The sequence below is a fragment of the Sceloporus occidentalis genome, unplaced genomic scaffold (genome assembly GCF_023333645.1).
Source record: "Sceloporus occidentalis isolate IW3139 unplaced genomic scaffold, rSceOcc1.0.p SCAF_107, whole genome shotgun sequence".
Classification (NCBI taxonomy): domain Eukaryota; kingdom Metazoa; phylum Chordata; class Lepidosauria; order Squamata; family Phrynosomatidae; genus Sceloporus; species Sceloporus occidentalis.
In genome coordinates this window covers 1,446,634-1,514,978 of record NW_028317087.1, presented here as the reverse complement: position 1 = coordinate 1,514,978, position 68,345 = coordinate 1,446,634, and the positions used below count along the sequence as shown (strand labels likewise).

Genomic DNA, 68,345 nt, shown 5'->3' with positions numbered 1-68,345 from the left:
CTATTTCTTTTCTGTGCTCTGAGTTTTTTGATTGTATATTTAAAGATGTTTGGTTCTTGGGTTTCCCTGGTTTAAGGTTATGCCTTTCCCTCAATTTTCTAGTTTCTGTGACTTTGGCTTTAGAAAGCAACATGGCCACCAATGGACAATGGGAAAGCAATGTGGAGTCCAGTGCTTCAATTAAAAGTGTCTCTTATCACCACAGCTTTTATGATCCATCAAACCCCACATTGCATAACGTGTTTGAGATCAATGGACCAGCTTGCCTAATTGCCCTTTTATGGCTCATATTTGCTTTTGTCACCAGTATGGAAAAAAAAATAAGTCTATGTTGTTCTGATACATTAGGTTAAAAATGGATGTCCCTAGCAAGCTGTCTATTTGGGTAGATGAGGAGTCCACTTTGAGGGTGTGGGTATTTTCTGGGACTGCCTAATCATTGTGTGATCTGAAACCTTTGTGTCCTTTGTGTGTGATTTGAGTGCCAATTGTGTTATCACTGGATGTATATAATCATAAAAGTTCAATGCCAACAACTAAGGGCGACAACCCTCTTAATTTTTTTTAAAATTATTTTCCACCTAATACCGTGTTTAAAGATCTGTATGACGTAATAAATACAGCATGTATTCTGCTTGAATGATTTCAGCAGGAGTCAAACTGTGTAACTGTTATTGTTGGTTGAAATAATGGTCGAATTCTCCTCAGAAAGAGTTTCCTTTAATTAGATCATGCGCATAATCGAGACAAGGCACACAACACACAAAAGTCGAAGCGTTGTCTGATTACATGTTTGAATTACATGGTTTATATAGCATCTTATCTACTTCTAATAGCATGCATTATTATGATTGGTTACTTTTCAAGCAAGTTACACCTCTTTAAGCTGCATAATTAAGAATGGCCTAGACTTGACCCTTTGCACATATATATATATAGAACAACTTAGAGTAGACGTGTTGGCGGAAACTCGTCCATATATCATTGACTAGACATTCCCTGCTTTCTTATGTCTTTGTCAGGAATAATATTTACGATCACATAAGCTTTCTTCTAACATTTCCCTCCTGTTTATCAAAATATTATTCAATATCAGACTCTTCATCTTCAGTATCCGTCATTAGCACTGATAATTCATCTTTCATGTCAATAACGTCATTAATATGTAGAGTCTCAGATACTTTTAATAATTGATCACAATCTTCTTTGTTGATCTGGAAGTACATAGTCTGATTTACAGCTTTATCAATTGTCTTATTCAAAAATCCTCTGCAACATGTAATAAAACAGCATCCTCCGAATATCAATACTGCGGATACTATAGTGATAGTAATTATTCCGGACATTATCATTCCCGACCATCGCCCGAACCATCCTTCTAACCAAGAGGTGAACACATTATGTATTCCTGCATTCTCGGCAAATTAATTTGATAAGGATGTTAGTCCTTCAAGGGCTTTGGTCTCCGCACAACCACCAAATATCTGCTCTCATCTGGGTTGGCTGTCTCAGTCCTGTGGAAAAAGTCTCGACACACAGTGAATTAGACAAATCTTTATAATCAAAATAGCTGCTATTACCCTGAAGTTTCATACAGGTGTAATTTCCCCCATATATTTGCACTGTTAGAGGTAATTCAGGTCTCTTAACCTTGGGAAACAAGTCCAATATATGACAAGTTCCGTTTCCAGGTGTGGTATAAGTCTTATCTAACAGCTTTATTATCAGAAACCTACGCGCCTATGGTATATAGTCTTTCATCCGTCTTCATAGGTTCTTTTAAAGTAAATAGTAATTTATTACAATTATCATAGGTGGTACATTCAGATTGTAATCTTTTTACAGATAATCTCGTTTTGATTTTACTCGCTCTTGCCCCGGGTATCATATCCCCAATCTCGACTAGCTGTTGTCCACATAGCATAATCCCAACCAAGACATGATGTTATACTTCGTTTTCCAGGGGGCTTTTCGGGCATCCAGCATACATATACATCGGCCTTAGCGTATTTTCTTGCTTGCCCAATATTTTCACAATGAATCAGTTTACACAGATCAATTTCAATGGAACTATCTCCTGCTAATGAAAAAGTCAGATTTTGTGCTTTGGTATCTTCCCATTTGATCCCACTTAGCATTAGCATTAGAATAAGGAATTATTGTAAAAGCATCAGTCACTACCCAATAAACTATAAGCAGGCACCACCCCTTCATCCTACCTGGCCGTCAACTCAGGGTTCGGGGAATGGATTTCTTCACTGGCTTGAGACGAGTCCAACCTATCGTCTGGACCCCCCTTTGTACCCAGACTTAATGAGTGACTACCAGCAAGTGGTGTTACCTTCTTACAGTGCGACTGATGTATCCAACAACTCCTCTCAGCTATCTTACATGCCGTGGGGGTGGTTAGTAGTACTTGGTACGATCCTTCCCACCTCGGTGATGACCAATTCTTTCATTTGATTATCCTTATTAGTACCCAATCTCCAACACTCAATTTCTCAGGAATTGGCTCTTGTGCTTCTGGAAGAGAATTAACAGTTTGTATTGATCTGGTATTCAACATTTTTGCCATATATTCTGCTAGGGTTAATTCTTTTTCATTACTTGCCTCTTTTACCTTTATCTGCGGCAAACTATAGGGTCTCCCGTGCATAACTTCAAATGGGGTGAGACCTTGCTTGTTGGGTGTAATACGCATACTCAATTTTACCATAGGTAGGCAAGAAACCCAATTCTTCCCGGTTTCTGCCATGGTCTTTTTTAATTTATTCTTTATTGTTCCATTGTTTCTTTCTACCAACCCTGCTGACTGAGGATGATAGGCACAATGATTCTTTAATTGTATACCAAATACTTGTGCAAATCTGGAGATTAGTTGATTGACAAAATGACTGTATATTCTTTCTGGTGTTCCAAATCTAGGAATGATTTCTTTTATCATGAAGACAATTAGCACACAAAATTTTTTTTTTTTTTTTAGAGTAATTTTGGAACACCTTATCTATCTATTACCATCCCTCCTGTTGAGACATGGCTCAGCCCATGACTCAATAAGGCTGCATAGCGAACCAATGATTTTGGCAATATTGGTTTGTTGTTAATGTGAAACATTTTCTTACATAGAGTCGCTTTTTTAGACCACCAATATCGTTTTTCAGATATAGGGGCAGCCTGCTGCATATCATACAGAACCTGGTGATTAATTTGTATCTCGTTAGTGATTATGGCAAACATCTCTTGAGCAATTCTTTTTGCTTCAATATCTGCACAGTTATTGCCTAATGCTATAGGATCCTTGCTGTTGGTATGGGCTGCACACTTTATTACAGCTACTTCCTTTGGTAGATTTATAACTGTTAATAGTTCTTCAATCAGGGCTTTATGATTTATTGGTTTCCCTGTGGAGGTAATCATACCTCTTTTTTTCCATTGTTGTGGAAACACATGTATAGTAGAAAATACATATTGACTGTCGGTATAGATATTTACCCGTTTGTCTACTGCCCATTTGCATGCCTCTATGAGAGCCGTTAACTCAGCCGCCTGGGCTAATAAATGATTAATTTACCTCTCTTACTTCAGTATTGCATTGAATATCTCCTTTATCTCTTTTCCACGAGTGATTAATCTCACATCGCAACACCATATCTCCCACAGACTTCTACTGATCAGTTTGCTGTTTACACAGAGACAAATGTAGTGTTTACACAGAGACAAAAAGTGTGGTTATTCGGGGTGTTAATATACCAGATAATGCCCCCTGTCCTTTGTCCAGTAAAAGTATTCTGTCTGTATTACAGTACTTTGTTCATCTTTTAGATTCATAATACTCGTCTCCTCCTGCTGTTTTCTTAACATACATTGTACAATGAAAATCATTTGAATGCTGAACTTGTAAATGATCACAGATCTCGAATGTTTTATGTACAAGTTCTAAAGCCTGTATTATATTTCCCTTATTTTCAGTAAAATCTATGTTTAAAGCATAGTAGTAATGATCATGCCGTCCTTGATAGTTATTTCTTCTTCCCCCCACTGTAACATCAAACTTGTCTCCCACGGGTGCAATGTGCACTCCCAACTCTCTAATCAGATCTCTTCCTAGAAGATTTACGGGACATACCTCAGATAATATTACACTGGCGGTAATTATTTTTCCAGACTCTGGATGTTGTATGTGGAGGGGAACAGATAAGCTTTCGGTATGTGTCCTCCCATTTACTCCCTTTATGTGAATTTTACCAGTCCCTTTCTGTATGCCCGTGCAGGTGGGATGATTCAATAGGGTTCGCGAAGCCCCTGAATCAACCAAAAATGTTACACGTTTGTTATTTACAATTAAATCAATTTCAGGCAAGTTTGACAATAACAACACATCATGAACATTACTGAGATCCAATGTCTCTTTTTCCTGTATTAGTCATTGTTCTGGGGAATTCTGCTTTCTCTTGTCTGGCTCGGGACACTCTTTTGCCCAATGACCTTCCTTTCCACAATTATAACATCCTTGTGACCATCTATCACCTCTACCTCTTCTACCTCGGTACGACCTCGAAATCTCTCTCTCACTCTTTTGTTATTCCCTGTCAACATTCCTTCATACAACATTCCTTCATACTCCTCTCCTGCTAACATTACTCTCACTTTCTTTTTCTCCCATTCTTTGTGCCACTTTTCAGAATGCTTAGCATATTCCAACACATCATTCAACGTCGCAGTACAGAGGTTCACCATATGTTAACTGACATTCGCATTTATCTCTTTACGTGTCCCAGACAAAAACACATTTTTAGTTGCTGCTTATATCTATTTATCTCCCTCCAATTTGTTCTACAAGCCCATCTGTTTGTGCAAGCAGTTATAAAGACATTTAATCGATTATTTAAATCAGCACTGTCCCCTGGGAGTGGGTGTCTTGGATTTAGATTATCGGACCCATTCCAGTTCAGTTCTACTAAACTCTAATCTGATTTCAAAATTCGTCGACACACTCTCTCTATTTCTTCACCATTACCATTTAATTGATAACTGTTACAGAGCCCTCGGATATCAGTCTCAAACTGTTGGGGATCCTCTTTTGGATTTTTAACATGCTCAGTAGCTTTTTTAATATCCTCCTCTGTTCATGTTCTATGTACCCACATGGTTAACGGATATATCTGACCTTGATTACTCCATAAGGAGGTGCGTTACTTATAATGTTACTTTAAGCATATTAATTTGAACAAAAAATAAAACAAGAATATATATCATAAAAACCACAGACAGGTATACAGGATATCTTATTACCTTAAAAACAAAATATGTGCTAATTATAAATTTTAGCTTTTAAATTATTAACCCTTATTTAAATTAATTCTGGAAAAAGCGTAAAAGCATTAGAATAAAAAGATAAAAAGGCTTTTCTAATGTCGACTCTACATATAATTTATGATCGATCACAGATAACAGACAAGACATACATTTAACAGATTCTGGAACCAGCTGGAAACATGGTATAGAATTTGGAATGTTATAATTTAGTCACTACGTAGTTTCTTCTAAATCCACACATTCACCGAGTGGTCCAACCACTCCGAGTCTAGATTCTACCAGGATGGTCCAACCATCCGAAACCTGAGGGATTCACCCTCTATTTTTAAGTGCACTATACCTGAACAATGTGAATTTATGCCTAAACATTTTCTTGATTAAGTTTATACATAAACTGTTTGTCTTCTTTCAGTGGTTTCTTCTTTATCCACAAGAAAACACTTTCATCCTTTTGTTTCTTTCCCTTACTGTGGGATTTCCCCATGATACAATCTCACCGCAAAGCAGAAAACAAGGAAAATCTTTTGGTATTTATAAGATACCACGTCTGGACAGGGTTAACAGAGAGTTCTTGGTATTTATAAGATACCACGTCTGGACAGGGTTAAACAAAGGACCTCGGTATTTATAAGATACCACATCTGGACAGGGTTAAACAAAGAGCTCTTGGTATTTATAAGATACCGTTCCTAGACAGTAAAGGCAGGAAAATCACTCTCGCAGCGAAGGGGGGGGGGGGGGGGGGCGTATTAACAAAAACCTTATTAACTGTTCGTTCACCGTAAAGGACTCCTGAACAGTCATTCACACAGATTCATTCAGACAAGATTTGTGACATGGGTTGGTATAGCTGTCCCTGGACCATAAGAGCTCTTCTCTTTAAGGTCTTGTGATACTCTTTCACAATAATACAAGCCGCAACCAACATCAACAGTATTGTCACAATTACAAACAACAATTCGCTATCACAAAAATAATGACTAACTACCTGTGCACATTTCTCCTGATCAGCCTCAGTACTCCAAGTACTATTCCTTATTATCGAATGCATACGCAGTTATTTATTTCAGTAGTCCCTGACAGACTTTGACCTCTTATAATATTTCCCAGAAATATTTTTCTTACTCACATTTCTGAAGAGAAGACCGTAATAAATCTTCGGGAGGATGCTGCCGGTTTCAGGGATGATGTCGCAAAGTGCCTCTGTTTAACAGCAATCTTAGCTGGAGGACTTATATTACCCCAGATGCAGATTCTCGAGGTGCAGTTCCTCAGGACTGTCGTCCCCGTCTCCGGTCAGAACCTCCTCACACGGGGCACCAAAATGTTGGTTGAAATAATGGTCGAATTCTAATAGCATGCATTATTATGATTGGTTACTTTTCAAGCAAGTTACACCTCTTTAAGCTGCATAATTAAGAATGGCCTAGACTTGACCCTTTGCACATATATATAGAACAACTTAGAGTAGACGTGTTGGCGGAAACTCGTCCATATATCATTGACTAGACATTCCCTGCTTTCTTATGTCTTTGTCAGGAATAATATTTACGATCACATAAGCTTTCTTCTAACAGTTATTCTAAGTTGTAATGCTTATATATTGAGTAGCATTATTAATCGAACCTGTAACAATTTACAGATTGAGTATATATCGAGCCTGACCTCAGTTTAGGGGCATGGATAATATACAGTGGAACTCTAGCACCCCCTTGTGCTCGGCAGATATAATCTCACTCCAAACCTTTGTGTTAAGATGATTTTTTACTAAATAGAATGCAATAGTGCATTGCTGTATATCAGAAATTAGGGTAATAATTTCTATGGAGCAACGTAGAAAATGTAAGCAAAGTTACCCTTGCCTTGCTGGCTCTTGGAGAATTTTAATTTCATTCTGAACATACGGTTTATATATTCAATGCTTAAGGGATTAACAAAGGAGGGAGAAGACCACCCAATCTCCCACATACATCCAGAAGTTCCATCTCTCCCCTGGTCAGTGGGCCTAATTTGTTAATGCGCCCAAATAAAAACATAATAGCAACTATTCTGCTAATATTTTCATACAACATGCTTCCTACAGTACCTCCTTGGCGTACAAATCCCTTTGGTCCCTCTCTCCTCCTCTGATCCTTAATGTCTTCAAAGAACACAACAAAAAGTAAGACTTTTATTTATTAATATTAATAAAATATGCAAAAAGCTAAATATGTGAAGTGGGTTAACCTTAAAAATCCCCCAAATCTGTCCAAAACCAAAATCTATGCACACTTTTGATTCAAAAAAATGCTTTATTAAATAAATACATGCGATGAAGAGCTGTACACAAATATCTCTACAGATGATCGAACAGACATTGGCATGACGAACAATACATAGCATTCCTATTTAGAAAATGTAGTCAGTCTTTAACGAGACCCATAACAGTCTGAAATGACCAGGTATATATTTCTTCGTGTTTTGATGATTGTGCCTTACTGGCAATGTGAAATGTGGGACTGCCACAATTATAAGAGTCTCAATAATTTGTACAGAAACAGCAAGAAATGTGCTTAGGACATTTTTCTTCTAAATGCCTCAGTTACATAAACATCTATTGACAGGCTTACCAGCTTCCTAGCCATGTCTGTGTCGATGCCCGCTAATGCAAAAGTATCAATGTTTGCCCGTTTTAAATGTTGGGACACAAAACCAGAAGCAGACTGACTTGATGGGTGATCCTTTGATGGGTTACAGGGGTGATATCTCATCTCATTGCAATATTAAGGGCAATGCACATTATTCAGTGCCTAGTGGAATGGGGGGCAGCTGGGAGGTAAGTACAGGGGCATCGTCCTGGCACAGTTTTAGGGCAATACTTGACATAAATTCAGTGCTGCAGATATACCTCTTTATTTAAAAAAAGGCATCCAGTGTGTGGTACGCTTAATTGTTCGTTGTAAAGAATGGCAGAAAAACACAATTTCCAGCCCTGATTCATTGAAGTGAAATCCACAAAGAAATACAATGCTGCAAAGAGTAATGTAGGTCAGTATTGATATTGTTTTGATTTAATTTCAATTAATGTCCGTTATCTACAGACCTTGGCCTCGATTCAATGCAGAAAACAGTATGACCAAAGGAAATGTTTTAAAAAAACCTCATTAGAGCACACTGATTGCCGCAGCAAATGCGGATTACAGCTAATTAGGATGGACAACCTTTCCAAATAACCTATATTCTGTGCAAACACCACATTTTTTCTTTTAACATATTACACATTTTATTCCTTTGTTATATAAAGGTGATGTGTACGTGCAAATTAGCAGTTGTAATGGGATTGAAGAGGTTGATACCTTTATGATACACGTGTCAGTATAGAAATGGTTAAACATCCTATTTAAAAAAATAGCCTAATCGCGCATCTGCAGTGTGTTTGGTTTTTGTACGGTGGGCATTTAGTTTAGTCAGGTCTAGTGGAGTTCAGACAAAAAAAACGTTCCCAGGGAAGGGTTTTCTATGGTTTCAATGTAGCATTTTACGTGCATTAATACTGTAGAATGAATGATTGTTCTATGAGGTTTAGGCTATCGAATTTATGTTTATTTTTACACCGTTGGGGAAAAATAAGGTTTAATCAGATCATTGAATTGAACCCCCTGTGGCCGCCATTGTAAAACCACACTGAGATCATTCTTTATCACAAATGCGAATGAAGTCTCACTTGTACAATTATATCCTGTCTAGAATTTATTTTTGAAAACGTATTTTTAATCAGATACTAGTTAAAAAAAACTTGGTGGAAGTTCCCTTATAAGTAGTTCCTTAGCACATAGATTAACCCTTAATTAATGTCAGTATGAGTGATAATGAATGAAAGGCATTGAGCTGAAAGACAGGTGTAAGTGTGCCATTTCTGTATTTCCGGTAGCTGTTTGTTCCTGTGTAGTCTTCATTGAACCGTAGCTCCTGTATCTAAACAAAAGTTATGAAGATCAAAATGCTTCCATTCCTTAAGAGGGAGTAAAATATCACATTATTACTGTCCGATCCTTCATTATTGCAGAAAGATAAACCTACATTAAACCGGACGTGTTTAATATAAATATGTTATTTATAAATATATACACTGTACAGCCAAACCACAGTTGGCACAATGGCTGAATTTGGCAGGAAACTGAATTTCACAGGAATGAATGAAAAAAGAAATCATTGTGTTACCGTTTTATACATGCTTTCGTGGACATGCGAATTGGATACCCAGCGGTAATCCTTAGTGGTATCTTCTTAGTGTGGTAATTAAAAATAATTAACGACAAATAAAAAATTCAATGTATATATACTTCATGCGAGAGGAGAATCTATTTTCAGAATGTTCAGATTCTCCAGATCAATGTCCGTAACAAGTAAAATGTTGAAGAATGTTGGGGAATTCCAGTAACAGCATTCTAAAAGTCTTCTTCTAGTATTTGAGCGATTGCAAGCAACAGGTCACAAAATGTAGGTCGTGTTTCTGGTCTCTATAATTACAAATATATCAACATTAACAAAAAGGATCAAATTACAACTGATTTTCTGTTTGAACATTAAATTGCAAAAAAAAAAAAACCACAGCCACAAATGTCATTTATTGGCCCATAAAATGTGACCCCCAGGCTTGTGCCTAGTTTTCTTCATGGAACAGGCCCTGCATCCAATTATGTTATTTAGCCATTGGAAGAAGTATGCATTTTCCTTTTCAACTATTTTAATAAGGTTTCTAACCAATAGTGCCTGAAACAGTTGAAACAATTATACATATACCGTATTTTCCCGATTATAGACTGCACTTCCCCCCCACTTTAAGTCTTTAAAGTGGAGATGCGGCCTATACTCAGGGTTTAGCTCAGGGATGCGCAATTCATATCGCCCGGGACATATCTGGGGGGCATAAAGCATACCAGGAGGCAGAGTGGCATATCTATAAGTAAGGTGCATTGGGAATTAAGGGGGGCTTAAAGAGGCCATTGGTTTTCCAAATTTCTGTTTTTATATAACCTATGCTGACTAACCGCATAATAGATACCAAAAATGTGAAAATACATGTATTCCTGTTCATTAAATAAAATACTGTTTTACCATTCCACTCGTGTGTATGTTTTCTTTAAAACATTTTTTTTTTTGTTAAATAGCACCAAACTTTAAGAGTGCGACCCAATGCGGTATATCATTGTGGGAAATTCTACATTAATAAAATGGTTTAGCTCAGAACCTGTATTTTTTAAGGATATTTTATTCCTCAGTTATAATCAACCATAGTCTATAAATGTCAGTTTTTGCACAGGATAATGATATGGAATGAGCACCACCATCCCACCTGTGTGCAGGCAGAGCTATCTAGGAATTATTTCGTTAGTTCAAGTTGAAGTCTTATTGAGTACACATGTGTTTAGTGAAGCAAGAAAGAGGATTTCTAATTGCACCTTACCTCATGCCAACACTCCATCATAACTGTGTATATTCTTTTTGTTGCCTGTTTTGGTCGATACAGTCTCTCTCCTCTTGTCACCATACTCACCACCTCAGCATTTGTGTACGACTCAAACGGCATTTTTCCGTCTGTAAACACCTCCCACATTAACACACCTGAAAGGAATAGCAATGTAAAATGTTACATGCGTGATCTGTCAGGAAGGAAGCCAGGGCGCCAAACCTGTGACTACTGTCAAAATGGGCAACCATTGTTACCATGGTGACCATGGTGACAAAACTATACATAAAGTACACTGGATGACACTTTCTCTTATAAAAGGTACATATCCACCGATCAATCTGCCTATGTTAATGTAAACACAATTAAACATCGAAGTTTTACTTGTAGTTAAAATCACAGAATAAATAGGTACGTTGTTATGGTGATTGGACCATTTGACCACATCAGAACATCAATAAGCAACAGGGCTCTACTGCTCTTCTGTAGAATTCTTTAAACTAAATAAACTGATTTAATAAAAATACACAGAGAAACTTAAATAATATGGTAGTATGCTTTATATTGAGGAATCAAACATTATCTTACCAAATGACCAGACATCAGATTTACTGCTGAACTTGCTGTAGTTGAAAACCTCCGGTGGAGACCATTTTACTGGGAATTTAGCTCCGCAAGAACTTGTGTATTGGTTATCTAGAACATACCTTGCAGCAAAAAAACAACTTAATGAGTAGGAGAATGTTTCAAATTGAGAGCACCTAAGGCCTGGTATATGGTCTTTATACAGAACCGCCACCAATCTTTCTGAAACAGACTATACAGGCTATATATTTGGTATATCATGAGATGCTCTAAATCTCTTCTTAGTAGCTTCTTGACGTTAATCAGACGTCAGCAATCAGACGTTAAAGAAACTCAACTACTAATCCTCTAAGAACAAGGAAAGTGAATAACACACAAGGTATTTAAGAATTTATTGACTGAATAAGCAAAGTATTGGGTTGGAATGGTTTCCTGACAACAACATTAAAACAGATTATAGTCTAAATTTAGTCTGCAGCAACAAGGCATTTCTACTAATCATCCATCAGATCCGTTTGAAATGCAGATATGTTTGTATATGGCCAGTTTATCCATTAGCACAGAGTGGTGCTGGACCAAAGTGTCCGTGCCATGCCTGTGAAGAAGTGACAATGCTGCCTGGTGGCAGACAGCAGCCATTGGCAACCCAAAAAAGCATTTCAAACAAAAGGCTTCTTTTGTTCCTACCTGGTCATTCCAAAATCGGACACTTTTACCACGCCTTCATTTACCAAACAGTTCCTGGCAGCCTGCAACAAAAAATATGATACCAGATAGATTAAGAAGATGTACTAATATCTGAGAAGTTAGATCAAGTTTTCCAACAAGAGAATTTCATGAGTCACTTATTCTATGGAGCTAAAACCTTTTTTTGGGACTCCCACCATAGCACTGCATTAATTATCTGTTCTTCCATATGTTCGTCAAACGGTTGTTTTCTGAATTAAACTCTACACAGAGATAATGTGCCAGCTCAAGTCTGAAACAATGTGATTAAATGTAGAAGCCTCATCCCGGGTACTGAAGGGATGCATTTTTTTAGTATGCAGTCAACTTCCTCCAGTTTTTATTACCTATAATAATAATGCCTTGAGGTGCACAAATCATCCGCATCTGCTTGTCTCATTCTGATTTCTTTATCACTTGTAATAATAGAGACTGTATATTTGCCCCTAATCATATATATCAAGCACCTATTAAAACCTACCTTATATTTGCACCATGGGAAGGGTATCCTAACTGTTCTCATCTGTATGATTACTCTTCCCTGTTACATTATCTCTGCCCTATTGTTCAGTTGTTGTTGTTTTAAAAAGCCGTTGCATGGGCAAAAGAGGAAAGAACTTCTGCACCGACAAAGGGTACGATAATGCTGCATGTGCCACAGGCTGCCATCTGCATCGAGGGGGACCTTTAGGCTTAATATCTCTGAAACAATTATACTGCTCAGCAGGCAAAATAAGTTGTAGGTATTTTGAAGCTGTGACTGTGACAGTTTGACTTTAATTAAGATTACACGAGTATTCAATCAGGGAGAAAAGGTTTGCTGCATCTGGGGAAATACGGTATTATCTTACAAGCCCGCATCACAAACACAGTGCAAATGGTTCACCAATTGATATTAACTTCCAAATAAAAGGCCCACTTCCAGAAGACATGCAGACAATTGCCATAGAATTCATCAGTTCCTTACCAGGTCACGGTGTATGAAGCTGTTCGCTTCCAAGTACTTCATTCCTTCGCACACATCGTGACACATACTCAGCAGTAAGTCTGTACTAAAGCTTCCACTCTTTTGGCGAAGGTAATTCAGGAGGCAGCCCTGTTCCATGAATTCTGTGACTATGTAGATTGGCCTTTGTTGTGTACAAACTCCATAAAGCTGGACTAGTTTGGGATGGGTAAGTTTCCTAAAAATACAATAAAATACAGTAATTGCACTGCAGCATGCAAGCAGCAAGCGGGGGGGCCCCATGACACCAACGGCCTTGGGGCCGTTAATTATCCCGTCGTTAATCCGGCTCTGTCTGTGTGTATAAGGTGGGAGCAGTTCTTTTAACTTCCTGTTCTCAGGCTCTGCGTGATTATTCTGACGTATTAAGCTTTTTGTCTCCCATTGCTGGGTTATTGCCCACTATTGGTTCTAGCAGGTGCTTTTAACCCACATTAAACAGATAACCCAACAATTAAACAGATTGACAAAAAACACAAGCTAGCTTTAAATAAATTAATTGCTCATAAAGCTTTAAAAGTGACAGTTCCCTTTGACGTTATTTCCAGCACGGCTCTTTCTTCATTCACAGAATGGACTATGAATAAAATCCAGACAGACAATTTTATCACAAACCACCGACATGTAGCAGAATGGGGAATCCACAAGTCCGCACGCTACACTTTTACATTAGCCAATTGTACTAGAGTAAAAAAGAAGTCTGGTGTGCCCACATGTATCCATCAGCTAAAGCTACTAATATTTTATGTTATATCATGATTTTATTCAGGTTAGACTCACATCATAATTTTAGCTTCCTCTATAAAGTCTTCTTCAGACATCGCTCCTTCCCGAATTGCTTTAATTGCGACTTTGTACTGTGCTCGCCATTTCCCAAGACGCACCACACCAAATACGCCACTTCCAAGTTCCTTCATGAAGGTGAGCTCAGATGGGTTTATTTCCCATTTATCTTAAAAATAAAAATGATACATTAAAAAAAATGTTACTATCCAGTATAAATGTATATTCTCTGTAAAATATTTTATTTCATCTTACAACCCTTTAGTAAAATTAGAAAACATAGTACTGGTTAGGGTTCATGCGGCTTAACAAGTCTCAATCATATTCTTATAAGCCAGGAAAGTGGATTAATAAAAGAGGAAGTATTAGGTAACCAAATAAAGAAGGAAATATTAAAAAAAATAAAAATAAAGCTAAAAACATTATTTCCCACATAGATTTATATCTGTTTGTAGTGTAATTCACAATCCAAGATATGATACCTTCTGTCTCTTATCCCAATGTACCATTAAGCCACAATTAATGACCTCTAAAGTAAGACAGGTAGTTTCAATATTTAGTTTTATAGCTGAACACCCTTAAAGTACACCCTGGGACTATTAAATGTTTCCTCATATCAGTACTACAGTCTTTCATGATGTCAACAACCTTCGCGTCCCCAGGCGGTAGCAATAAGCATACCATAACTGAATCCAGCTGTCGTCGGAGCTGACTTTGCTTTGGAACATACAGGGTATCGCAGTCTGGTTACAAGACCTAAAGATAATAACAGAGATTAGAAAATGAAAAGATAACATCTGACATGTTCCTTCCTTCAGCTGACGCTGGTTATGCTGTGTGAACAATTATAATTATTATTATTTATCGTTTTATATATCTTATATTATAGCTCCACACATATACAGAAATCGGTCACAGCAAATGGCACTGCTTTCACCAAATAAACATGTCAATAATAGTCAACAATCATATGCTATGTTAAGATCAATAAAACATATGTGATATTACATCTTTTACATCATGGACCTTAAGATATTTAAATGAAAAGGAAACAAAACTGGGCACACTAACACTAATCTAATTATACGTATTTCCTGTTGAGTGCACAAGTTAGGAAATATGTTGAAGATTTGAAAAGAACCGGACATAAGTACAAATCATTGAATACATTTCTTTAAGACTGCAAACGTCTCATATGAGCCAACTGGTGCAATATTGATTGGCTATGTGTGACATGATGCTATGTCTTGACATCATCAGCCAATACCACAATTTAATAAAATCTGGCTTTAAGAACTCAGATTTTTTAGGTATTTAAATGAGAGGTTTAGATTATAGACCACTTATCCTATTTATATTCCACATATTTGAGTGGCTGAGAACAATGGTGATTGTCTGTATCTTAATATATTATATTAATCCACTCACCAGCTGCATTATGCTTGTGATACTCGATCATTTCAGGGATTGTGTTGAAGACATGCTTCTCTGCCAGGTAGTACTGCTTTGGAAAGCCCGTCTCTTTGATGTGGTAGTGCCTAATTGAAGAGGAACCTTCTCTGCAATGACAAATAGTACAATGCATTTGTTCAGCACGGGTATGTAAAAAGATACTTGCCTACATACCTGGGAGCTTCCCAGCATGGGCTACCTGGAGCTGTCTTCTAGGGGATGAGCTAGCCACACATAGCAGGTGGGGTAGCCCCAGACATCTTTAACGGGGAGGAGAGTGGGTAGAAAGTAGATATGGAGTTGACTTTGCAAAGTCAATTGTAAGCCTTCTTCATCTTTTGGTGTGTATAAATGGTCTTACTGCATTAAGGGTTAATATAACAAAATCAAATAATTAACAATAAGTGTAAAGTAAAGTGCAACTTATAACACACCTCGTGAAAAAAACACTTTAAATTTCCACTAAAATAATACAAATAACAATAAATATAAAGGTGTAAGCGCACATGCCCCAATACACACCTTTATGTTTATTGTTATTTGCATTAAAGGTTAATGTATGAGTTTGTAGCTAAGCTGTGCTATGTTAAAGCATTCAGTTTCACTATGCATCATAGACACTTGTTTTTGTTGATGAGTTGAAGAAATTAAAACCTCACATCACTTCTCCGATCTCCCCAATACATGCCTGTGTTTGTAAGTTAAGATTTTGCCAATAATAGATAGAAACTTACCCTCCATATTTTGTGTAAAGTGACACCGTATATAAGCCTGCTTGGCTGGAATCCCTAACAATAAAGCCTCCTTCTTTATCCTACAAATAAGACACACGGAGTAAGTTAGTTTTCTTCTGATGCAAGAAATGTTCCCTTTTTGGTAAACAGTCATTTATTTATACATGTTTCTTGGTGGCTTCTTATCAATCATACTGTAAAATCAGCACAAGAGGGGAATAAGAAAGAGCAGCAGCTTCTTCAAAATCTGTAGTTTGTGTCAAATTGCAACATACATTTTGAAAAGCCGACAAGCCGTAAGACTACGGCTGAACAAATTGCAACAGGATTCCATGTATTTCTAGGCAAGCACTGGGCTTTTATTGCCAGTGCTTTTATTATTATTATTTAGAAATAAAAGTAGCACCTAATTAATAACTCAAAGATTTCTGTTTCAGATCAAATTAATAATTCAACCTGGTGACAAGTGTAATTCTAAAGGTTCACTGCATCAAACCACAGATCAACACGTGACCCCTCTTTCTGGCTCAAAGCCAGTTGAGACCTTTTTGAAAACTTTACAGGCGTGAATAAAATATGGAGATCTAGATATGTGCCCTAAACATAAAGTACCTTACGAGTTCTGTCTCATTATGAGACGGCTCTTTGATTATTAACTTACCAGTAGTCATCCCCTGTTGATTATTGAAACTCAAAATAAGCACAACATACCCAATGAAAAAAATGAATCCATAATTAACAACAAATATCATAACAGTATCAGAAAATGCACACAGATAATTGATATAGCTGTATCACAAATAGACTATGCACAGGCTGGGTGAGACCATGGCAGAAAGAGGCAAATATTGGCTCATGGAGGGTTCTTAAAGACATAATCTAACAGTGACAATAACTAGCTACCAATAGCTAGATTAACTTGTGTTTGTAAAACACCGAAACTCATACTGAGTGGAAGGCATAATGGAAATAACTTGAAGCCAAATTCCCAATGTTATCTTTTAGTTTGGTCAAGGGTATATACAGCAAGGCAGAGAAAGCAGCAATCTAGGTAAGTGAAAGGCCATGAGGAAGCCTCAGACATAAGATTAGGGCGAAATGCGTTGAGTAAGAGCAGACTGGTGATGTTTTTATTTGCTGTTTTATTTTACATATGCTGAGTGCACCTACTCCCTGTATTAGTTGGCATAAAAAAGCTTCTGTTTTTTTATTTTGTGTGATTACAGCACATCTCCCAACTTTATTTTATTATTTTTACCTTTTTCTAGTAGGTAGAAATAGGTACAAATAAGCAAACTCAAAATATTAGTGTCTTGCCATTGTTGTCCCATAGTTACCTCATTTCTTAGGAGTTGTTCTGCTTTACTTCTGTTCATATTTTTGCTGTACCACCTGTGAAAAAGGGCAAATATTTTTATAGAGCCACATGTCCTGGCAATGCAGTTGCCAGAATTACAACCCGCATATTGTGCAGTGCGACAGGAGGCAGCAAAGAAATTAACAATGGAATATATCCAGTCTCTAAAATTCTTGTTACACCAGCAAGTTCAATGGATATTTTATAAAACACACAAAAAGTAACGGACCAAAACTTTCTGACACTGTGATGTCAAAATTTCTTAGCAGGAGATTCATCACAGTGTCCTTTAAAATAGTTGGAACAGACAGTTTGAAGCAGCAAAACAAAAAAGAAAGATTTCCAACTTCATACTTTTACATGCATACACATATACATACACATACTTACACATATTGATCTAAATTGTCTAATGTCTTCTCTGTCACATAATTGCTTGGAATATAACCTTCATTCCTGGAAAACAGGAATATTTCTCATGCTTACGTTGTGCTTTAAATCTTGTTGTAACATTTCATAGAAATTATAAACCATAAATCAAAAGATACATTATTATAATAATGCTAATAAAATTATTTTACTGTGGCTATGATTATTTTTTGCTAACATGGGAACCTGGTATGTGAATCATGTGGTAAAGAGGGGCTCCAGTCATGAAGTTTGGTAGCAACTTCTAGGAGGTACCAATCTGGTAGTAAAGGTTATAGAGGTATATGGGTCCGAACTGAAGGGACATGGACAACTCCTTGTAGTGGAAGCAAGTTGCAAGCCACGGCTCTCCCTCATTATGTTATTTTATTTAGATTAGATAAAGCTCTACATGAATATTCAAATACACTATTCACGTGTATAAAAAAATTATGATTATTGGATTTAAACAATTAAATAAATCGCAAGGGGATTTAACAATCTGAGTTCATCAGGTGCAATTTAAATACTTTTCAATGATGCACAACATTCACCTACCAGTGAAAATCAAATGATGCCGCACCTTACTCACCCATACTTATCTCTTGCTTTCCACCAATGGACATCCTTTTTTGCTAGAATGACATATTCTTCTCCAGAGACTAGGCTCAGATCCTGTGACTCAGTTGAGTGGAAATCAAACATTGCAATAACGATTTCTCCTTTATTCTCCCCTTTTTCATCGAGTTCCTCCTTGGGAGGGCATGGAGGTGGAGGCCTTGACTAAAACAAGACAAGAACCATTTTTAGGGTACAGGAAACATCAGCCATTCATTTGCGGAATATTAACAGAAAGTTTCATTTATAGAAAGAAACACTTTGAAAATATTGTAGAATATCCACATGATCAGAAATGTAAACATTTGATGGCGTCGTTTAGGTTTTAACTTTTGTTCTAATAGTTCTAGTGCCACAGCTGTGAAAACAAAAACATACAAAGTAATAACCCTGTGGAGGTTGTGCTGACGGGATGCCATCACATACCAAGAAAGTCACTATGTCAACCTAAATTAACTATTTTTATAGTACTTTTAGTAGAGTCTGCATTTTCTGAGAAAAAAACAGTGCTAATATAAACAAAGCTTAATTATATCTTAATACAGAGCGTGCCACAGTTTTTGATTGTAAGATGAAAAAAAATGAATTGGCTGTCACCAGGCCCGGACTGGGACAAAAAATAGGCCCGGGCATTTAAGCCCAAGCAGCCCATTTTTATTTATTTATTTATTGTTAAAGCCCACCCTTCATGTACCATCTTTGCACTTACTCATTCACACAAATCATTAACACATTCATTAATGCAGTCTCACAAATCATTCAAGCAATTCATCCACACATGAATTCATTAATTGTCATACGCATTCACAATTCATCCACACATTTATTCATTCTCATACGCATTCACACTACCCCCTCTCCCCATCTTATCTGCCCCTTCTCACTGTTCCCCCTTTTCACTATGTACCCCCTCTCACTATCTATCCCCTCTCCCCATTTCTCACTATCTAACCCCCCTCTGCCCCTTCTCACTGCACCCCCCTCCCTCACCCTACTTACCTTGTTGCCGGAGCAAGCAGCAACTGCGGCCGGGCCCGCGGCAGGACCGGACTGACTGGGCCTATGCGGCCTCTATGGCCGCATTAAAGCAGGGCATAAGGGGCACCTGCCCCTTAAGCCTGCCGCAACTGGAGGATGTTAAATAAAGTTTGAAAAAAAACCCCGATGTTTTAATGGAAGCCCTGTGCGGCCGCAGACCCCTAAGGTGGGGGCTTCCCGGCCCCTTAGAGTGGCGGACCCGGACGCAGTTGCAGCGGGGTTAAGGGGCAGGTGCCGTAGAGGCCGCATAGGCCCAGTCAGTTCGGTCCTGACTGGGCCTATTTTAAGGTAGGGGCCTGGAGCTGCAGCTCAGCCTAAGTCAATCCGGCCCTGCTGCGGCCCGGCCCACCAGGCAAACGCTCGGTTTGCCCGATGGCCAGTCCGGGCCTGGCTGTCACATTGTATTCCATTAACTTCTGCGCTCCACCGACTCAGCATATGATTCACAAACCCTGGTGCTGTATGCCAATAATGTATTAAAATCCAAATATATTAGCACTCATTATGATATGTATATATTTGTTTGTTTAAAGGTTTTTATTGAAAGACTTTTAAGAAGTTTAGCTTCATTACGAGTACTACATACCAACATAATATCCAAAACCCACATGTATTAACATAATTTATGGATACATATGAGTAATATCGCTAATAGCACTCATGCATGTTTGTTCACATTCATGGAAGATGTAATTTTTTTTGAATGCAATTGTTTAATTACACACGATTGCCATTTCTAGATTTTATGCATAGACTCCTTTAACTGTTATAACTACATCATGTCTAATAGTGCGGTAACATTGCCTGCCTGGTGAATAATGGTAATGTTTTGTCTTTTGTATCTACAGAATTTTCTTTAAAGCCCCCTGCCCCCCCCAACAAAAGAACAAGATATAAAATGAATTACTGATCTTACCCTAATTTCATCTGGAGTTGGTGGCAAAGGCTTCCGTGTAACTAGATAAAAGGAAACAAATATACAAACTTATATGTTTCTGAACATAAACCAATATTTTAAATCAATGTAATGTTGAAGGTAAATAAATTAATAAATGTGAGATAGCGATGTTTCCATACATCCAGTTTGTGGAACATAGAGGTATGGGAATTACCCTCTATCTAGCTTTTAGTAGACTGTCCTTCAGATGCTCTCGGCTACTTTAGGATACATTGTGATGCCAAAAGTTTTCCGCCTATGGGTTTGGGCAGGACTGCAAGGCAATGGCTTGTTTTATGGTACACTCATAAAGATTAGGATTAGAGTCAAGTTGTAGGCGTGCAGAATAAAAGGCAGTATATGACTATTGGGATTTAAGGGTTTGTATGGATGGTCAAGAATGAGCCACCCAAGGTAAATATTGTAGATATTAAAAAACAGATTTTACAGTATGCAGCAGTGGCGGAACTACCGGGGTCGCGGCTGCGACCGGGCCCCGGCGGCAGGGGGGCCCAAGCCAAGGGGCCGCCCGAAATCTTTTTTCCGTTTTTTTTTTTTAAATAAGGCAGGGGCGTCCAACATGCGGCCCGCGGGCCAAATGCTGCCCGCGAGACCTCGAGGTGCGGCCCGCATAAGATCGGCAGCCAGGGCAACCGATCTTACGTGAGCAGCACCTCAAGCCCTGCTACTTACTTGTGGGAGGGTCTTCTGGACTGCACAGAGGAAGCGGAGTTCACGTGACATCCTACTTCCTCTGTGCTTTAGCAGAGAAGGCAGAGGGAGGCCGCGCCCCCTGCTGAAGTGAGCGGCATCGAGGAGCTGCAGTGCAGGTAAGGGGGTGGGGAGGGTGTTTGAATGAGGGTGTAAGTGCTGGAACCTAGGCATGATGGGACTGTGATTGCTGAAACCTAGCTAGCTGCCCCCCTTGTGTAGTGATGCTGCCAGCAGTATGGGGTCTGCACATCACTTACAGCCACCCTGTACCAGCATGTACTGGCTGACTTGGCATGATAGGAGTGTGATTGCTAACAGCAATCACAGCGAGCACAGTCCCATCATGCCTAGGTACCAGCATTTACTGGTTGCCTGGGTATGATAGGAGTGTGATTGCTGTTAGCAATCACACTCCTATCATGCCAAGTCATATTGCTAATTTTGTCCAATTGTGTGTTACCTACTTTTATTAAACATGTGAGTTTTTATTATTATTTTTAAAGGTGGGGGTCATTTTCGGTTTTGGCTAAGTGAACCCTGAATGTTTTGGTCCAGAATTTTCATTTTAGTTCATCCCTAGAATAAATCTAGGGAATCCTGAATTTGTAGTCGCAAAACTTTCAAGGCCCAGAAATCAGTGAGAGGAAGAGTAAAGGTTTTGTGTCATTTTACTTTATTTTAATCTGCATATTTTATTAAAGGCCATATTTTTTGTCACAGTGAAAAATGAGTGCGGCCCGCGCACGTATACAATTCTGATGAAGTGGCCCACTGCAGAAAAAACTTGGACACCCCTGGATTATGCCCTTTGTACATGCGCCCCTTTTTCTTTGATTTTTTTACAGATATGATTCAATATGTAAATTGAATTTGTTGAAAAAAAATTGTTGGGTAAAAATCATGTTTTTTTTGGGGGGGTGGGGGGGCCCTTAACAGATTCTCGCACCCGGGCCCTGAGGCGTCTAGTTACGCCCCTGGTATGCAGTATGGAAACAGTGTTACAAACTTGACAGACACAGACACAGTATGTGCATTTAGATTAAGGTTTGTGTTATGGTAACGGTGATAGATAAAGAATACTTGCCAGCAGTGTTCCCTCTAAGCTGTGCGCTTGTGCGCACACGAACAAAAATTGTGCGCACAACCAGTAGCGTACCGGGGGGGGGGGTCCCCTACTGGTTGTGTGCACGGCACCCCTCCAGAGACGGACAGTAATGTCCGCCACTAGAGGTGCAGGCTCGGTTGGAGGGAGATCAAGGATCTCCCTCTAACCCTCTTAAAAAAATCCTGCTCCCTTGCGATGCGCGCGGCAACTGATGTTGTGCGTCGGGATTTGATGTCATATCCCGGCGCACAGCACTGAAGCCACGCCCACCGCCTCCACTGCACTGGAAGGAGAGGACACAGAAGAGGAAGAACGAAGAGGAGGAAAAGTGACAGTGACAGAGAAAAGGTAGGAAAACATTCTGTGAGAGTGAATTAGTAAGTGTGTGAGAGTGATGGGTGTTATGGTGTAGTTTAAACTGAATGTTTGTGAATGAATGTGTGTGTGATAGCATGGATGTGTAAGTGTGTGGGGGGATAGCATGGCATAGGGAGGCTGTAATCATATTCTTATCATGCTCAGGTTCCAGCATGTACTGGCTGCCTGAGCATGATAGGAGTGAGATTGCTGTTAGCAATTATATTTTTTTGTTCAATTTTGGTGTGTTAACCACACCTTTATTAAAAGTAAGTAACACACCAAAATTGGACAACAAATTCGATAACAATATTAATATATATATATGATTGCTAACAGCAATCCCACTCCTATCATGCCCAAGCAACCAGTACATGCTAGAACCTGGACATGATAGGAGTGTGATTGCTGTTTATCATATATATATATATATATATATATATATATATATATATATATATATATATATATATTGTTGTCGATTTTTTTGTCTAATTTTGGTGTGTTACTTTTAATAAAAGTGTTTTTTTTGTTTTTGTTTTTAAAGGTGTGTGTGGGGGGGTCATTTTCGGTGAATGCTAAATTTTCAGGTCCAGAATTTTCATTTCGGTGCATATATATAGATAGATAGATAGATAGATACTAGGCCAGACACTAATGTGGTAGGACTACACCGCATCAATGTTTGGCTTAGTATATAGTGATTGGGGTTATGCTGCATTATTGCCAATGTCTGGCTCAATGTATAGTGATAGGTGTTGTGTTGCACCACGGTCAATGTGTGCCTCTGTATATAGTGATAGGTGTTATGCTGTACCACCGTCAGTGCATGCCTCAGTATATAGTGATAGATGTTCCGCTGTACCACTGACAGTGTTTGCCTCAGTATATAATGATAGCAGTTATGCTGTACCACCCTCAATGTTTTCCTCAGTATATAGTGATAGCAGTTATGCTGTACCACTATCAATGTTTGCCTCACTATATAATGTTAGCAGTTATGCTGTACCACCGTCAATGTTTGCCTTAGTATATAATGATAGCAGTTATGCTGTACCACCGTCAATGTTTGCCTTAGTATATAATGATAGCAGTTATGCTGTACCACCGTCAATGTCTGCTTCAGTATATAGTGATAGGTGTTATGCTGTACCACCGTCAATGTCTGCCTTAGTAAATAATGATAACAGTTATGCTGTACCCCTGTCAATGTTTGCCTAACGATAGAAGCTATGCTGTTTTAAAGTGTGTGTGTGTGTGTGGGGGGGGGGTCCCACGTACAGGATCCACCCCAGGTGCCAAATACTCTAGGTACGCCCCTGCGCACAACAGTTTTTCCCAATTTTTTTTTTTTATCCTTTATGCAGCCTGGAGCCTCCGCTCGTGATTCGCTCATAATTTACTTATGTAGTGAGAATTTCACCTTTAAAAAACATTACAGTAAGTAATACTGTTGTGTAACTAATACTACATTATCACACTATAATGTAGTATTCTTAACCATGAGCGAGCTATACCAAAAATATAGAATAACAATTTAAATTTAACATTTGCAGAAGCATATTGTGCGCACAAAATTTTGGCTGTGGGAAAATTTTTGCACAAGAGAAATTTTCTGCGCACACCACCTAAGAAAAATTAGAGGGAAGATTACTTGCCGGGAATTAGTGTTTTTTATGCCAAGCATGTGGCACTAGATGAAGGTTTGGGTTATAGTAGTAGTTTTGTTTAGACTACCATTTGGGCTATTTCTTGAGGTACAGTGATTTTTAGCTCATGTGTATAATGCTTCTTTTAATCTGTGGGTAACACACATTTATTAAAAAGCTGTAAAATGTAAAAAAAAATGGCAACATGTTTAATAGGATAGAAAAATTAACCCAGTTTATACCAGTTTTTTTAAATCAAGGTACAATTATCTGTACCTTCCAATTTGGAGGATGCAATATGGGTACCTAGGTATAAAAGATGTCATACTGTTATTCTATATTCTATAATATTGTACTGTAAGAAGATAGTAGTGCATGTGATATGTTCCTTGGTTAGTGAACAATTAAACATGTAGCTTGTTTAAGAAAAACACCAGCTATATCATTTTGTTTAGAACATATAAAACCACTGGACTAACATCTCAGTTTCAAAGTACCCAAAGAATACTTACTGTCTCCAAAAAGATTATATTCTTCACATCCCGGTGCTAGCTTGTCTGTTTGTCGGCAACACTGATAAGCCCCATCTGCCCAAAACTGAGTGTGGTATTTAGCTGATATTAAGTTGTTGTTCTTTATTCCTGCAAATAAAAAATGAGGGAATCAAGTATAAGTACATTAGAAAAATTATGCATGGCAATATATGAATACTACTGTATTCAGTTTGAGCAGAAGTTAAGGGTGGAGATAAAGGTTATGATAATGGAGTCTATCAAGACAGCTAGAGGCAAAAGCAGTCACTAGCCTAGTGGCCCATCAGTGATTCTTTGTGCCCCGGAGCCAATTCTCCCTATGTGCCAGTCTATGCATTGTTCACAAACATGTCACAAAGAACAAAAACAGAAGCTGCCCAAGGTCCAACCACCTTGCCTAAGGCAGAACAACCCTTCTTGGCCATTGACTGCGTGACCCATTAGCCGCACATAAAAAGAGAGGAAAAAATAGGCGATAGTGCCCTTAAAAAACAAGAAACAATGTCTCTCTTGAACACTAGTGAAATTAAAATAAAGACATATGAACAGTTTGCCCTGCTCACCATCAGTACATGTTATTTCTTACCCTCTTTTAGAAGCTTCACCCACTGGGACCTGCTTTCAACACTTGGAGCAAAAACATACAGTGTGTTGTTATCGTAGACAACCTGCAGAGTGGGGAGGAAAAAAACAGGTCACATAGGAACAGAACCCAAAATATATAACTGCACATTCCACAGATAATTCAAATGTTAAAGATAAAAATAACAATATACAAATGGCCAATAACATTAACATACATTAAGGCAGACTGGTGCAAATAGCAAACTGTACTAAATTATATATATATATATATATATATATATATATATATCAAATAATAATATAGAAAATAAAACATAGCTTACTTGAAATGCATACTTGTTTTGGCAAGGCACATGGTCAAGTCCATTCTTTACAATTTCCACACATTTGACTTTTGTAATGTCCACTGAACCTTTCTTAGTTTTCTTCTAAAAAATAAATAAAATTAGCACTTAGCATGGGATAAGAAACACCGTTTACATAGCCTTACACCTGTATTAAGGAAAATACTTTAATAAAGGGGCCCGCTGGGCACTCATAATGATCTAACTACAGCCATTGATTCTGAACATTGGTTGATGCACACATTATTTCTGCATGCACCAGTACGCTCCGAAGCAACCTTTTTAAAATAAACATTATGTTGGGGTAAACTGATGTATATTACTATACGCATAGAATAAGTAGTCTCATCCCCTACTAGACTCTCCTTTTTTATAATAGAGGCAGTTCCAGGCCCCTACCTTAAAATAGGCCCAGTCAGGACCGGACTGACTGGGCCTATACGGCCTCTACGGCCGCATTAACGCAGGGCAAAAGATTTTTTTTTTTACTTTATTTAACATCCTCCATGTTAAATAAAGTTTTTGTTAACTTTATTTAAAATGGAGGATGTTAAATAAAGTTAAAAAACACCCCGATGTTTTAATTTAAGCCCTGTGCGGCCGCAGACCCCTAAGGTGGGGGCTTCCCGGCCCCTTAGAGTGGCGGACCCGGTCGCAGTTGCGGCGGGCTTAAGGGGCCCTGCGTTAATGCGGCCGTAGAGGCCGCATAGGCCCAGTCAGTCCGGTCCTTATTGGGCCTATTTTAAGGAAGGGGCCTGGAGCTGCAGCTCCATCAGCCCCTAAGTCAATCCGGCCCTGCCGCGGGCCCGGTCGCAGTTTCTGCTTGCTCCGGCAACAAGGTAAGTAGGGTGAGGGAGGGGGGTGCAGTGAGAAGGAGCAGAGGGGGTTAGATAGTGAGAAATGGGGAGAGGGGATACATATTGAGAAGTGGGGAAGGGGGTACATAGTGAAAAGGGGGAACATAGAAGGGGCAGATAAGATGGGGAGAAGGGGTAGTGTGAATGCGTATGAGAATGAATGAATGAATAAATGTGTGGATGAATTGTGTGAATGCGTATGACAATTAACGAATTCATGTGTGGATGAATTGCTTGAATGATTTGTGAGACTGCATTAATGAATGGATTTGTGTGAATGAGTGAGTAAATGCAAAGATGGTACACGAAGGGTGGGCTTTAACAATAAATAAATAAAAATGGGCTGCTCTGGCTTAAATGTCCGGGCCTATTTTTTGTCCCAGTCCGGGCCTGGTCACAGGCGTGAAATAACTCTTATAAGGACATTCAATAACTGCTTCCACTAGAAGAGCTGGTCAGTTCTGTGTTAGACCCAGCTGTGTATGGATTACTTTCCCCTTGAATTGAGGTGAACTTCCTTAGCAAGGGTTTACAGAATAATTAGGAACTGCAACCTTAAAGTAAATCTCGGGCCAACTCAGCCCTTGCAGTAGGGTTCTCCAAACCTGGGATGGTCAGAATCCAAATGTTTTATTGGGCTAAAAGTTACTCCCAGTATGTGATACTACAGTACGTGATACTACCGTACGTGATACTACAGTACGTGATACTACAGTACGCGATACTACAGTACGCGATACTACAGTACGCGATACTACAGTACGCGATACTACAGTACGCGATACTACAGTACGCGATACTACAGTACATGATACCACAGTATCCGCTACTACAGTACATGATACTACAGTACGTGATACTACAGTACATGATACTACAGTACGTGATACTAAAGTATTCGATACCACAGTACGTGATACCACAGTACGTGATACTACAGTACGTGATACTACAGTACGTGATATGGCTGCTCTGCGGGGAAAAAGTGTGAAGAACTCAATTTCCGAGAACCTGTCATATGGGATCTATTATTAAGCTAAGTTAACTTTTCATACATCTGTAAAGTCACCGAACTAATCGCCAAGGTGCAATGTTGGGTAAGTATTTCAGCTCTATAAATTCAAATTGGAATTTTAAATTAAATACTATTATCTACTATATAAATAAAATAATGCGCAAACACACAAATTAGGTGACTTTATATTGTTTTTTAAGTACATGAAGAGCATGAATATAAATCATTTGTGAAAAAAAACAACTTCCTCTTCTGGTATCTGCATTTGACTTGTTTCCGGTCTTTTTTACACAAACATTATTCACCTCCATTTACCACATTCTTTCGAGGGAAAGCGACACAGAAACACACAATGCATTATTCACATAATACATGGCTTACTATTGTTTAAAGGGACAATCAGCTGAGTCACAAACAAAAAACAGAAGTAGATATAAATGTATTTTTCTTTATAAAGCACCAGCAGGTTCTGTAGGGTGAGTCACTAAATAGTTGAGTGACTAAATAGTGCGTTAAAGCAGAATACATTTTAATGAAAGCACATTGAGGGGCGGCTCCAGTAGATGGTTTCCCTAATTCTTCTTTGTGCGTGTCTGCTTGATAGTGGATCATTATTTTAGGGAGAGGGCATGTCAGGTATTCTATACTTGTAGATAAAATGCCTACAACTATTTATATACCTAGCTATTTATGCAGCTGAATAAGGCAATAAAAAGATTTAACACAATTGAATGTGCACATGGACATTTCATGGTGCTTATATACAAAATTGTACTGTTCAACACCATAATACACTCATACCCAGCAAACATTTTGAGCTCGTAAAAAAAGAGGAGGAAAGAGGGACAGAGAGATTTGATGATTAAGCAAAGAAAAAATGACAGCACCAGAGGAAAGTGTCAGTGTCCGATCCCCTTGCAATGGGGTCTATAATGCCAGCAAAATAGTCAAAAAGTGCTTCTAGAATTGCTATGTATATCTTATCTGGCTTCCCATTTTTGTTTGTTTCTAATTATAATAGAATCTAAAATGAAAAGCACAATATAGAAAAGGCAACACTATCATCTAAGAAAATATTTGAATGCATTGGCTGGTCTTATTAACAGTTCCTTTTAATACTTTCCAACCACAAGCCAAAGAACTACGTAAACTACTGACTTACATAGCTTAGAACATCTGACCATGCAAAACCTCATCACGTGCTTAACTTAAGGAGACAGTAATGGGTGGTCTAGTAGCAAACATGTATTTCAGTCGCTCAAAGTGTGTGTCTGTGGCAAGCACTGAAATTGCGCCCCTGTCCAAATAAAAACCCATTTACTAGCCCCTGCTGCATATATATATATATATATATATATATATATATATATATTAGTCCCTGCTGCCGATAGCGGGTATAGATCAACACGCAAACCCAGATCAATTGAAATTCACTTGTGATCTCAGCACTGAAGGTATATATCAAATAAACAGAATCAGACATACAAGTCCTGTATTTGCAGGTATACAATAATAATATATGAAACGTAGCATCGCAGGTATAGATCAACTGAATAAGACATATTAACCCTGTATTTGCAGGTACACATAAATAATGTATGGAAACATAGCATAGCCGATATGGATCTACAGAATAACACAAAAACCCAGCTTTGCAGGTAAAGATCAATTGGAATTCACATAAAAACACGGCATTAAAGGTATATTTTAAACCCCCTAAATTACAGGCATAGATCACAGGTTGCACACCGCAAAGCCAGCCCTGGCGTCCACACTGCCGACATAGAACCTGGCCAGCACCCAGATTACACACATAAGATTTGCCATCTTTGTCCCCAAATAGCCCACCACAAGTCAACTTTGTCCCCAAACAGTCCGGCCAGCGCCATCTTTGTCCCATATACACCCTGCCTGTGCCATCTCGGTCCCCAAGGCTCAAACCTCCTGCTAGTGCCATCTTTGCCCTTCCACAATTATACATCTATGATACACAAACACTTTTACAGTCACTCACTAATTCACACTTTAATTCAGAGAACTCATCCACACATTAACTCATGCTCGCCCTCATTCAGACAACTCATCCACACATTAACTCATGCTCTCTCTCATTCACTCAATGCATCCACACATTAATGCACTCTTTACTTATATCTACCCCCCTCCCTCATCACTTTTTAACCCCCTCCCTCCCCACTTTTTAACTCCCTCCCCACTTTTTAACTCCCTCCCCACTTTTTAACCCCCTCCCTCCCTCACCACTTTTTAACTCCCTCCCCCCCACTTTTTAACCCCCTCCCTTATCACTTTTTAACCCCCCCATATCACTTTTAACCCCCCCCTTCTCACCTTGAAGTCCAGCGACGGGAGCACGATGTTGCTGTCCTCCTGCACCGCTCGCTGGTGCCCGCTGCTTCACTGCTGAGCGCCGTAATATGACGTCATATTTCGGCGCCCAGCAATGAAGCAGCGGGCACCAGCGAGCGGCTTTTAAACACTGATGCGGAGGAGATAGAGGGGCGCCTAGCAACCGCTCGGCGCCCCTCTATCTCCTCCGCATCAGTGTTTAAAAGCCGCTCGCTGGTGCCGGCATTTCATGCAGAGCGCCGCAATATGCCGGCATATTGCGGCGCTCTGCATGAAATGCCGGCACCGGGATGGGGGTAGAGGGCTCGTGGAGGAGAATGAGGGGCGCCGAGCGGTTGCTAGACGCCCCTCTCTCTCCTCCGCATCAAAAAAAAAAAAAAATGCCGGTGAGCGGCATTTAAAAGCCGCTCACCGGCGCCCCCCTTGAGATGGCGCCCATGGCACGTGCCATGGCTGCCATACCCTATATACGCCTCTGGTTGGTTGCAGGGTATCTTTTCTGGCACACAGGCCGGGGGTGCCATTATGTTATTTTTAACAATAGACAATACTACACAAATAACAACAGGTGCTATTTTAGCTTAGATGGCTGTTAAAATCATTCAATTTATGTTCCAGAACATACCTCTAGTACATCAGTATAACACATACATAAGTTATGTTTAAGAGGGTCAAGGTCTCTTCTTCTCTCATTAGTGGATCCAGTCAACCCTATTTTTTTAATACATAGCATAGCTCCCATTGCGTTCCAGCAGCTATATTAGCATTACAAACACTATTACTGCTTAAAGGAATAGTATCTTAGTATTAGCATTTGTAGAGGACACAGGACAGTATGTGGTTTCAGAACAGAAAAAAAAGAATTAGAAACAATAATGTAGACTTTGGACACACAGAACATAATAAACCTGACTGTAACCCTTTTCAACACTATATAGTTTTCTATTAACTAGTATACAATAGTAGGTCTTAAGGCAGTACTGGTTGGGTGCTATTTGCTTCACATTAATTGGATTCAGAATAGCCATAGGTTTACGCATGTTTAAATTCCTTCACTATACTAGCCTCTGCCACTTCTGCAGGGAAGCTGTCCCACTTATCTACCACCCCTTAGTAAAAACTTGTTACATTACATCTAAGTGTCTGCAAATTATTGTTGTAACATTTCTCCTCTTTTGAAATAAACTTCCTTGTTTATGTCCTCTTTATCTTCCAAGCTATACATTAAGATCATTCCTGATATTTTCATCCTGTTAACCATTCACCATTTTAGAAACAGTCCTCTGAATTCTCTCCAGAATATCAATAGCCTTCAAGACACAAAGTCTAGATCTAGATAAGCTAGAGTTACTTCTTATTTCTGGTCTATTATATTAGTCATCTAGGCAGAACAATAAATTAGGTTAGTTTGACAAGATCTCCCTTGCAGTAAACTCACGCTGTTTCTGACCTTTCAGACCATTTACATTCAGGTATTAAATAATTAATTCCTTCATCATGGTTTCCATTATTTCCCAACCACTGACGTCAGACTTTGCTACATTAAGAGTCTTCCCCGCTACATTTTTTGTGAAGTGTTACTACAATTGCCAACTTTCAATCTTCTGGATCTACTCCTGTCGATAGTGACTGATTAAATAAGTCTGCTAAGAACACTTTAAATCTCTTAACAGATATATACAGCCTAAATCAACCTTCAAATGCATGTGACAGTATATATTATATGTTTGTCGCATGTTATACATATGTATGTATGTATATGGATAGATCTGTAAGTGTTTACATACACTTATATAACGTAACAAAAAATTAAGATATCCTACATTTCACCTTGTACAGGTATCAGGGGAATGTGTTACTTATCTCTCATATTCAAGTTAATTTAAGCAACTCTAAGATCTAAAGCAATAGTTAAATACGCCTGAGGGGAAGGCTGGCACCTAGGCAGGGCAAGTAAAGCCAAGTGGCCCCATCAGCACCTTGCCCCCCCAACACATGCACTAGCACACATATGTACACATACTTACACACATGCACATGCTTACACATACTTACACTAACATACACTCACTCATACTCGCTAACACACACTCATGCTTACACACATCCATACCACTTACACATACATGCTCACCCATACTTACACATCCATACTAACACACAAACACACATACACGTCCATGCTTGCACACAAACACATTCACAATTATGCTCAACTACACCCTCCCCTTACTCCACTGGCAGCTTTCCCTATGGTTACTCTATGCAAGCAGCCTCACTTTCACCACGGGGTCACGTAACCCCACATTATGTCACCCTGCTGCTTTCCTGCCTCCCTGTGCTGGTGCAAAATGGTTCATAAAGGGCCAGTCTGACCTGACCAGCCCAGGGCATGCTAACCTTTTGTATTCATTCTAGAAAGAGATACTGATTCGGAAATAACATTTCAACCTACTGTATTGTACCTTAGGTGTACGACTTTACCCTTTATGCATATATAAAGTGTTTATTTTCAGAGACCAGTGGCTCAACTTAAAAAAAGGTTGCAATTTTCCCTTAGCGGATACAAACCATTGAGCTCATCTTGTCTGTCAATGTTTCCTGAAGTAGAGACTCAGACCTTAATCTTGGTCTTATCTTAGATTCAAGATAACAATAGCCTACCCCGTGTTTGTTTAACCCCTTAAGGACCGGGCTCATTTTTCGTTTTGTACCCTGTGGGACCGAGGCTGTTTTGACACTTTTGTGGTGCTTGTGTTCAGCTGTAATTTTCTCCTCACCCATTTAGTGTACCCACATAAGTTATATATTGGTTTTTTCAGGACAAGATGGGCTTTCTTCAGATACCATTATTTTGATCGTATCATCTTATTTACTATAAAAAAAATTAAAAAAACATGGTGAAAAATTGAAAAAAAATACATTTTATGACTTTTATTTGAAAAATCTTTTACTCACCTAAAAAAGCAAGTAAAAAAACTAGCTAAATAGATTCTACTACTTGTCCTGAGTTTAGAAATACCCAATGTTTTTATGTTTTTTTGCTGTTTTTTGTAAGTTATAGGGCAATAAGTACAAGCAGCGTTTTATGATTTCAAAATCTTTTTTAACAAATCTGGTCATTCTGACTCCATCTCCTCTTTGGAACATCTTTGAAGCCGGTTAACTCAATTTAACCCATTCAAACCATATATTTTTGAAAACTAGACACCCCAGGGTATTCCAAATGCTGTTATTTTAACCCTTTCCATGCACCAATTATACAACTACACTTTGTCAAACTTTGTAATAGTAATTTTTTTTATTTTTTTTTCCACACAAATTGTACTTTAGTTATAGATATACAGGTGCTGGTATATGTCACTGTCAAACAACACCCCAATATGTGTTCAGCAATATCTCCTGAGTACAGCGATACCCCACATGCATGGGTTTGTCAGATTGTTTGGCTGGTAAAAGGCTACTTTTGGGGCATGCGTAATTCAGGTGGTCATTTGGTCATTGTGCCTCCCTCTCCTCTTTGGAATATCTTTGAAGCCGGTTAACTCAATTTAACCCATTCAAACCATATATTTTTGAAAACTAGACACCCCAGGGTATTCCAAATGCTGTTATTTTAACCCTTTCCATGCACCAATTATAGAACTACACTTTGTCAAACTTTGTAATAGTAATTTTTTTTATTTTTTTTTCACACAAATTGTACTTTAGTTATAGATATACAGGTCCTGGTATATGCCACTGTCAAACAACACGCCAATGTGTGTTCAGGAACATCTCCTGAGTGCAGTGATACCCGACATGCATGGGTTTGTCGGGTTGTTTCAGATTTAAAATGCCACATTTGGGAAGTGCGCTTTTTTTCTCCATTTTGGTCAGTCTGTACCTATGCCCTATCTTTGAGCTAGGCCACTCCAATTTACCCCATCAGCCATTTTTTTTATATATTAGACACCCCTTGGGTATTTGAAGTGCTTTTATTTTAACTCTTTGTTGAGATTTTTGAGAAATTTTAGCACTTGCTCAAAATAATAAACTTTATTTTTTAATTTTATTTTATTTTTTTAATACTTTTTTTTATATTTTTTTTTACACATTTTGCTGGTACTGGATGGTTCATCTAGTGACATCACTGCATAATTATTTTTAAATGTTAGCACATTTTTTTTAAAAAAATTTTTCCATTATTTATTTATTTTTATTTTTTTTGAATATTTTACTAATCACATAGTGATTAGAAAGCTGGGCTCCATTGACTTGCATGGTTGAATGCAGTACCTGTATTGGAGCCAGTTCTCTAGAGGGTCTGGAGACCCTCTAGCGAACTTTTTCGTCTTTATTGTTTTATTTCCCGGGCCGCCGCCATCTTGCTTGATGGCGAAGATCACCGGCAGCGGCGGCTGTGACCGCTTGTGACAGGGCCAGGCTAGCTGGCTCTTATGTCATATGAAGTTTAGCCGGGTCACGGAGCACTTTTGTGTCCGGTTCTGTATACCGTGACCCGGTAATATATTATATTGTGTTTAATGTGTAACCGGCCCAGAGACTGATGTGGATTCAGCCCCAGCCTTCAAAGAGACGATCCTATAATCTGGCTGGGGCTCTTAATCAGCCAGCACAGCCCTGTCTGCCCAGACGGCACCCGCACTACAGGGGGGATAACACAGGTGGGGGAACCCATTGTATTCTGTAATCCCCTCACTTTATACATCCCCTGTATAGTGATGGGATTTGTGATGGGATGTGGCTGATGGGATTGGGGGTTGGGTTCGGTACTCATTGCATTGAGATTGTATATAAGTTCTGTGTGTTTGTAAATAAAAGAGTTCTTCTTGGTTTACTACGAATGGTGGTCTGGATGATCCGTGGATAGCTGAGTGCGAGGGACTGACTGGTGATTCCTCAGCCCTCAAACAGGGGGACCCAGTAACATTGGTTGGCAGCGGTGGGAAGAATCCCACGACTTGGGTGAAATCCAAACCACCAACTGGGATTGCAGACGAGAGACACCAGGGATCACAGTTCAGGACCGTCAAAGGTCATTTAGTGACCTTCTTGTTATGACGGTCCTGAACCGGCAAAGGTCGCGAAGGGGTTAAATTCCTTCACTGTATTAGCCTCTATTACTTGAGACTGTTGGGAGGCTGTTCCACTTATCTACCACTCTTACATGAAATATGTCCTAATTTGAAATAACTAAATGTGGCAGTACAAATAAAAGTACATTTTAAATGGTTTTATTCACAATATACTTATTGTTATGTCTTTGGTAAGATGACAAATAATCAGAATGTATATAACATTAAAATATATATTTAGCAAAACCTTGTTCCAAACAGAAACAAATTACTCTTGCTTGAAACTATATAGTACTTTTCATTAAAGAGGTACTCGTAGGCAGGAAAACCACAGTGGTTGACAATATATAATGTTTCCTGCAAGAAAAAAAAATGGTTTTGTTGGAAACATATAATAGCCCCGATCTGAATAATATATGTAGGTCTGAACATCTTCTCTTAAGATTTTAAGGTACTGTAAGTGGAAAATGTTATGGGAGTGCAGCAAAAAAAAGTCATTGGCTTTAATTGTATCAAAATAATAGAACGCAACGTGGCAAGTTATACATTGTAGTTGGCCAGCGAGTATCTGGGAGCAGACTTCAGAGGTTACGATAATGGTTTTGGTAATCATCGGTCAGGTAATGTGGAGATGCCTATAGCAGAAAGTAATGGCCTCAGAATGTTGAGACTCCACAGCCCTGCTACAATGTTTTTTATTATATATGTAAAAAGTTCAGTTGATTCAGTTGAGCAGTCTTATACTTTTTCTCTCACTGTGTAATGTTATTCTGTAGGTGTAAAGTAAAGAAAATAAATATTCTGAGTAAAGTAAAGGAAATATTAACTAGAATACTGTACACGTTTTCAAAAGGATTCCGACATGCAGGACAGAACTCTATCCTGAGACCTCTGTGATATAGTAATGTATAGCTATCCTAGTATTCATTAAGTTAACTACTAAAGTACTTTAATGTGCATTCTTTAACCCCTTCGTGACAAAGGCTGATTTTACTTTTTGTACCCTTCGTGACAATGGCCTTTTTAACATTTCTGCACTGCTCGTGTTTAGCTGTAATTTTCTTCTTTCCCGTTTACTGAACCCACACACATTAGATATTGTTTTTTTCAGGACAAGAAGGGCTTTCTTTAGATGACATTGTTTTGATTGTATCTTATTATTTACTACTAAAAAAAGTATAAAATATGGTGAAAAACTTAGAAAAAAATGACTGTTTCTAACTTTTAGTTGAAAAATCTTTTACTCATCTATAAAAGGTAATGAAAAAACCTGCTAAATAGATTCTACTATTTGTCCTGAGTTTAGAAATACCCAATGTTTTTATGTTTTTTTGCTTTTTTCTACCCATTATGGGGCAATAAGTACAGGTAGCGTTTTGCTATTTCAAAGCCATTTTTTCCAAATCTGGTAATTCTTCCCCCCATGTGCCATGTCGGGTATCTTTGAACCCGGCCAATGCAATTTACCCCATCAAGTCATATATTTTTGAAAACTAGACACCCCAGGGTATTTCAAATGCTAGTATTTTAACTCTTTCCATGCACCATATCTACCACCAGTCTTTGTCAAACTTTGTGGTAGTCATTTTTTTGCATTTGTTTTGCCACACACATTTTACTTCAGGTATGAATTAAAATGTTCTCGTTTATGTCACTATCACAAAACACCCCAATATGTGTTCAGCAACATCTCCTGAGCGCAGTGATACCCCACATGAATGATTTTGCCTGGCTGTTTGGGGGCAAAAGGGCCACATTTGGGGCATGCGCATTTTTCAATGTTGAACTTTGGCATTTGGGGATCCACTGCCCATGCCCTATTTGGTACATCTTTGAGCCGGGCCATTTCAGTGTGCCCAATAAACCCATATATTTTTGAAAACTAGACACCCCAGGGTATTTCAAATGCTAGTATTTTAACTCTTTCCATGCACCATATCTACCACCAGTCTTTGTCAAACTTTGTGGTAGTCATTTTTTTGCATTTGTTTTGCCACACACATTTTACTTCAGGTATGAATTAAAATGTTCTCGTTTATGTCACTATCACAAAACACCCCAATATGTGTTCAGCAACATCTCCTGAGCGCAGTGATACCCCACATGAATGATTTTGCCTGGCTGTTTGGGGGCAAAAGGGCCACATTTGGGGCATGCGCATTTTTCAATGTTGAACTTTGGCATTTGGGGATCCACTGCCCATGCCCTATTTGGTACATCTTTGAGCCGGGCCATTTCAGTGTGCCCAACAAAACCATATATTTTTGAAAACTAGACACCCCAGGGTATTTTAAATGCTGGTATTTTAACTCTTTGCATGCACACATTTTACCACCAGCATTGTTTCAAAGTTTGCAGTAGTATTTTTGTGTGTGTATTTTTCCCACACACACCTACTTTATGTATGAATTTACAGCTCCTGGTATATGCCGCTGTCACACGACACCCCAATATGTGTTCAGCAACATCTCCTGAGTACAGTGATACCCCACATGCATGAATTTGTCATTTTTTGGGGGAACTAAAAGGCCACATTTGGTACGTGTGCATTTTTCTAATTGGAAATTAGATGTGTGGCCATCCTTCCCCCGGTGTTAATTGGGACCTTGTTGAACCTGGCCAATTCAATTTACCCCATCAAATCATACCTTTTTTAAAAGTAGACACCCCACGGGCATTTAATATGCCAGTATTTTAACTCTTTCCATGCGAGAATTGTTTTAAGCTAATATGCTAATTTTAGGACTTGCTCACAAAAATATATTTTTTATATATATATTTTATATTTTGTTGCCTTTTTAAAAAAAAATTTTTAAACATTTTTTTTTCAACTTGGAGGTTCCCCTGATAGTGACATCAGTGGGAAATGATTTTTACATTTTACTGTTTTTTTACTATTTTTTTCTAATTATTAATTTTATTTTTTTTTTTTATTTTTTTTTTACTAATCACAATGTGATTAGAAAGCTGGGCTCCATTGACTTGCATGGTGAATGCAGTACCTGTATTCAACCTGCAAGTGGAGCCAGAGTTCTCTAGATGGTCTGGAGACCATCTAGCGAGCTTTTAAAACTTGCTTGTTTCTCTTGCAGGGCGGCGGCCATCTTCCTTGATGGCGAAGATCACCGGCAGCTGCGGCTGTGACCGCTCTCCGGAGCGGTCACAGCCCACCGAAAGGTAAGTGTTTGGTGTCGCTGGATGCCTCCTGATCGAGGCATTCCAGTGACACCATTTAAGTTTAGGAGGCGATCGTTGATCGCCTCCTAAACGCTTTTAAAACGGGCGTCCGCCGCCATACAAAGTATGGCGGATGTTGACGCCCCGTGGAGGGGCCAGAGATGGCCCCTTCGTGCCGATCGCAGCGTTGCTGAATGCCTCGATGTCGAGGCATTCAGCAACGCTTTTTGGGTGCAGAAAGCGAAAGTAGATCGCTTTCTGCACCCGTTTAAAGACGTGCCGGTCCTGGCACGTCAATTGTCGTAAAGCACATGCTTTTCCGTGTCGTGCCAGGACCGGCAATTGTCGTTAAGGGGTTAAAAACAACCAAAAAATAAAGGTGCAGCTCCCCTGTTCGTCCATTGTCCGACGATTCTCGCTACTCATTGGCTCTACAAGCAACTAATCATTGGCAGGAAAGTTCTCCCATTGAAATCAAGAGGGGCGCTTTCTTTCCACTGGCATGGTGGTCTCAACAGATGCCTATCAGCTGTAAGTGTATCACCTATAAGGGGATGTAATAAACTGAACACATTTCCTACATGGAAAATAGCTGGGGGACAGGCAAAAGGACTAATGCATACTGTGGGGTCCTGTAGAATCCCCAATGCATTTGCAAGGGGGGTGCCATGGAAATGTAAAGGGACTTCTTCGCCATCATATGCGTCAAAGTGTTCTGTATATCCTGGGATGTCATCTCTTCACCATTAAAACATGTGCCTCAAATATTGACTCTTTGCAGTAAGCTCTGTCAATAAAGTCTGTGGAAGCAGCTCAGACGGTGAGTATTTATGGAAGGTTTCAGGGCTGGATATTTATGGTCCTCTTTGGGATGTGTCCCACCAATGGGTACCACAATTACATCAACAGAGAATAAGGCCCCAACAAGCTTTAAAAATATAAAAAGAGTTCAATGTGTTGTTTCTATATGTGCTCCCATTCTTACAAAACTCACTCAGCTTTCAAGAGTCTACGTTTAAGTTAATGGAAAACCTAGGAAGAACTGAAAAGGTTTCCTTACATAATTAATATTTTAAAATATAATAAAATATATTATTAATAAAATGTATGAAATATTATAAAATATTACAATCCTTAAATAAATTCACACACAAAGGTATTATATTGGGGAAAGTGCAGGGTAGCAACTCCATAGATGGTAGTAGATAAATGAAACAGTCTCTTATCAGAAGTGGTGGAAGGTAATACAATAAGGGACTATGAACATGCAGACTAGTTGGGCTGAATTGTTCTTGTCTGCCAACAAATTCTATTTTTCTATACATGCACTGCTTTGTTTTATGAAATCTGCATAATTATTGTAGTTAGCGTACATCTTCTTTACTTTAATGAAAACTATAATTTTACATTCATTACATCATTTTGTACATTCATTACATCATGATGAAAACAAGATCCACCACATTCTACATTTAGTATTCATTCTTGTTATACAACCAAATACAAGTCTTTTGAATTGCAGCGGGGTATGTAAAAAAAAAGGACTCGGCTACCAAGTGACATTAATTAACCTTTGAGTAGTAAATGGGCGAACAATGATTAAGCAGTTCATCTTTCTGGACAGAGTATAACATAAATTCCAGACATGTATCATGAAATTAGATGTTGCATTATTTGGTTGGGATTATGTTTTTGGGTCTGGGTCAAAAGCTGAAAAGAGATTGTGTGCCTTTGCTAACTGATTGGAATGTTTCTGCTGTTAAAACATAAAATGCTTTAATATACATATTGCACATTTTTCATTTATCGAGAATATAAAAAGGTATATTCAGGTAAAAAAGGTCAGATACTGGTTTTTAGGGTGGGTGAGAAGGAAGGAAGACAGGAAATTAGATAATGCTGGCCCTGTCACAGCTGCCACCGCTGTAAAATTTCACCTTACTGTGAACCTGTGGGGTATCTCCAACACAAATACATTTACAAACCAAAAGCAAAAGTTATTAGTAGTTTTAATTAATGTATCACTTCTGCTAAAGGCAATGACAGTGACGGTTCTCCATTAAGTGTAAAGGGGCATTTTCACCTCGTCCATTGACAAACTTGCTTTTCGTATCCGAGATGATCAAAAACAAAATTCTGAGATATACCAGCATGCAAATTGGCTTTTCTAAAGTCATTTAGCCCCTTCGTGACAAAGGCTGATTTTACTTTTTGTACCCTTTGTGACAATGGCCGTTTTAACATTTCTGCGCTGCTCGTGTTTAGCTGTAATTTTCTTCTTTCCCGTTTACTGAACCCACACACATTAGATATTGTTTTTTTCAGGACAAGAAGGGCTTTCTTTAGATGACATTGTTTTGATTGTATCATATTATTTACTATTAAAAAAGTATAAAATATGGTGAAAAATTTAGAAAAAAATGACTGTTTCTAACTTTTAGTTGAAAAATCTTTTACTCATCTATAAAAGGTAATAAAAAAACCTGCTAAATAGATTCTACTATTTGTCCTGAGTTTAGAAATACCCAATGTTTTTATGTTTTTTTGCTTTTTTCTGCACGTTATGGAGCAATAAGTACAGGTAGCGTTTTGCTATTTCAAAGCCATTTTTTCCAAATCTGGTAATTCTTCCCCCCATGTGCCATTTCGGGTATCTTTGAAGCCGGCCAATGCAATTTACCCCATCAAGTCATATATTTTTGAAAACTAGACAGCCCAGGGTATTCCAAATGCTGGTATTTTAACCCTTTCCAAGCACTTATTCTACCATCAGCCTTTGTCAAACTTTATGGTAGTAATTTTTTTGCATTTGTTTTTTCACACACATTTTACTTTAGGTATAAATAAACAGGTTCTGGTATATGTCACTATCAAAAAACACCCCAATATGTGTTTAGCAACATCTCCTGAGTACAGCGATACCTCACATGAATGATTTTGCCTGGCTGTTCGGGGGCAAAAGAGCCACATTTGGGGCATGCACATTTTTCAATGTTGAACTTTGGCATTTGGGGATCCACTGCCCATGCCCTATTTGGTACATCTTTGAGCAGGGCCATTTCAGTGTGCCCAACAAAACCATATATTTTTGAAAACTAGACACCCCAGGGTATTTTAAATGCTGGTATTTTAACTCTTTGCATGCACACATTTTACCACCAGCATTTTTTTAAAGTTTGCAGTAGTATTTTTGTGTGTGTATTTTTCCCACACACACCTACTTTATGTATGAATTTACAGCTCCTGGTATATGCCGCTGTCACACGACACCCAATATGTGTTCAGCAACATCTCCTGAGTACAGTGATACCCCACATGCATGGGTTTGTCATTGTTGGGGGGAACTAAAAGGCCACATTTGGTACGTGTGCATTTTTCTAATTGGAAATTAGATGTGTGGCCATCCTTCCCCCCGTGTTAATTGGGACCTTGTTGAACCCGGCCAATTCAATTTACCCCATCAAATCATACATTTTTTAAAAGTAGACACCCCATGGGCATTTAATATGCCAGTATTTTAACTCTTTCCATGCGAGAATTGTTTTAAGCTAATATGCTAATTTTAGGACTTGCTCACAAAAATATATTTTTTATATATATATATATTTTTTTTAATTTTTTTTACATTTTTTTTCAACTTGAAGGTTCCCCTGATAGTGACATCAGTGGGAAATTATTTTTACATTTTACTGGTTTTTTACTATTTTTTTTCTAATTATTATTAATTTTATTTTATTTTTAATTTATTTTTTCTAATCACACTGTGATTAGAAAGCTGAGCTCCATTGACTTGCATGGTTGAATTTCAAAGAGTTTTAGTTATATTTAGAATAATATTATGTTTTCGTGCAGATTGTATGTGTTATTATTTTAACCTGATCTATAGACACCCCGATTCCTTACCATACTGCCTTGTGGTAAACAACAGAATGGCTTGGTCTTAATCACACAGTCAGACAACAAAGATGAACTACTGAGACTACAGATTACAGATTAAAGCAATTCCGTCGGCCATCTTTCTCTCTTTCTATAGATAGAAATTAATAAAAATGTAAGTAAATATTCTTACCTCAGAGCGAACCTCATAGTACGTCAGCTTCGACTTTGTTAGCACAAACACTCTTTCCTTGTAATTGAGGGGAGAAGTCCTCTTTTTTTGCTGTGACCTTTTAATAAGACGCTCTTCAAGGATAATTTCAGAATTCATTTCCACTTCCCGTCCACGCGATTCCCTGCCATTGAATATCAAGTCTTGTAAACTGAAAGAGACATTATGGTTAAGCCCAAAACTATTTTAGTGTTTCGGCTTCATAAAAGGCACAATTCATTCATCATCTTATACCTTTATTTTTATCAGTAGGGACAACTCTACTTGAGGGCCCGTCAACACAAAACAGTAATTCTACAAAAAAAACAATAAACAATTACTTCATTTTATAGTCCCCCAAATTTTATTTCTACTCTGTACGCATGTGTTTGCATTAACTGAAATACATTTTTCTGCATGCAAGTTGTCGAGTTCATTCTATAGTTTCTGAATTTTTCTTGTACGTGCTCCGTAGTGTCAATAAAGTTAGTGAAGCACATGCTCAGTAGGACTTCCATTTAAGTCAATAAAGCAACCACCAGTCACACGTACGCTAGCAAAACATAGTGTTCACACACTGTGCATGTGATTGGCTGCTGCTGCTCCCATTGGTTTAAACGGAAGCTCAGATAGAGGGAGCTCTAATGAGCACGTGCAAACAGCATACTCATGTATGCTCCCTTCTTTTAGAAGAGGCTGCTGAGGGGAGCCATTTAAATAAAGCAGAAGCATCTAACGCCAATAAGTAAAGAATAACTATCGATTTGCATGCAGTACCAGGCAAAATGAACTCCAACGTGCATTTACAGTGAAAAAGGGACATCCCAGCCAATATATGCACTTTAATGCATATGGCCAAGTGCCCCATTTCATTTAAATTACTTTTGCATTACTTAATGCTTTAAAGGCATATTCCACTTAGGACATACACATAGTTGTAGCAAAACCATTCCCCTGTTTATGTACACTCGCTTTGCTCTTCTTTAGAGAATATTTTGTGTCTTTTGAGGGTTTTGTGGTGGAAATGACCTGACAATTGCAGTGCAGTACATGCATGAAAAAAGGTGGTGCTTCATTTTAAGTACCGTATTTATCGTCGTAAAACACACACTTTTTAAACTAAAATATGAAGCTGAAACCCTACCTGCGTGTTATACGCCGACAAATCCTAGAGCTGCACAAGCTTCCCCTGCACAGCTGCGAGGGGTATTGAAGTTAAAGGGGCCGTTTTAACCCCCTATATGCCACTATGTCCCATGATATGCCCCTGGCATATAGGGGGTTAAAAGGCATTTCTGGAGGCAGAGTGGCATAAAGGGGGTTAAAAGGCATATCATGGGGCAGAGTGGCATATAGGGGGTTAAAAGGCATATCATGGGGCAAAGTGGCATATAGGAGGGTATAAGGCATTTCTGGGGGCAGAGTGGCATATAGTGGGTAAGGCATTTCTGCAGAGTGGCAAGCCTGGGGGCAGATGTGCATAACTGGGAGGGCAGGTTGGCAAATAAAAGGAAATAAAAACAAAAAAAAAAATTTTCAATCATAGCTTTTATTAAATAGTTTGCATGAATTAATAAAAAAAATAAAAGTTTCTTACAAGAATATCGTGAAGAATAATGTGATCACCGTTTTGTTCCACTGAATAAAATGGAACTTTTTCATCTAAAAATGTTTGCAGTAGTTTTGATTCCATTATGTCTAATACATTTCATTTATTAGGGCCTCTTAACACGTTTGCTTTCTGGTATTTTAATACAAATAATGTGATAAAACGAATGCTTTAGTTATTTGTATGGCAAATAGTGTGACTCGGGTATGTGTAAGGGGTGCGTGTGGGTACAAGAGCTCGACTGCCAAATAAACTATATGGGGCTGGCCTCCAAATGTTTCCAGGGCTGCTTTTCAGTCCCAGTCTGGCCCTGGTCTGAATGTGTGTGTCTAAGTGTGTGTGTCTGAGTTTATTATTATTTAAACTTTTTTACTCAAATTTCCTTGTTAAAATGAGGGTGCGTGTTATACACCGATAAATACGGTACATTTTAATTTTACATACATGTGCTGGACCCCATTATACACATTCATGTGAGGTATGCATTCTCTACTATGCATTCTTTGTTGGTAACTCCATATGGAACATAGTACTGTCCCTTTAACTTTCATGTCCAATAAAAAATGTATGTCGAAACGTATTACAACTCAAGAAGCATGTGTGTCTCGGCATACAGTACAGTACGGCAATTATAAGTGACACAAAATCTCACTCTGTAACAAAAAGGTGGACGCAAAATGTTAAGCTATAAAATGCCACGAGACACATTGTGCCCACCCTATATTTTCTTTGACTTGTAGAAACCCTGTTAAATAGTAAGAGTGGGAATGCTATAAATATGTGCTGATACTTCCCCTTTCGTGCTAAGTATTGTGAAACTATTCTTTTTTCTTAGGAAATTTAACAAAAAGCATCTCTCACTAGAACAGTTAATAAATATTTTCTGTAAATTGACGTGGGTCCTTATTGTTCAAAAATAAGTTTAATGATGAATTGGCACCCATTAGAGAAACTGGGAACCTTGATAACAGCGCTAAAGGATTTCCTCTTCATATTTATTCTTAGATAAAGAGTTGCTACAAGAATAAGTACTAGTTTTTCTGCTTTCAATGTAGCCTTAGTGGTCTTACACATTACAAGTCATTCTTCTTACAGAACGTTAAAGGGACACTCCATGCATCATATGCCCATTAATGCATGTTATAGAGAGGTCTCTTGAAATTTCCATGGTGCCCGCTTGCAAATACACAGGAAAATGACCCGCTATACGCACTTGCTCACCGCCTGCCCTATATTTTGGCCTTTTAGCTACAATCATGTGAATACCAATGGGGGGGAAGCTTAATCCTCTGGTCTTAAGGCTGAATGTGTGCGAAGCCCTGAGGTGTTTTGATTTTGCATTGGGGTCTGTGTGTGCAAAGGAAAATCGGTCTTTGAGCCCGAACACAGCACTTTTTTGAGCACACTAGCACATGATGCATTTCTAGACCTTCCTGACACTTTTTTTTGTTCCTGTTACTACCCCAGCCTTTTAGCCTTAAGTGGCACTAAATTTGTTCACATTGCACTTTGTTTTTACAAAAAAAACTTATCACCGGTTGTTTTTTTGGTGAGGTACCCTAGTGCTACTCCCCCTCTCAGACGAGGGGTCACATATGCTTCAGGAAGTATGACCCCCCAAGACGAAGACATGGGAGATCTGTAGTTAAACATCTTGCATGTGATACACTTACCCCCAGACACCTCCAGCAGCGGCTTGGTGAATATCACGGGGGGGGGGGGGGGGGTCTCTATGTGCATGCACGAAAATACCTCACACTGATTTTAATGGGAACACTTTAATGCTATTTATCGACTGCTTCAAGTCACGCTTCTACCTATGGTAAGTGGGATTTTTTTAAAATACTTTAATATGGATTTTTTTTTGTAAAGAGAATATAATTGTACTATGATTTGCAAATTAAAAAGTACTGTCCCTGATATTGTATATGGCAGAAGTTGACATGTCCCGGAATCCATGTTGCCATGGCTCCAAAAACTATCCTGCTGATTTCTGCGCATCTGATATTTTGACCTATGGATATACCTTATCTGTGAGATAATCATTCACCCTGCTTTATGGTGTAAAAACCAACTGAGACGGCACATACTACACGGTGTTCTTTGTAGATACTTTGAAAAATTTTACAGGGACTGGATTGCAAGAAAAAAAAAAAAAACTACACCACCTCCCTGCATTTTAAGAGAAGTAGACTAAAAAATCTTAATCCACAAAGACCACAGTAACAGAACATAAGGTGAGGCAATTTTGAATCAGGAACCTCTCTGATCTGCAGAATGCTGACAATGCAGTTTCTACAACTTTTACACTTGACTAGATGAGCTTCATTAAATAGCTTGGCACAAATTTCAGATAGCGGCAAAATGTTTAAATATCATATTTGGGATGCCAAAGGCCATGTTCTCATAAGAAAAAATGCAGACGCTGTAAGGCATGTGGAGGGACACAGATACAATGAAACATGCTGTTCAATGCGTACAATTAACTTTGTGTAAGTATGTTGCTTTGGGAAGCAAAGATTAAAGTTTATCTTCCATTTTTTTTGCCAGATCTTACATTTCAAAGTTCATTACACTAAATAATTCAACATAATGGTGATAACTGATTATTTTTTTGGCCATAGATCTTCCTTCAGGTAAACTGTGAAACTAAATATCTTCAAAACAATTATATGGAACAGGAAAACAAAATACAATACAACATATGTTTACACACAATAAATACAGTGTTGGTAAACTACGCATTGTCAAAATGATTTTTTATGTCATGCTTTGCTTTTTAACCTCGCTAAGATAAAAAAACGATCAAGATAGATAAAAATTGCAACTCCCTGTCTTTAAATGAATATTTTGATGATCATATCTTTTGCATGAACGCTGTTATGCATAAAAGAAACCTTCTTGCATATGCACAACAAGACAACTGCAGTTCACAAACACGATTTCCCACCTTGTTTGGCGATTCCATGGCAGAAAACTGGCCATTCCTTGTCCTCTCGCATACAAGTGACTTAGTACCAGCCTTCGGACTACATAGAACTAAAAATGAATGTTTTGTTCTTGTGTTCTACAGAAACCATCAGCAAGGAAGTAATAACGTTTTGTTATATTTTCAAACTGGAATGGCAAGTTTTCTTCGGAATGCACGCACACGTGTGGTATGGTCACTCTTATTTCATAAACTCAATTGGAAAAAAGGCATGAAAATATGTGTGTATTCTTTAAAGATTCTCAATGGAGAATTTCTGTTCTACTTCTTGTAATCTACAACTGCTGATCATTGCAATTAGCAGGGGCATCGCTGAAGGGGGGGCTACTGGGGCTGAAGCCCCGAGTCTCGAATTCATAGCCCCGAATAGAGACTCTGGGGTTAAAGTATACTTTACCCCCAGAGTCTCCATTCAGGACTAAGGGTTGGCTAGAGAGAAGATAGATCTCCCTGTAATCGACCTCAAACTAATGCGGAGCGTTGAGCTTCTTCCATTTTTAACGACTATCATATACAGTGAAGGAAAAAATTATTTGATGCAATCTTGTACCTGACATCCTTGGACAGCTCTTTGGTCTTAGCCATGTTTCAGAGTTTGATCAATCCCGTTCCCGGGATCAAAAAATACCCTTATTATAACCCCACCCTAAAACATAACTTTTATAAATATGTTTATTAAAAGGTATAACCAAAAAAAGATTTTTAAAAACACCAGTGTAACCAGTCCTACCATGAAAGGTATACCTCACTGTAACATAAGCTGTGTAACACTAATATTAGGTCATACATACTGTTGATGGCTGCAGTCCTAACAACAGAAATAATTCAATTATGACCAGTGACAGAGGCTAATTAAAAAAATTAGCCCAGACCTCTGATGAAGCTCTGAGGAGCGAAACATGTCAGGGGGGCTACTTGTCTGAGTTTTTAATTAGCCTCTGTCACTGGTCATAATTGAATTATTTCTGTTGTTAGGACTGCAGCCATCAACAGTATGTATGACCTAATATTAGTCATACATATTATTAGTACATATTTGCACCCAAACAGCTTGTCTTAGCCATCAAAAAAGTAGAGTGTGGCTGGTGGTGCTAAGTGAGGGTTATCTGGGTAGGGAGCACTCTTCATTCTGCATGCAACACATCACCAATCACATCAGGAAGATTGCAGTGACAACCGAAAGGATAAAGCTTAAATGTTACTTTAACTATGTAGCAGTGTTTAGTAGCAACTGGTAGCGCACCTCACACATGCATGCCACCCGACCATACATACCTAGGCATAGTATGGTAACATGTTTAACATAATATTAGTCTAGCTGTAGTTACCTGCCAGTCTTGGCACTTCATAATGTGTAGTTTAAGATGCTGTTCAACTAGGTAAAGGGGGGGAGGGAAACTACAATATAGAAGGGGAAGATAGTGTAGATAGAGAGCTGGGGCTTATAAATGTACCTGGGGGTGGAGCAGAGGGAGGGGTTAGAATAGTTAATAGGGATAGGCTTCATAGGGAAAAAAACCATACACCTCTAAATTGTATGCTTACTAATGCCAGAAGTCTGACCAATAAAACTGACGAACTGGAGTTAATAATGTCTGAAGAAAATTATGACATAGTGGGTATAACAGAGACATGGTTGGATGATAGCTATGACTGGGCGGTTAACATACAGGGGTATAGTCTATTCAGGAAGGATCGGAAAAAAACGAAAAGGGGGAGGAGTTTGCCTTTATGTAAAGTCCAGCCTAAAGGCCACACTGCGGGAGAATATATGTGAGGGAAATGATAATGTGGAGTCATTATGGGTAGAAATATATGGAAAGAAAAATAATAAAATACTGATCGGGGTTTGCTATAAGCCACCAAATATAATGGAAGCAGCAGAAGATCAATTATTAAAGCAAATAAACAAGGCAGCAAATCACAATGAGGTGGTTATTATGGGGGACTTTAACTATCCCGACATAAACTGGGAAACCGAGACCTGTGAATCTCATAAAGGAAACCGGTTTCTGACTATAAGTAAGGATAATTATCTGTCCCAAATGGTACAGGACCCGACCAGAGGGGGCGCCCTACTGGACTTAATATTAACCAACAGACCTGACAGAGTAACTAATGTGCAGGTCAGGGGACATCTAGGAAATAGTGATCACAATATGATACATTATAACTTGTCCTTCAATAAGGGAACTCTTAGAGGAGCCACAAGAACTATGCACTTTAGGAGGGCAAAGTTTGATCAACTAAGAGAAGCCCTTAACACTGTAAATTGGGAAAATGTCCTCAAAAACAAGAGTACAGACGCTCAATGGGAGATTTTTAAGAATATCTTAAATTCTCACTGTGAAAGGTACATACCGTATGGGAATAAAAGAGTCAGGAACAAGAGAAAACCAATGTGGATAAATAAAAATGTAAAGGGGGCAATAAATGGCAAAAAAAAGGCATTTAAGCTACTAAAACAGGAAGGCAGTGAGGAAGCACTAAAAAGCTATCGGGAAAAAAATAAAATATGTAAAAATCAGATAAAAGCAGCAAAATTGGAGACAGAAAGACTCATTGCCAAAGAGAGTAAAACAAACCCCAAAATGTTCTTTAACTATATAAATAGTAAAAAGGTTAAAAATGAAAGCGTTGGCCCCTTAAAAAGTAATGAGGGAGAAGTTATAGACGGGGATCAGGAAAAAGCTAATCTATTAAATATATTCTTCTCTGCTGTAGTCACAGAGGAAAATGAAATGCCAGGTAATATACAGCAGGATGAGATAAATGCCCCAGTACATGTCGCCTGTCTAACCCAGGAAGAAGTGCAGTGCCGCCTAAAAAAAATCAAAATAGACAAATCACCAGGTCCAGATGGCATTCACCCCCGCGTTCTAAGGGAGTTAAGTAATGTAATAGACAGACCCCTATTTCTAATATTCAAGGACTCTATAGTGACAGGGTCTGTTCCCCAGGACTGGCGCATAGCAAATGTTGTGCCAATATTCAAAAAGGGGACAAAAAGTGACCCGGGGAATTATAGGCCTGTTAGTTTAACTTCTGTTGTGTGTAAACTGTTTGAGGGTTTCCTAAGAGATGCTATTTTGGAGTATCTCAATGAAAATAAGTGTATGACTCCATATCAGCATGGGTTTACAAGGGATCGGTCCTGTCAAACTAACCTGATCAGCTTTTATGAGGAGGTGAGCTCAAGACTGGATCGGGGTGAATCGCTGGATGTCGTATATCTTGATTTTTCCAAAGCATTTGATACGGTGCCACATAAAAGGCTGGTACATAAAATGAGAATGCTTGGGCTGGGGGAGAATGTGTGTATGTGGGTAAGTAACTGGCTCAGTGATAGGAAACAGAGGGTGGTTATTAATGGTACATACTCTGAGTGGGTGACTGTTGCTAGTGGGGTACCACAGGGGTCAGTTTTGGGTCCTATTCTTTTTAATATATTTATTAATGACCTTGTAGAGGGATTGCATAGTAAAGTATCAATCTTTGCAGACGATACTAAGCTCTGTAACGTGGTTAACACAATAGAGGACAGCGCACGATTACAAATGGATCTGCATAGGTTGGAGGCTTGGGCTGGGATGTGGCAGATGAGGTTCAACACAGATAAATGTAAGGTTATGCACATGGGGAAGAAAAATCCAGGCTGGGAATATGTATTAAATGGGAAAACACTGGGGACGACTGACATGGAAAAGGACTTAGGAGTTTTAGTTAACAGTAAATTTACCTGTAGCGACCAGTGTCAGGCAGCTGCTGCTAAGGCAAATAAAATCATGGGGTGCATCAAAAGGGGCATAGATGCCCACGACAAGGAAATAATTCTACCCCTGTACAAGTCACTAGTCAGACCACACATGGAATACTGTGTACAGTACTGGGCACCAGTGTACAAGAAAGATATAGTGGAGCTGGAGAGGGTTCAAAGACGGGCAACCAGAGTAATAAGGGGAATGGGAGGACTACAGTACCCAGAAAGATTATCAGAATTGGAGTTATTTAGTTTGGAAAAAAGACGGCTTAGGGGGGACTTAATAACTATGTATAAATATATAAGGGGACAGTACAGAGATCACTCCCAGGACCTATTTATACCCAGGACTGTATCTATAACAAGGGGACATCCTCTACGGCTGGAGGAAAGAAGGTTTCTACACCAGCACAGACGGGGGTTCTTTACAGTAAGAGCGGTGAGATTATGGAACTCTCTGCCAGAGGAAGTGGTGATGGTAAACTCAATAAAAGAGTTCAAAAGGAGCCTGGACGTGTTTCTTGAAAGCAATAATATTACAAGTTATGGATATTAGATTAATAGGGACAGAACGTTGATCCAGGGATTTATTCTGATTGCCATATTTGGAGTCGGGAAGGAATTTTCCCCCTGGTATGGGGCAATTGGCATCTGCTTCATAAGGGTTTTTTTGCCTTCCTCTGGATCAACACAGTAGGGACACAATATGTATATAGGTTGAACTTGATGGACTTTGGTCTTTTTTCAACCTTATGAACTATGTTACTATGTTACTTAGACAACATATTGATTGTCACATTAAGAAAAAAAACCCACATTATTATTCTTAATAATTATTCTTTTCACTTATTTGTTTTTTTTAAATGATTTTTAATCTCATAAATACACAACATATTTTAAAAGTTTGCTGTTTAGTGAATGAACTTGCAGGGGATCTGCGATCACGGTCATTTAAACCAAGCTATTCTTTATCAAATCTTTCAGCTACCACACTCAGATGCCAATTCCCAATGTTTGAGGATATTTAACAACAGCACTTTTTAATTACTTCTAGTGTGAAAAGGAAAAGTGTCCTTTTCCATTTCACAGCACTATATGTAGTTTAAACTATTTATAAATGTTGATCACAACAATTTTCCATTTATCATTAAAAAAGGAAGTAGCTTTTGTATTGTGCATTGTTCAAGTTGGTGCTTTGGCCATACACAATGGAAAGCAAACATTTAAATGATCTTAAATGTCACTAAAATATTTAAATGTGGGGTTTTTATTTTGTATTTCAATTGGAATGAGCACAAGATATTTGGAGAATTTTTATACACTTTATTTTTTTAAGGGGGCAAAGCTTCACTCTTTCTTGCCTGTTCTCACATAGTGTGATCAGCTGCAGTCATCAGAGCCAGCAGTGACAACCTAAGAAGAAATAGCCAAACTTCTGTTTGGCCCTTGAAATCTCAAAATTGTATCAGCCTTGGCACGAGCACCATAACCTTGAATGTCGGCAAAAAGCCTGCAATGATGGCTCCTTATGACTGATGGGGCACCATGCTGCCAGCAGACATCCTTATCTCACAAGTTGCAAGAAAATAGACACTATTATTTTCTAGTAGTCATTGTGAAAGGATGTGACAAAATATTACAACAAAGTGGTTAAATTAAGTGTTTGACTTTCAGACCATAAGCCTGATATTATTGCATATGGCTCACATTTTCCATCATTGCAAATGCTGTTGCTAGGCTTGTATAGGAACACAGGGACTCTATACACAACCACAATAAGACAAAAAACAGATAACGCCCCCATATATGCTATAAGCACAATTCACACACATTGCACAAACATCCCTGTTTTGGAGGTGTTAGTAATCATAGAAGACACAGGGAACTATTTGAGACCAAAAATAATAAAATAAACCAGTGTGCAAAAACAGTACAATGTCAAATAGCAGAACTGTAGCTAAGACTAAGGCTAGGTCAAGAACTGATTTTCTAATACAAACCAGTACAATATACTATGCTCAAATGCCCTAAATAATCAGCAGACAAAATCAGGGTTCTAGAAGATGATGGGTCAAAATCTCCTCTTATAACATTACAGGGGCAGACATGAGGTGCTGGTCCTATGTTCACAACCGTTCCCCTACGTCCCAACATCTCAAATAGCCAAAGTGGGTTGGGGATGTGGATCGAGGCGTGACTGGGGGCTTTGCAAAACTTCTTGACTTGTTTATGTAATTGAGTAAGGCTGTCCCATAAAAGAGAAACATCTGGGGAGAAAAAAGGGACAGAGGGATTTGCATCTCAAAGAAGGACTGTCCCACATAAAGAGGGACATTTAGGGGGTATGCGGCAGTAATACACGGCAGTTATACACCTGTAGCAATTGAATATTGGACAGGCAGCCAAAAACTGGTAGTGCGTATGGGTGACAAAAAGTAGAAGTCTCTATTACACAAAAATAGACTAGTAAACATAAGCATACAAAATTTGTGTATGAATTCATTTTACTACATGTATCGTATACATATATATGAATGTATATATATATATATATATATATATATATACACACACACACATACACAGACACATATACACACACACAGTCACTCTAGCATCATAGACTTACACATCTGTATACATATATACATACACAAACAGCAATACAGTTTTATTAGCCATGAGAGGGAGGCTGTGCCAAAATTATCTTGAAACAATTTCAGTATTACACAAGCATTTAGTGTACACATACTTTTGTAACAGGAACACAATTGCACAACATAGGATTTCTGCGCACACCGACTACTATAAATTAGAGGATTCCCAGTTTACCTTCTACATGTTCCATTATATTCATTATATCAAAAATCACAAAATGATCACCATTTACTTTACTTGCTCAGACCAACACAAAACTCTATTCCTGTTTTCTCTTATTTTCACTACCTTTTTACATTGGTGTAGCATTAGTAACGGTACAAACATTTTGACCTTCTCTTTTCTACTTTGATACACGCATTAAAGAATGATATACTAAATATGCAAGAGATACCAAAAATATACATTGTAAAATGCGTGGCCCTTATGATCACATGCAGTGTGGCGATGCATGCACAGATATATATATATATATATATATATATATATATATATATATATATATATGTGTATTTAGAAAAGGCTACATCCTATATATATCTATCAAACTCCAATCCTAAATACTTAACGATGATTATTTGAAACCAAGATCCTTCTAGTGGCGAGAGCAAAGGTTTTAACTGAATAAGGCTAGGTTTCCACTTGGGTTTTTGTCCTGCGTTTTTTTTCTTGATGAAAAACGCCAAGAAAACTGCCACTGCATTTTCCTGCGTTTTGGCGTTTTTTTTCTGGAGTTTTTTCTGGCGTTTTAGCCTTTCTGTGGAAATTGCTTTTTTTGACCTTAGGCAGTTTTTCCAGCCTTTACAAGTTAGCAGTTTCACCCAGCTAAAAGGGATTAGGATAAATGGCAAGTATCTGCCCCCGATGTCATTTACTTGGTAGACCCCTTTGTCTCTTTTCTGTGGTTTGTAAGGCATGCTTTATTCCGAATGTCTGCTCCTCTAGGAAGATTGGCCCCAAATGATGGTGCAAATTGTTTGCTGTTGCTTTTGGCACGCAGGATCCAGTTGATGCGTCGGGTATGTTTGTTTGTAATGGCATGTTTGTTCCAAATGGTGTAAAATTCAATATGAACCAGTCCAGGACTTTGTTTTGTGTGAAACTGTTTGTTTCCAGCCTATTTCTCGTAGGACACACATACTGGGTCCATCCTCTGCATTGTAACTGTGGAAAAAAACGCCATAAAAAACGCCAAGGCAATAAACCCACATGGCTTTTTCATGGCGTTTTTTCTCTCCCATAGACTTCTATTGGAGAAAAACGCCAAGATTTCCTTGAAAAAACGCCAGAGTGTGAACATGCTGCGATGTTGAAAAACTGCCACAGAGCCCAAAAAAGCAGAAAAACGCCAAAGAGGACTGAAAAAACGCCAGACAGAAAAACGCCAAGTGGATATGGCATTCTGCGATTTCCTATTGAAAAACAGCTAACATCTGGCTGCTGCGTTTTTCCACTAAAAAAACGCCAGGTGGCGCTATTGGCGTTTTTATGGGCGTTTTTAGAATAAAAAAACCAAGTGGAAACCTAGCCTAACAGTAGTTTTAGTCATGTCATAAAGATTAAAAGGGTAAGAAGTATTTTTTTATGTTGGAGATTGTCTGTTTACTCTTCATCAACCCTTCATTCTATATAGTTAATGTAGTGATGGTATATAGGGCCTATTCACTAAACAGAGAGTAAACAGAAGAGTTTGCAGGAGAAATGTGTTTCATTTCCTTGACTTCTCTATACATTATGAACAAACCTGCTAACTCTCAAGGCTTGGCTCGAAGAACTCCGTGAGAAGCACCGCTTCTCCAGGTCAACAAACCAAATCCTCTGGGTCGTGGGAGTTCTGACATGCCCCATCTCCCCTTTAAATGGGGTTTCCCCTGATATCAGCAGGAATGCCCACCGACCTTGGTGGGAGCACCCATTGACCTTGGTGGGCAGTCCTGGCTGCATCCCACAAGGGTAGGCTTTGCGTAGCCAGAGCACACAAGTTCCCACGCATGAGCGTAGGAACCTTTGGATCCCCCCAGGAAATCATTCAGGGGGGCTGATAATGAAGAAATCCCCCCAAAGGGGAGCACAGCCGCCCGATCAGCAGCTGCAGCCTGTCCCCCCAATCGAAACGCTGTACATCACCCAGGTGGCAGAGAGAAAGAGTTTTCAGCAACCGCTCGGTGCCCCTCTGTCTACTCCACTCCAGCCGCCACCCTCCTCAGCGCTGCCCTGACTGAGGTAGTGGGAGCGCGCGGCCTCTGTCATGGTGCCGGTGCTTCAGTAGCGAGATAGAGGCCCTGCACTCCCACAAGAGGGGGGAGGGGGTAGATAGTAAGAAACGGGGTTAGAAAGAATATTGAAATAAAGAGTGAGAATGAGAGAGAATGAATGTATTAATATGTGGATGAATTGTGTGAATGAGTGAGAGAATGAATGAATTAATGTGTGGATGAATTGTGTGAATGCGTGAGAATGAATTAATCCATGTGTGGATGAATTGTGTAAATGAATGAGAATGAATGAATGAATGTGTGGATGAATTGCCTGAATGATTTGTGAGAATGCATTAATGGATATGTGTATCATGGATGTGATTTAGGCATAGGCAAAACATTTTTTTTCACTATTTAAAAAAAATGTTTTGTTAAAAAGATTAGCTGTTTTTCTTCCCTATATTTAATGTATTAAACGTACATTGTTTTTACCAGTGTTTCTAGTTATATATTATTGTATAATTTGCATATAAATTGTATAAATTGTATTGTTTGCAAAAAAAGAGATGGGGAGAAAGTGGGGTAGGGGATAGTGGTGAAAGAGGTCTCTGATGGGGAGAAAGAACTGGGTATCTGATGGGGGGAAATGCTATCCCCCAGATTTTTAGGGGTTCTTACACGCATGTTCCCTGGTATGATTGTGAAGGACCAACCTCAGTGAGCGTCTGCTAGAGGAAAGCTTGACAGTTCCTGTACAATATATAGATTAAATCAGTGATATTTCTTCTAAGTCTCCTCACCAATTGCATTATGCATTATGCAGGGCCAGCTCAGACCTTCTTGCTGGAGAAACAACCAGTGTTTGCCCTTCATAATGAATAGTAAAGTGAGGTAGTTAAATCACAGCTCTCTTGCAAACTCTCCTGGCAGCTCTCCCTTTATGTAATCGCCCCATGTGGATGGCAGGGGCAGTGCAGAATTCCAGAGGGCATTTCTGAAATTTGCCTCTGCCATTGCTGACTTAACACTTTAACTGGTGTAACATTTTTTTTTTTGGGGGGGGGGAGTACTGAAAGTAAGCATTATCATGTTTGTTTTTTTGTTTTTTTTAAAAGCAAATTGTTGTGTTTAATAGATATAAAAATACATAAAAGAAGCTACGCATTGCCAAGCAGAGCTGTATGAATTGCCCTATCTTCAGGAACAATAGGGAGAGAGAAATAACAGGGAAAAAAAAAGAATAAAGAAGGAAGCATTTTTTCAATGAATAAAGAATGGGTAAGGGTGGCTACATTCCCCAGACTTCGCTCTTAGTATTATGTTAGTCCAAGGAATAGAACCTTAATTATACTTACATGTATACAATGTGTCACTTAGGGTTATTTCCTCTGTAATTAGTTTAAATATTTTAGGTGGTAGATAATTAGGTTACTCATAGAGGTTTATTCACTAAAGGAATCATTGACAGTTGGGTTGGGTTTTAGTTCCTTGACACTATACATTATAGCCCATAAAGAGAGCCCATAAAGCTTCTGCTGTAGGAAGTGCTTGGCTGGCCTTGTATAACGTATAGGTAAAATCAGTGAAGATTCTTGAACATCTACTTGCACATTGAATTATACATAACACAGGGCCAGCGCACACCTTCATCCCAGAGAAACTTGCTAGTGTTGACCCTTCATAATGAAAAGTGAAGCCAGACAAATCAGAGGACAGTTGTCTAGTGAATGCAAAACTTTGAAAACAAAATGCTGACACAAGCATATTTGCCCCATACCCTCATCTATCATACATTTGACCTTCAATCAGTGGTTTTCATATCAGTTTGCTTTATGTATTAATAAGTAATTAGGCTGGCAATAAAATGTCCAGAAGAAAAATGGAGCAAGAATCAGCATTTAGTAATCAGTACACACTAATACAGGTAGGGCTTCAGTGACCCGACATGCTTAATAATTGCAGGTCGTGGCGGCTGATCACAATTAAAGTACAGAAGTTGGAACAGGAAGATCATGTGATAAGCGCTATTAAAGGGTGCTTCAGCTCCTATACAGGACGAGTTATAGTAAAGGATCATTAAATCGGTGTACTCTCTAACAGATCGCATTTTAAAAGACAGCTATGCATTGGCTTATAGCCCCATCGTGCTTGTCTGGCTGAGAGTTATGGAAAGCGCATTAGAAAAAGCAAAGGTCCATGTGGATCCAGCCATAATACCCCATGCCCCAGTACAGCTTCTTCTTATTTACCCCCAGGGCAAGAGAAATAATCCCTGACCCATCAAACTCAAGCCATCACACACACACATCTAACTGTACCTGGGTGTCACATCTGGGCTGCAGGTGCACAGTGCAAGCGAACAACTCCAACTCCCAGCTGGCAGGCTGCTGCGGAAGTATGCGACTGCTTCTCGCAAATAACAAAAGGCGTGTGCTGTGCCCTCTGTGCTCGCATTAAAGGGAAATAAGAAGCCTTCCCACCCCTCTTGCTGTGACAGATCACATGGGTGACAGTCACTGGGCACAGAAGCTGTCACTGGAACGTTTTCCTCTGCCAAATGCAACCCTGGGCATCTTAAGACTGATGTGGACTCCAACTCCTATGATCCCCAGCCCCCCCTCTTGTGTTTTATGAAAAAATGAATTCACCGCAGCTTAAACGTACATATGATGTAAATTTATAAATAGTTATTTCAGTAGTAATCACGTCTTGGTGGAAAACAATAGCGCTCTCTCCCTGTGAGCTATGGAAGCGCAGCACTGCATGTTTTTACTGCCCTCTAGTGGAATATAGAGATAATAACTACATGGAAACCTAGTTGTGTGGTCCAGTATTTGCCAACAAAGTATTATTGGTACTTTCAGACTAAATGGCAAATACCTCTTTTTTTTTTACAGCTACTCAGAAACAATAACTTGTTTTCAAGAATATTACAATGACATGAATCAATGCAGTAACAGCAGCTGTTTCATAACGGGATTACCAAACACCAGATAATTTACCAAAAAGGCTATTTTATTAATTTATTATTTTTAACAAAATTATTGATGATGTTAATGCTCAGGTTTGCTTATGTTAAACTCAAATCCATGTACATAAAAATATTTTTAAATCATTGTAGTCCACCCCCAGTTGTGGTTGATCTATTACATTTATTATCAGAGACGTATCATATTCTTTAAAGGTATTCTATACTATCCATGGCTCACCGGTGTGGCCCTTGGTGGCAGGTGACCCTTACCCTCATTACCATTCCCTTTGTTTTCTAAGCAATCACTCTGTCCCTCTTTTTTAGTTAATGTTTGAGCCACCAGCCCAGACACTGCCGTTTCCAGCTTGCACAGTCAAATTGTGGAACTTTACAAAGTTCAAATGTCTGCCCCTGTTATACCTGGAAATGATTAATTTCCTAATAAATAGTTGTAATTGATATGCACTTCTGTCCTGATTTTACTTAAATAATTGCATTAAAATCATGTTCGGGGAAATGTTTTTGCTACTAACAAAGATACTTGTTGTACATCTGGCTACCCTGGGTTTGCATTTGCCATTGTGAGATATTACTTTGAATTAATGGGAAACCATGTTTCAGTTTTCAAATCTTCTACCTAATATATAGGTTTGCCTTTAATTAATATTCTTACATAAACAACAATCCACAAGTTCAGGGTCGTCTTACCAGCATTGTAGGCCCTGGACAAAGCAATGCAGCGGGGATTGAGGACTCTACGTCACCCACACCCCTACCCCCTCCCGCAAAAACACATATGTGTGTACATGTTAGGGAGAGCAGGGGAAGGCTAGCTGCTTTGAGTCTGGCAGGCAAGGATATGATGTCGCGCAGTGGGTGCCCATATACGCACACATACACATACACTGCCCTTACAAACATCTGCCCATATACACACACACATATACACATAACACATACTCAGCCCTTACACAGGCCTGTCCATACACACACATATACACATACACTGCCCTTACACACACATATGCACTACGCATATACACACAAATACACTGCCCTTACACATATCTGCCCATAATACAAACATACACAAGGACGGTTGCTTATACACACAAACATACTGGGTCAGAACCCTTTTCTCCCCATCTCTTACCTTTCTCCTCTTCCATCTTCTGTCATCCATTTTCTGTCTTCCATCGTGTCATGAGAGCGCAAGGTCTGTCACTTCAGACCTCGGTTGCCGTGCTCCCTAATCACTATGTACCAGTAATTGATGCAGCGGGCCGGGATACACTTGCTGTAGCGTAGTGAGTAGGGAGCAGTAGCGTACCTAGCGGGGGGCGAGGGGGGCGGTCTGCCCCGGGTGCCGCTTGGCAGGGGGGTGCCACGGGCTATCGTGACCACATGTCCCGGATCCCCGGCAGCCTCGTCACTTTTTTTTTTTTTTTACACGGAGGAGAGAGAGGGGCGCCTAGCAACCGCTCGGGGACCCTCAGTCTCCTTCGCGAGGTCTCTAACTCCATCGCGGTGCGGGCATCTCATGCTGAGCGCCGAAATATTTCGGTGTGAAGCAACGCAGCGGCAGAGCAGGAAGCAGCGACAGAGCAGGAAGGTAAGTACAAAAACCTTTAACTACAAGGGGGGAGAGGGGGGGAGATGGGGGGAGGGGGGGTACATAGTGGGGAGAGAGGGAGGGGGTAGCTAGTGGGGGGAGAGGGAAAGGGGGGGTAGATAGTGGGGAGGGAGGGGGGGTAGATAGTGGGGAGGGAGGGGAGGGGGGATAGATAGTGAGGAGAGAGGGGGTAGATAGTGGGGAGGGAGGGGGGAGTATATAGTGAGGAGGGAGGGAGGGGGGTAAAATAGTGATGAGGGGTATAATATCCCTTTTAATGCTTAGGTATCTAATTAGCATGTTGCCTGGTGCATTGTCTGAATGAAAGTGTGAATTAGTGAGTGACTGTTAAAGTGTTTGTGTGTATGATAGATGTAAAATTGATTTGTGGAAAGGCAAAGATGGCACAAGTAGGATGTTTGAGCCTTGGGGACCAAGATGACACAGGCAGGGTGTTTATGGGACAAAGATGGCACAGGCCGGGCTGTTTTGGGACGAAGTTGACTCATGCTGGGCTGTTTGGGGACAAAGATGGTAAATCCTATGTGTGTAATCTGGGTGCTGGTCAGGTTCTATGTGGGCAGTGTGTACGCCAGAGCTGGCTTTGCGTTGTGCAACCTGTGATCTATGCCTGTAGTTTTATCTCTTGCTATGTTTCCATACATTATTATTGTATACCTGCAAATACAGGATTTGTATGTCTGATTCTATGCCTCCAGTGCTGAGTTCACATGTGAACAATAATAATAACAATATTTATATATATATATATATATATATATCATTGCTAACAGCAATCACACTCCTATCATGCTAGTCAGCTAGTACATGCTGGAATCTGGGTTTGCCTGGGCATGATAGGAGTATGATTGCTGTTAACAATCATATATATATATTTATATAGTAGAGTAGAGGTTGTAGCCGTATTAGTCCAGTGGTGTCAATATCAAATAACAGATGGAATAAGTATCTTGTGATAATACCTTTTTTATTGGACTAACAGAATTTTGGAATGACAAGCTTTCGGGAGCTCTTCTCCCTTTCTCAAGTCTAAAACATTTCTGAGCAAAATGACACATAGAATTCAATGTTGTGTGGCAGGGGAGGGGGGCTTACTACCCAGATCTGATAAGAGAGGGTGAGATGTTGTAAAAGTATGTGTCCCTCCAGAGGGTCATAAATGTTCTGAGTGGGGAATTTTGAGGGGGGGGTTTAGCACTGCTGAAGATAAATTGACAAAAAAAAAAATACCATAAGATGCTAGTGCTCACATACAGGGAAAAGGAGTGCAGTGAGTGCAGTGATGAATATAGGGATGGGAATGTATATGTCTACACATGTTATCATATATACAGGTACATATAGATGAACATGGTGCACCATGCCACACAACATTGAATTCTATGTGTCGTTTTGCTCAGAAATGTTTTAGACTTGAGAAAGGGAGAAGAGCTCCCGAAAGCTTGTCATTCCAAAATTCTGTTAGTCCAATAAAAAAGGTATTATCACAAGATACTTATTCCATCTGTTATTTGATATATATATATATATATATAATATTGTTATTGAATTTTTTTAGCTATTTTGCTGTGTTACTTACTATAAATAAAAGTGTGAGATTTTTTTTATGGTGGGGGTCATATTTGGTTTCGGACAGGTAAACGCTGGATTTTCGGTTTCAGTCCAGAATTTTCGTTTCGGTGCATGAAGTGGTAGGCCTACACCACATCAATGTTTGGGTTAGTATATAGTGATAGAAGTTATGCTGCCATATTATCAGTGTCTGGCTCAATGTATAGTGATAGGGATTACGCTGTACAACCCTCAATGTCGGCCTCAGTATATAGTGATAGGTGTTATGCTGTACCCCCATCAATGTCTGCCTCAGTATATAGTGATAGGTGTAATGCTGTACCACCGTCAATGTCTGCCTCAGTATATAGTGGTAGGTGTTATGCTGTACCACCGTCAATGTCTGCCTCAGTATATAATGATAACAGTAATGCTGTACCACTTTCAATGTCTGTGCTAGTATATAACCATAGAAGCTATGCAGTTTTAAAGTGTTGGGGGGGGTGCCACATACAGGATCCGCCCCAGGTGCCAAATACTCTAGGTACGCCCCTGGTAGGGAGCAGGGCCGGCCTTTGGGGTGTGCGACCTGTGCGACCACACAGGGCGCCACACTCCAGGGGGCGCCGCCGCCACCGTAGCGTACCGCTGCCGCCAGCAGCGTACCTAGCGGCGGGGGGGGGCGAGCGGCACCCGGTGCCGCTCATCAGTAATGTCCGCCGCTGGAGGAGCAGGCTCGCACGGGAGCGGTATCGGAGGTCTTTAACAGACCTCCGGCTCCCTTGAGTGATTTTAAGCCGGTTCAAGGATCTCCCTTGAACCTGGCTTAACATCACTCAAGGGAGCCGGAGGTCTGTTAAAGACCTCCGATACCGCTCCCTTGTGATCCGCGCGGCAACAGCTGCTGTGCGCCGGGGTTTGTTGTCAGATCCCGGCGCACAACACTGAAGCCGCGCCCACCGCTGTCCGTGCCCTCTGACCCGGAAGAAGACAGAAGAACTGAAGAAGAAGAAGAACGAAGAGGAGGAAAAGGAGCTGTAAGGAGAAAAGAGGAAAGGTAGGAAAGCATTCAGTGAGAGTGGATTGGTATGTGTGTGGATTGGTATGTGTGTGGATTAGTGTATATATGTGTGGATTGGTATATATGTGTGGATTGGTATACGTGTGGATTGGTATACGTGTGGATTGGTATACGTGTGGATTGGTATACGTGTGGATTGGTATACGTGTGGATTGGTATACGTGTGGATTGGTATACGTGTGGATTGGTATGTGTGTGGATTGGTATGTGTGTGGATTGGTATATATGTGTGGATTAGTGTATACGTGTGGATTGGTATATATGTGTGGATTGGTATACGTGTGGATTGGTATACGTGTGGATTGGTATGCGTGTGGATTGGTATGCGTGTGGATTGGTATGCGTGTGGATTGGTAAATGTGTGAGAGTGATGGGTGTTATGCTGTACCATTTCCAATGTCTTTTTCATGATCTAATTATGCTCTAAAAGTACATCATAACTCCCATCATTCTATACTGTTCCATACAGTGGCAGAGCTGGGAGGCAGAGGCCTTGCACCCCCACCGCAGGACTCCTGAAAGGTAAGTGAACTTCAAAGAGCGAAAGGGTAGATAGTTAGGAGGGCGTATATAGGGAGAAGGGAGTGAGACAGGGGAAAGGGGGTAGATAGGGAGAAGGGAGTGAGAAGGGGTAGATACGGCAGAAGAGAGTGAGAAGGGGTAGATAGGGCAATCATACTCCTATCATGCCAAGTCTGCGAGTAAATCCTGGAATCTGGGTATGCCTGGGCATGATAGGAATGTGATTGCTGTTAATCATATATATGTATGATATATATAGACTTGAAAACCGAAGTTGTTTGTGTGGTTATTTGGAAAGTCCCTGGAGTGCCGGTAACTATTTGTGGACTTTATATATATATATATATATATATATAATATTATTTAATTGTTTTCTCCTATTTTGGTGTGTTACTTACTTTAAATAAAAGTGTTAGATTTTTTATGGTGTTGGGGGGGGTCATATTCGGTTTTGGCCAGGTAAATGCTGCACTTTCGGTTTCAGTCCAGAATTCGTTTCGGTGCATCCCTACTACTAAGCCAGACAATTAAGTGGTAGGCCTAGACCACATCAATGTTTGGCGTAGTATATAGTGATTGGGGTTTTGTTACAAGTTTTGTTACAAGTTTTTATTCCTTTCTTTTTTTGGGATGGGGGGGCGCCAGAGGAGTAGTCCGCACAGGGCGCCAGAACACCTAAGGCCGGCTCTGGTAGGGAGTACGGAAGCCAAGGTCTGAAATGACAGACCTTGCACTCCCTTAATGTTGAGCCAGTTAGAGGGAGATTGTCATCTCCCCAGCCGGCCCTGCTCAGCGGGTGCCCCCGTGGGCACCTGCTACCCAGACCATCGCTGCACAGGCACCATGAGCATGGGACCCTGGGACAACTGCCCAGTGTGCCCATGCGTTAAGATGGCACTGCCCCAGAACAGTTAAAATCTTGCATATACTTTCCAAGTGTCGCTCTCTGGGACCCAAATTTCTGTGGCCTTAACTCTTGAAGGCCAGCAACCCAGAAATCAAAGGGTTTTAGCAAACTCTGTTACTACACCTGTCCCATTTGAGGCATTTGCAGAGTAGACCAGAAAGAGTGAAGCAGGCTACACATCTCAGCATATGTTGTGCAGACAGGCTGGAATGACACCAGAAAGCTGGCAATTATGAGGGACAATGATAACATGGAGAGGCTCTTATTCCCTACTTGGCTGGGGTCAAAGCTGTTAACCCCTTAACGACAAAGCCGTACATGTGGTGCAATGTAATAACGATGAAGCCAGCATCCACAGAAGCCTCACAAGTGAGGCTGACCGTGGATCTGGCGAGGAAAGCCCTCCCCCCAAAAAAATGGCAGGCTAAAACTGCTTAGGAAGTGATCGGAATCTGGTGTCTGTTTCTGGTGTCAAACCACATTTTTTAAGTGGGTACACTTTAGAAAATTAAAGAACATTTCTTCTCTATATGTTTTAGGACAATTGGCATACCCAAAATTATGGTTTATTTATGAAATATGATGTGCTGCCACCAGGTGGCGCACATGGCTCACCAGTATACATGTTTCCAACTAAAGTCCTGGTTCTCAGTGGCGTCGGCAGGGGGGGGCCAGAGGGGGCCATGGCCCCCCCTAAATCATGCTGTGCCCCCCGGTGTGCCCCCCCAATTGAAACGCCGTCTTTTTTTTTTTTTTTTTAATAGATCCGGAGGAGAGAGAGAGAGGCTCCGAGCGGTCGCTGAGGAATAAGTTCTCAGCGACCGTTCGGCGCCTCTCACTCTTTTCCGCGACCGCGAGGCCTCTGCCTTGGTCGCAGTGCCGGCATTTCAAGCCGAGCGCCGGTATATGATGTCATATCCGGCGCTCAGCAATGAAGCCGCGCACACTGCGGCAGAACCAGGAAGACAGAGACCTCGCGATCCCGCCGCTGGACTTCTACAAGCCCACGGTAAGTGAACTTCAAAGGGGGGGGAGGAGGGTAGAAAGTTAGGAGGGGGTTAGAGAGTGAAAAGAGGTAGATAGGAAGTGAGAAGAGGTAGATAGGGATACATTGGGAGGGAGAGAGGGGGTAGATAGGATAGATTGGGAGGGAGAGGGGGTAGTTAGGATAGATTGGGAGGGAGAGGGGGTAGTTAGGATAGATTGGGAGGGAGAGGGGGTAGTTAGGATAGATTGGGAGGGAGAGGGGGTAGTTAGGATAGTTTGGGAGGGAGAGGGAGATATTAACATATATTGGCAGCAGGGGCTAATATTAATATTAATTGGCAGCAGGGTCTAGTATTTATATTCATATTGGCAGCAGGGTCTAGTATTTATATATATATCGGCAGCAGGGGCTAATATTAATATATATTGGCTGCAGGGGCTAAGTTTATATATATATTGGCTGCAGGGACTAATAATATATATTGGCAGTAGGGGCTAATATTAATATATACTGGTAGCAGGGTCAAATATTAATATATATCGGCAGCAGGGTATAATTTTTATGTATATCGGCAGCAGGGTATAATATAAGTATATATCCGCAGCAGGGGCTAATATCAATATATATCCGCAGCAGGGGTTAATATTAATATATATCAGAAGCAGGGTGTAATATTTCTATATATTGTCATCAGCAGGGGCTAATATTAAAGAATGAGAAATAACTGCCTAACGTGTGTGTGTATATATGTGTGTATATATATATATATATATATATATATATAGTGTATATGTACCGTTTTATAATTGGCCCCCATACTTTGGTTCCTGGCCCCCCCATGTGCCCCCCCTAAATATGAAAGCTGGAGACGCCACTGCTGGTTCTTGCTGATTATTTCACTACTTCACATTATAGGAATGTGGCTAGCAAGCAACTTGGCATAGATTATAAACAGAATTTGTGTTACTGTTTGTTAAACAGTGCTAGACTTATTCTGTAGAAATACTTCCCATACTAATGGGACCCACACAAAAAGCCACACCAGTTAAATACATTAATTACATTACACTAACAAAAATTATATAAAAATATATCATCCTTTCGTATCAAACACTGCTCTCACAATTAAGCATAAAGTATTAGTATTGACAAACAACCTTTGTAAGTACATATAAATACAGTAGCCATTCCCTCACCTGAAGCATGTCAAAGCCACCACTGTATTATTGAGACTTCCCTGGAAAAAAATGCTAGGTAATCCAGTTACTTCTGGAGACAGATAAGTAAGCGTCAACATTAAGGGGCACTGTGCCTGACTTCAGCATGAACAAAACATTAATGACAATGCACACCTCTCTGCAGGCCCGAACTGGCCATCTTTCAAACCAGGAAAAAGCACAGTTGGCCTCTGGCCATTGGTCCATCGTACCCAATCTGCCACTTTAGCAGCAGATCGGGTGCTGTAGCATGCGGCAAGTGACTGGATACACCCGGTCACACGCTGTGTGAACATAAAAACGTGTGTGGCCATGCATATCCAGCTGTTGGCCCCACCATATGTAATTTGCAGGCCACTGGTCTTAAGGTGCCAGAGCTGCCCCAACATCTCAATTCTGTTTCTACCTTTCTGTATTAAAGACACCAGCAGACACTGAGCCTATGAAGTGCTGATTGACTGCCAAAATTTAGCTGACTGGTGCCTACTGCTGTAAAAATCTACCAAATCCCTCAAATCTACTTTTCTGAAAATAACATTTGAGGCTTTAGCCTTTTTTTTCTTCATCTGAGAAAAAACACCAAGCTTGCTCAAGATAGACTCATCAGCCTTACTAACGTTTACATCTGGAAACCTGTCAAGTCTGGTGCCAGAATCTCCCGGTAAAGTACTGTTTCTTGGGACTCTGGGTCAATTTCGTCAGTCTCTGCTCTATTATTGCACTCTTCCCACTTACCCACTCCAACATACCATTAAAGTCTAACTGGGGCTAACCCCACCCCCTAAACAAAGGCCTGTCTCTCTAGGGGCCCCAGGGCGACCTCTGAGACCACTTGTTCCTGTCTCCTTGTACCTGTTCAAAATTGTTCAGAAAGGGCCCTTCTGATCTGGACCGTTCTAGTTCAGTTAAGAAGGACCCTTTCTGAACAATTTTGTACCAGCATGGAGAGACAGGGACATATCAGGATCACATACGTTACGTCAAGTGACCCTGCCGCAAACTTGCAGCTGTCTGCACACTGTGACAGGTGACAGGTAAGCAGGTGTGGGCGGGAGGGATTATGTATGTTTGTATATATGTGTAAGGCTGGAACAATGGTGGAGTCCGATATGCAGGGACGTAACCCCAGGAGGCGATAAACAGCTAAATGCAGCTTTAAAATAGGGCAGATTGAAGTAGCAGAAGTCAGGAACGTAGCCAAGGTCAGGATAATAGCGAGCAGCGAGGTCAAAATCCAAAGCCAGAGTCAGGAAACCAAGAATATCAGGAATGCCGTTTAATAGCCAAGGGTCGGGTAAAGGAGGGCAGCAGAGTCGAGGAGAAGCCAGGGTCGGTACACAAAATCACAGGGAGAATACTATAAACGCACAGGAAGCTCAAATGGAAAACAATTACTGAGCACTGAGCTAAGCTGGATTTTAAACTTGCCGCTTGGGGGAAGCCTCGCCCCCAACCGTGACGTCATCCGTTGTCAGGGTCCGTGGCGAGGACACAATTGAAGGAGCTGGTTCCGGGAGGACGGAGGTTGCGGCGTGGGAGACAGTACCCGCTATACTCAGGTGAGTTACTGCGGCGAGGATTCTCTCGCCGCGGACCCTGACATTCGTGCGCATTCCCCGGCGTCTCCATTTGGGGACGCGTAAAGTTTGTTGAGAGCGCGTGCGCCTAGTGGCAGACATGCTGGCAGAGAAGGAAGAAGCTGGAGACGCGTCGCAGGATTCAGTACCCGCGGGCATCGGGTACTGGGGTCAGTAGCTTCGTTGGGTCCAGAGTTGCGGACCCTGACAATATGTGAGCATGAATGCGTTTATATAAGTGTATGTGAGCATGGATGTCTTTGTATACGTGTATGTGAGTGTGAATGTCTATAGATAAGCGTGTGTGAGCATGGATGTATAAGTGTGTGTGAGCATGTGTAAGTGTGTATAATTTGTGTAAGTATGTTTACATATGTGTGCCAGAGTGTATGTTAGAGGGGGCAAGG

At 39.7% G+C, this 68,345-nt stretch overlaps 1 protein-coding gene across 1 annotated transcript; it reads right to left on the bottom strand.

Moving 5' to 3' along the window:
• Positions 1 to 9,743: 9,743 nt before the first annotated feature.
• LOC149283250 (tyrosine-protein kinase Tec-like) lies at positions 9,744 to 42,397 on the bottom strand. The gene is made up of 17 exons (XM_089497789.1): positions 42,260 to 42,397; positions 25,676 to 25,780; positions 25,354 to 25,435; positions 24,747 to 24,875; positions 20,389 to 20,429; positions 18,409 to 18,599; positions 17,799 to 17,864; positions 17,389 to 17,443; positions 16,052 to 16,131; positions 15,294 to 15,424; positions 14,547 to 14,621; positions 13,863 to 14,034; positions 13,044 to 13,260; positions 12,038 to 12,099; positions 11,354 to 11,472; positions 10,763 to 10,920; positions 9,744 to 9,815 (listed from the first exon to the last, which is right to left on the bottom strand). Exons 1-17 carry the CDS (start codon positions 42,395 to 42,397, stop codon positions 9,744 to 9,746), a joined length of 1,893 nt encoding a protein of 630 aa, XP_089353915.1.
• Positions 42,398 to 68,345: the final 25,948 nt, after the last annotated feature.

Bases quoted from the DNA above. Each gene is read 5' to 3' on its own strand.
- LOC149283250 (XM_089497789.1), bottom strand. From the start codon at position 42,397: ATGAATTCTGAAATTATCCTTGAAGAGCGTCTTATTAAAAGGTCACAG. The intron at 17,865-18,408 runs GTGAGTAAGGTG...CCTGTTTTCCAG, and splicing joins AAAGCAAGAGATAAGTATGG to GAATGAAGGTTATATTCCAA. The intron at 11,473-12,037 runs GTAGGAACAAAA...TTTTGCTGCAAG, and splicing joins TCCGATTTTGGAATGACCAG to GTATGTTCTAGATAACCAAT.